The sequence below is a fragment of the Gossypium hirsutum genome, chromosome A08, assembly GCF_007990345.1.
Source record: "Gossypium hirsutum isolate 1008001.06 chromosome A08, Gossypium_hirsutum_v2.1, whole genome shotgun sequence".
In the NCBI taxonomy this organism is placed as follows: Eukaryota; Viridiplantae; Streptophyta; class Magnoliopsida; order Malvales; family Malvaceae; genus Gossypium; species Gossypium hirsutum.
This window is the reverse complement of record NC_053431.1, coordinates 117,498,484-117,559,431: the sequence shown is the minus strand read 5'-3', so window position 1 is coordinate 117,559,431 and position 60,948 is coordinate 117,498,484. Positions and strand designations below refer to the sequence as shown.

The following is a 60,948-nucleotide window of genomic DNA, read 5'->3' as shown; positions in this document are numbered from 1 at the left end:
ATTGTTTAAAGAAATGATTTGAAATGAAAGATCTTGAAAAAATAAAGTTCTATCTTAGCTTGTAGATTAAGAATTTAAAGGATAGAATTCATTTCCATCAGTCAGCGAATATAGAAAAGATCTTAAAGAAATTTTATAAGGATAAAGTACATCCATTTGTACCTAATGGTTGTATGATCACTAGATGTGACTAAAGACTCATTTTTCCCTTGCAAAAACGATGAAGAGTTTTTTGGTCGGAGTACTATATCTAAGTGTCATCAGGGCATTGATGTATTTTGCAAACAACACACAATCTAATAAGGAATTTTTTGTGAAATTGTTAGCAAGATTTAGTTCTTCTCTAACATGTAAACATTGGGATGAAATTAATACTGTATTTAGATATCTCAGATGAGTCATTGATATGAGATTATTTTATTCAAGTGATTCAAGATCTCTACTATTTGACTATACTGATATTGGATATTTATTAGATCCATATAAAAGTTAATCTCAAACGAGATATTTATTTACATGTAGAGGTACAACTATATCATAGTGTTCAACAAAATAAACATTAGCTGTCATCTCTTCAAATCATGTAAAAATAATTGCAATGCATGAGGCAAGCTGAGAATGTGTTTGACTAAGATTATTAACCCAATATATCCAAAAGACATTTGATTTTCCTTTGCATGAAAATATGCTAACTATCATATACTAAGATAATGAAACATTTATAGCTCAATTGAAAGGTGGTTACATCAAAGGTGTCAAAATGGAACATATTTCACCAAATTTATTTTTCATTCACAATCTTGAGAAGAAAGGTTGTTGGTGTAACACCCCAGACCCGACCTAGACATTATGGTCGAATCTGTGATGTCACATGGAATGAAATATGAAAACGAGTTTGTCGAGTTAAAATTGTTCCAATTAGTTAGCCTTTATCTTAGTTTGAAGTAAAACACTTGTTCTTCATTAGGTCTAAAGTCATATCCTTTTTAGCGAAAGCTTCGGAAACATTTATTTCGAAAAACCGTTCGTGTTAAAAGAAACCCTTGTTTTTGTAAAATCGTGTTTTTACCACCAAGACGGGCTAAAACCATAAAGCAGTTAAGAATCCAAAATTCAAAACCAGACAGTCCAAAATCTAAACTTACATCAAAACCCCAAATAAGTAATAAAATTTGAAAGTTATTGAAAGCAGTCTAAAATTTACATGTGGCTATCGTCGAGTCCTCCGCTGCACTGATCTGTCAAGTCTGGGGATTACCTATACAGATTAAACAGAAAGGGTGAGTTTTTACAAACTCAGTATGTAATCCCCACAGAAAATATGCATACAGAACACATTAGAATACAGTAAAATATAGGTTGGGCCATAGCCCATTATAGAATTAGTTTGGCCTTAGCCCAATCATCTACAGTTAACAATAGCAGAAAAATTAGAATCCTACACACCAGCCTCTACACACCATCTCTGTCCATCCCTACACACCATGGGGGATTAAATCAACCCACCGATCCCTACACACCATGCTATATCGAAATGCGGCACATAATCATAAGTTTGCAGTAGAGCTGCCAGATAACAGGCTTAAGAGCCTTTCAGACACTTCCTCCAAATATCATCAACCTATCTGGATGCAATGCAACATATAATAAATGACAAGGTATTTAACAGTCCATACGTTCAGATTAGCATACATGCTCAATACAGAAATATGCCAGACAGATTACACATATAGTGGTCTAAGTAATACTTAACGACCCTAAAGTAGGTCCATAGTCGACTTGGGCAACCCGTGCATCCTTAGAGAACCTTTCAGACAAATGGGCTCACACACTCATGTGGCCCGCCTGTGTGGCCCACACGGCCCAAATTGGCCTTGGCTGTGTGATCCACACGGCCTGGCCCAGAACGCCTTACACGCCCGTATGGCCCACACGACCCAAATTAGTCTATCCCGTGTGTTACACACGGCCTACCTGGCCATCACAAGGCCGTGTTATTTGTGCACGACCTAGCTCATCAATCACACTCTCGTGTTTCATCACACAGCCTACCACACAGGCGACCACAAGCTCATGTAGTGTTGACAGTAAACTTTTCAGCTTTTCCCTTAATCCTTATTTCTGCGTTTCGGGTACACACCTGGTACCAATTCGCTGCAAAAAGTATCTCGAGCCTTCCAAAACCTATATTCAGCCAATACAACTTTCAATTAATCACTTCACTACTCATTAAATCAAAACCTTTCGAAGTCCACAATCGACAATTCATCAAAATCTTACTTTCAACAAAGCAACGGTAGCTTCACACTACTAAAGTGTCGATTAACAGCCCCCAAAACCTTGACTTTCACCTAGTCATTAAACGAACCCTATTAATCCATCGCTTCATTTAATCAAAACGAAAAAAAATGCTCCTAACAAGCTTATCGATAACACACAATAGGCACTGCAATAGAAATGTAAAAAGAAACAATGGTAGCTAAAGAGCGAAAATCGAAACCGAAAGCAATAAGGGAAGGAAAATTTGGTAAAAAGGCAAAAAGAAAAGAGAGAATAGAAGGGAGATGAGAATTTGTCAGTTTTTTTTCTGGAGAGAAAAATTTGGGAACTGATTTACCCAAATCCCACTACCCATCTATCTCAATCACCCACTAAGATTTCCAGTACAACTCAAACTCTCAACCACCAAACCGAGCAAAAATATTCACTCATGCTCATAAAGGGATTCAAATACATGACCTTCAGTAATTTAACACACCACTTAACCACCAGACCAGCAGGCCCATTCTGATATATTCTTATAAATAATTTGCCAAAGGCATGGCTTGAACTTGGGACACACACATCCGAAACTCTTAACCACTGAAGTAGGTACACAGTTGTGTTGCAATTTAACAGGAACAATAATATAAATTTTGGGGCATTACAACTCTACCCCCTAAAAAAATTTTGGCTTCGAAATTTACCTCGTCAAGACAGATGAGGATACTGCTGGCGCATCGCATCCTTAGGCTCCTGACGTGATCGTCTCGTGATAAGTTTTATATTTATGATTGATCGAACTTGAAAACTAACTATTATCACGATGAAGGCATGCGCACCTATCGAACAGTAGTATAGTTTATAGCAAGACCGAAATGTCAAACCCATATGAACTAAAAGTACTAGTATTAACTTTCTTTTTATTATCTAGCCAAAAAATAAGGGGATTTGTTTTATTTAAACTAATTAATTAAACTAAGAAGGCACAGAAAGTAAATTGAGGAAATACTTTTGGGAAAACTGATTGATTTAGACAATACCCAAGGAAAAGTCCACCTAGACTTCACTTGTTATTTGACTCTGAATTAGACGATTTATTCATTTGACTTGATTTGTCGAAATCCCTAATTTATATTATTATCTCTCTCAAGACTAACAACGTCTAACCCTAGGTTAATTAATTGAAATATCTTTCTAATTAAAACCCCTAGTGTTGCATTAACTCGATCTATGGATTCCCTTATTAGATTTGACCCTAATCCGGTAGATTTATGTCACCCTATGTCTAGGGTTGCAATCATCACTTAATTATGCTAGATCTACTCTTAGAAAGGGACTTTTGCTCCTCTGAATAAGCACATCAATACTTGAATCAATATCCTAGAATATTAAAGCAAGAATTAAGAATACATAATTAAGATCAAATCAAATATTTATCATATAATTCGGAAAATAATAACAAGATCCATCTTAGGTTTCATTCCCCTTAGATATTTAGGGGATTTAGTTCATAAGTGTAAAAGGAAACATCTTAGAAGAATAATAATAACAAAACATAAAGAAAACCTAAAAACCCTAAAGGAAATTGAAGGGAGATCTTCAGTCTTGAAGGAGAATCCAGCTTCTGAGATGGATCAATCAGCTTCCTTCGAGTAATTCCTTACCTTCTACTCTGTGTGTGTTTTCTAGATACCTCCTAGGGTGTTTATATAGGCTTTAGAATGCTTCAAAACCCTCAAGAGTGGCCTTTTTCGAATAGAACTAGACTTGGGCTCAACAGGGACACACCCGTGTGAGGTGGCTTAAGCCGTGTTTAGAGTCTGCTAAATAGACACGGGTGTGTGTACTACCTGTGTGAGGAAGTCCAGGTCATGTTGATTTCCCACGTTGACCCATTTTCTCCTTTTTTGACCCGTTTCTTGCTCTTTTTACTCTCCTATGCTCACCTAAGTATAAAACATGAAATTAAAGGATTAGGAGCATTGAATTCCATAAATTTAATGATAATTCATCCAAAAATATGCTAAGCATGGGATAAAAATATGTATAAATTACGACTTATCAAATACCCCCACACTTAAGCGTTTGCTTGTCCTCAAGAAAAATCCTCAACTCACAATCAAAATAAATTCTTCTCAACTGATAATTCTTATCAATAGTATCTCAAAATAATCCATAAGTAATCATACATTAAAAATTCAACTCGAAGAATATCAAAGTTTCAAACATTCCAAGTTGAGCATTTTATCACGAAAACATAGGTGTCTCCCCTCATCTAAGTAATCACTTTTGATTCAAAGTATCACAGAGTTTCACATCCTCACTAAAGATTCACTCAAAGCACTCGAGGTGTATAAGGACAAGAAATTTAGCACTCAACAGTCAATATGAAAAGTCATTACCATAGGCTTGCGTGAAAATCAAATCTCCACCACTATATATTGAGATGATACATCAATCAAAAGGTCTTTAGAGGGTTGTAACGTGGCTTTGGTTAGGGGGTGTAGTCACAAGCTGAAAGAAAATGTTAGAATCGAGATTGAATTGAAAAACTACCTAACTAGAAAAATACTAAAACTAATAAATTACATTCCTAATTAGAAGATCCTAGAATTTAGCTTTTCTTCATGGAATATGGAATTAAATACTTAAGCTCAAAAAGAAAAAAATTACTACTAATATGTATATATGTATATATATATTTGTTTTCAAGAACAAATCAAAATAACATAGAACTTTGCTAACTATCAAAAATAAAACATAGCTAAGCAATTTATTCAAATCAAATCTCGACAAAAATAGGGATCAAATGAGGGGATTTCAACAGTAATGGGTTATGGGTTAATATTGAGGGTAAATCAATGAATGGCTTGTTAGGCTTAAGGAGGTTCATTAAGGGTTAATTATAAGGGTAGACTTTTATGGAGTAAGTGGGTTAAACCTAAGTGCCTTTATCATCTTGACATATCAAATCAAATAGTGTGGTCTTGACATGCATAATCGAAGCAAGTTCTAGAATAAAAATCAATATTGACGCACTCATAGCAACAATAAAAGTGAACATGAAAGAAATAATATGTGCCCTAAAGGCTCAAGATCTCACAAACATTATGGCTTTTCTATGTTAAACCTGTAAATTTCAACTCAAGATAATACCTAAACTTGGGGAAACAACCTAAAAATTTTTTATTCTCAAAAGCCAACTTATCATGCTTGATTCTCTAATTCCTTAAAGTTTAAAAAATCAATGCATAAATGCCTATGTTTTAATTCAAGACATATCAATAAAAATCATAAATTAATCAAAATTCATTATAATAGTGATATGAATGAGTCACGTGAAAATAAGACAAAATTCAGGGATTTTTCTGATAATAATATAAATAACCCCCCACACTTAAGATGTACATTGGTCTTAATGTACAAAGATAGATTTACTGAAAAATATAGATATAAGATCATAAGATAGGGAGAGAAGTGAAACTTCTTGAATGTTGAATGGAATCCTTAAGTTGGATTTATGAAGAGTAGTCGGCTAAGGCAAGTGTGAGATTGGAGGAGGATACTCCGGCGGTGGTAGAGGTTGGTTAGTCAACAAGTCCTACACCAAAAGAATATTATATCTGGTGGTGGCTATTGTCATGGTTGAGCAGGACATGGCAGTCATGGAGAACCTTTTCTAGTGGAGTTGCAAATTCCCAAGTAATAGTGAGCTTTAGAGCTCTTCATAACTGCGATAGAATCATTAACTCTTTAGGAAATATAAAGTAACATGATTACTCATAAAGAAATGACGAAAATATAAAGTACTTGATATAAATTATAAAACCTAAAGATGAAGTAAAATTAGTATTAAAGAGAAATAAAATAAAATAAAAAGTAAGTTAAAAACAAATAAAGATAAAAGTAAAAAGGTAGAAATAATAAATAAAAGTCTTCAAAAATCTTCATCGCTAGATGGTTCGCGAGGTGGGGGTGGCGATGAAATGTGAAGATGCTGACAAATCTGATGTAAGGTTGCATCAATATGATCAAAACGCTGAAAACATTGCTACTCGAATCGAGTAAGGTGCTCAGAAATGTCAGAAAGAGAAGCAGCCGCATGAACTGGGCGATGAATAGTTGGTGGCTGAGATGGTGGATCCTTGTGAGGTGGAGAGACATCATCAGTAATGTCCTCTGGGTCCTCCTACTTGGCTGACTGGATGAGGTAGTACTAAGTAGGATCAACTCCGCGTCGTCTCTCGATCATCCTCATATGGAGCATACTCAAGATGCCTTGTGGGGACATCTGACCAATGAGGATGATTGCGCCGCCGTGTTGAGGAGACCGAAGTATCGCGCTAAGCGAGTCACATAAGGGCCAATGGAAATGACTCCATTCCTATGTCACTCCGTCTGATGGCGAATCTTAAGGGCGATGAAATAAGCGAGGTCGAATATGTGCCCATGCACCATGCTCCATAAAAATTAGGCATCGTTGGTGTTGACGATGCCGGTACTCTCTCGCCGTCCTGTCAGGGTATGGGCCAGGATGGCGTGTAAGTATATAAATAATTGGGCGAGAGCTAATGCCTTAGAGTGGCTAGGATCATAAATTGCCGAAGCAGGAACGAGGGCCTTCCAGCAGTTTGAAGAAGACTAGTGGATGTGGCGATGGAGGCTGTCGAAGTCATTGTCGTCCATGAACTCCTTCGTGCATAATCCTAATACGACTCCGAACTCAGGTACACTCAACTGGTGAACTAAACTGTCGAGACAGAACTGGATGGTTCCAAGATCATCGAACTCTGTCATAATGACTTGAAGATGGAAGGTCGAACAGAGTTCGAGTGTGAGCTTGAGGTACGTCAGCTCGATGATCTCGAAGAAGAGCCCCCACGTGTCAGTCGTCAGGAGAGCCCAGACTGCATCAGCGAGTTGGATCTTCTCTAGGGCGATCCAATCAATACAATGGCCCACACCTAGGGGTTGGGCCCATAGTATCTGAAAAAGTTCCTCCTGGGGTCCTAAGGGAAACTGTAAGAAGGGGTGGCGAATTTCAGTGGTAGGACCTGAGGAGGATGCTGCTCATTTGCGCTTCTTCGAGGCAGGGATGGCAGTCTTCTTGCCTCTTGTGTTCGTCATGTTGTACCTGAAAACAACAAAAGTCGAAAGTAGTCCTTAACAGTCAGTCAAGAGTTGAAAGAATATATCCTGACACTAATTATTGCAAAAGCTAAAAACTAATAGGAAATTTATAGGAACATATTGTTAATACTAAGCATAGTAACATATGATAAAAACAAAGAGTAAAGGTAAGAAGAAATAGCCAGAAACTAAAATAGGCACAATAATAAAACTAAGAATTATAACCATTTCAACAAAAATAAATGAATAATAATAATAATGGTTATGAAAATAAATAACTAAATAAAATAACTAAAATAAAATGAGATAAAAAAAGAAAAATAATCTGTGAAAGGAAGAGAGAACCGATAGTGGTTGGGGGTGGACTGGAATGGGACGGCGGCGGAGGGTACAGGCTTGAGCAATGAAGTTGAAGATGGCTACTACTCAGAGGGGGCCACGGCCTAGCAGACTAGACCGTGTGGCGCGAGTGGTGGACCTATCTGTAAGGAGAAAAAGAGAGAGAGGAGGGGGATGAGAGGGAAAAAGAGAGGATGTAGGGAAGATAGGAAAAGGTAAGTAGAAGGGAGAGCTAGGAAGAACTAGGGGCGGCCGGTTGGTGAGAGGGAGAGATTTTACCAACTAGGGTTAGGGTTTTGGAGGAAGGGGATGATGAATAGTGAGGGGTTTATATAGATATTGGGGCACACGGCCGTGCTAATTTCAGCCCTTGTGTTTTGTGATTTTCAAATTTGGGCGCGTCTGAAATTCGGCCCATGCCCGTGTTCTTTGGGTGTGTTAGTGCACACGGCCGTGTCCTACTTCGTTTGCTTCTCATACGATCGTGTATATGTACTCACATTCGTGTTATTTTGACTGTATCGACCACGGCTGGTGGGCACTGGCATGTCGAACGCCCGTGTTAATTTCTCAGTTTCTACCACGGCTTGTAGACACAGGTGTGTTGCACGCCCGTGTTGATTTGGTAGAATTGCCCACGACTACATCGCACGGTTGTGGAAATGTATCGAATCTCTTGTTGTGGAAAAATTTTACTCTTTTTTCACACGGCTATATCGCACGGCTGTGTCGCAGCCCGTGGTATGAGCACGACATAAGGCACGCCCGTGTTCCTAGCCGTGTGGATTTGGAAAACCTGCGTTCAAATATTCAGTTAATGATTAGATGTTAAAGACTAAAATTTAAAGAAATCAACACTGTTAGTGCTCGGGTTGCCTCCCGAGAAGCGTTTATTTATAGTCTAAGCTAAACTTACCTCTTGGGTGCGTGGTCATGGTGGTGCGAGGAGTTTACACTCTTCATTCCTGCTATCAATCTCATTAAAATAAGGTTTTAAATGAGTACTATTTACCTTAAACATGCTGAATTTGGAATGAGTTACCTCGACTGTATCATATGGGAAAATGTTGAGTACCGTAAAAGGGATTGCTCCATTAGGTTCAAAAGTGGCAATACGAAGGTCCACTACATCTAATAGTACTTTGCCTCCAACCTTAAGTTGATTTGGTGAAACATTGAGCCCGTCATGGCGTGGTTTTGGTTTATTGTGTGTTCTCGGTTTCTGTGTCCGCCATTCATCTAGTTCCTCGATTTGTAGCCTTCGTTCTTCATAGATGGGTCCTTTGTTGTTACTTGAACATAACTCATGTATGTTCTTCGAACGTGTTTCCTGCAAAGAAGGTTGTACCACATGATTAGTATTAGTAGCATAATTATACAACTACCCTCAATATCTGATGTGTTACTCGAATTACGAGCTTGAAGAGTGATTGTTTCATCATTCACATGAAGTGCGAGTTCACCTGTACCAATATCAATAATAGTTCTAGCATTTGCTAAGAAGGGTCTTCCTGAAATTAAAGGCACGTCACTATCCTCTTCTATATCTAGAACAACAAAATCAGTTGGGAATATAAATTTGTCAATTTTAACAAGTACATCTTCAATAATACCCCTAGGAAATTTGATTGGCTTATCTGCCAATTGAACGCTCATCCTAGTTTATTTGGGTTTCCCAAGACCTAGTTGTTTAAACATTTTATAGGGCATGACATTAATCCTAGCCCCTAAATCAGCCAAAGCATTTTTAATGTTTAAACTACCAATTAAAAAAGGAATCATAAAACTCCCTGGATCTTTCAACTTTTTGGGTAGCTTATTCTGTAAAACGGCTAAGAAAACTGCGTTCAGCTCCACATGCGACGCCTCATCCAACTTCCGCTTGTTTGCTAAAAGCTCTTTTAAGAATTTAACTATGTTCGGCATCTGCAAAAGAGCTTCAATAAACAATAAGTTAATATGTAATTTCTTTAATAGTTTAAGGAATTTACCAAATTGTTCGTCCGTGTGGCCTTTCCTTGTCGCATTTGGGTATGACACATGAGGTTTGTACTCTTTACTTACCAGTTTCTGCTCATTATGGTCCACCTCATCCTTACCTGTACTTACCACAATTCATTTCCTCGATTCTGGTTCAGGTTCAACTAACCCTTCTTTTTCTCAAACGGTAATCGCATTGAGTTATTCCCTTGGGTTAGATTTAGTGTTACTTGGTAAACTACCTTATGGTCGTTCAGAAATCAATTTGGCAAGTTGGCTATCTAAGTTTCGAGCCCTTGGATCGATGCTTGTTGATTCTTAAGTGCTTTTTCGGTACTCTGAAAATGATTCTCTAACACCAAGATAAATTTTATTAGCATCTCCTCAAGGTTTGACTTCTTTTCCTGCTGGTAAGGTGGTTGTTGAAAACCTGGGGGATGCTGTGGCCTTTGATTTCCTTGACCACCCCTTGAGAAATTGGGATGGTTCCTCCATCCTGCATTATAAGTGTTACTTTATGGATTATTTTGAGGTCTAGAATTATTGTTACCCATATATTGAACTTGTTCCTCCTCAATGTTAGGGTTGAAAGATTGATATTCTGTGTGTACTCCTCCTCCATTTGAATCGCACCTCATCATGGGATGTACCTAAGTAGAACCACATAAACCATCAATCTTTTTATTTAAAAGTTCTACCTGGTTAGACAGCATAATAACCACATCGAGGTTGAAAACACCGGCTGCTTTTGTCGGCTTTATTCTCATGACTTGCCACTGATAGTTATTCAATGACATCTCTTCAATAAATTTGTAAGCCTCTTCAGGTGTTTTGTTCTTCAAAGTTCCACTGGCAGCTGCGTCGATAAGTTACCTTGTTGAGGGGTTCACAGCATTGCAAAACGTCTGAACCTGTAGCCATATAGGTAACCCATGGTGAGGGCACCTTCTCAATAGATATTTGTAGCTCTCCCATGCATCATAGAGTGTTTCTAGATCCATCTGCACAAAAGAAGAGATATCATTCCTCAACTTAGCCATTTTAGCAAGCGAAAAATATTTATGTAGAAATTTTTCGGTCATTTGTTCCCAAGTAGTGATTGACCCTCGTGGTAACAAGTTCAACCACTGTTTAAACTTATTCCTCAATGAAAAGGGAAGCAACCGAAGGCGAATGGCATCGTCAAAAACACCATTATGGCATCGTCAAAAACACCATTGATCTTAAAGGTGTCGCAAAATTCCAGAAAATTTACCAAATAAGTGTTTGGATCCTCGTCCTGTTAACCATCAAACTGAACAAATTGTTGTATCATTTGAATCATGTTAGGTTTCAGTTCAAAATTATTTGCAGCAATAGCAGGTCTAACTATACTCGATTCAGCTCCTGTTAAACTATGTTCAGTATAATCATACATAATAGGAGGAGCAGGATTCTGATTTACTGGGTCTGCAATAGCCACAAGAGGCAACTGATTATTATGATTATTAGCCATCTCCTCGGTTGTAGGTTGAATATCGTCCTCTTGCCCTTCCTCTATGTATCGTAGGCTTCGTCTTATTTCTCTTCAGTTTCTGTGAGCAGTACTTTCAATCTCACTATCAAAAAGTAATGGTCCTGACGGGTTTCTTCTAGTCATAAACTATAAAAACCTGCCAAAAGTAAATAAAAAAACAAAATTAAAATAAAATTTAACTTGCAATAGAATAAACGGCTAAAGTAATAAAAATTAAGCGTTCATAATATCTTAGTTCCCTGGCAACGGCACCAAAAACTTGATGTGAACGTCTCGTGATAAGTTTTATATTTATGATTGATCGTACTTGAAAACTAACTATTATCACGATGAAGGCAAGCATCGTGATAATAGTTTATGACTAACTATTATATTTATAGCAAGACCGAAATGTCGAATCCACAGGAACTAAAAGTATTTATTAACTTTCTTTTTATTATCTAGACTAAAAATAAGGGGATTTGTTTTTATCTAAACTAATTAACTAAACTAAGAATGCACAGAAAGTAAATTGCAGAAATACTTTTAGGAAAGCTGATAGATTTAGACAATACCCAAGGGAAAAATCCACCTAGACTTCACTTGTTATTTGACTCTAAATTAGACGATTAATTCATTTGACTTGATCCGTAGAAATTCTTAATTTATATTATTATCTCTCTCGAGACTAACAACGTCTAACCCTAGGTTGATTAATTGAAATCTTTTTCTAATTAAAACCCCTAGTCTTGCATTAACTCGATCTATGGATTCCCTTATTAGGTTTGACCCTATTCCGGCAGATTTATGTTGCCCTATGTCTAGGGTTGCAATCAACTCCACTTAATTATTCTAGATCTACTCTTAGACAGAGACTTTTGCTCCTCTGAATAAGCACATCAATACTTGAATCAATATCCTGAAATATTAAAACAAGAATTAAGAACACATAATTAAGATCAAATCAAATATTTATTATATAATTTAGAAATAATAACAAGATCCGTCTTAGGTTTCATTTCCCTTAGGTATCTAGGGGATTTAGTTCATAAGTGTAAAAGGAAACATCTCAGAAGAATAATAATAACAAAAAATAAAGAAAACCCAAAAACCTCTGAAGGAAATTAAAGAGAGATCTTCAGTCTTGAAGGAGAATCCGGCTTCTGAGATGGATCAATCGGCTTGCTTCCAGTAATTCCTTGCCTCCTACTCCATGTGTGTTTTCTAGATACCTCCTAGGGTGTTTATATAGCTTTAGAATGCTTCAAAACCCTCAAGAGTGGCCTTTTCCGAATAGAACTAGACTTGGGCTTGACAGGGACACACTCGCTTGAGGTGGCTTAGGCCGTGTTTAGAGTTTGCTAAATAGACACGGGCGTGTGAACTACCCATATGAGAAAGTCCAGGCCTTGTTGATTTCCCACATTGACCCATTTTCTCTATTTTTGGCCCATTTCTTGCTCTTTTTACTCTCCTATGCTCACCTAAGTATAAAACATGAAATTAAAGGATTAGAAGCATCGAATTCCACAAATCTAATGATAATTCATCCAAAAATATGCTAAGCATAAGATAAAAATATGTATAAATTACGACTTATCAGCTCCCAAGTAGCCTCCTTAGTGTTATGATTATGCCACAGAACCTTAACCAGTAGAATAGATTTCCTTCGTAGAACCTTAACGTCGCGATCAAGAATTTGGACTGGCTCCTCCTCGAAGGTCAAATCTGGCCTAACCTCAATCTTCTCAATCGAAACAATATGTGTGGGATCAGAGCATAGTGTCTTAACATTGAGACGTGGAATACATCATGAGTACGATCCAACTCCGGAGGTAACTCTAACTAATAAGCGATAAGTTCCACAAAACTCAGAATTTGGTAAGGCCCAATAAACCTAGAGCTCAACTTGCCATTATGGCTAAACCTCAGAACCTTCTTCCATGGCGAGACTTTGAGAAATACGAAATCCCCCATAGAATACTCTATATCTTTCTTCTTCAGATCCGCGTAGGACTTCTACCTATCAAAAGCCTCTTTCAGACGACCCCGAATCAATCAAACCTTATCCTCTGTCTCGAAAACCAATTCAGGACTCGCTCACCCAACTCAGTCCAACATAAGGGAATGCGACATTTACAACCATACAGAGCCTCGTAAGGTGCCATCTGGATGCTAGACTGGTAGCTATTATTATAAGCGAACTCTACCAACAGTAAGTATTCCTTCCAACTGCCTCGGAAATCAATCACATAGCTCCTCAACATATCTTCCAGTATCTGCATCATCCTCTCAGATTGGCCATCTGTCTAAGGATGGAAAGCAGTACTGAAATCCAACCTTAAACCCAGAGCCTCATGTAGCTTTCTCTAGAATCGAGACGTGAATCGAGGATCTCTATCGCAGATAACTGAAATCGGTACCCCATGCAGTCTCACTATCTCAGAAATGTAGAGCTTCGCCAACTTCTGAAGAGAATAATCAGTATGAACAGATATGAAGTAAGCTGACTTGGTCAATCGATCCACGATGGCCAAACAGGATCCTTCTTAGTAGGTGTTAAGGGTAACCCGCTAACGAATTTCATCGTCGCACGTTCCCATTTCCATAGAGGTATATTAACCAGCTGCAGTAAACCGAAAGGTAATTGGTGTTCGGCCTTAATTTGTTGACAAGTCAAACAGTGAGCAACGAAGTTGATAACCTCACGCTTTAACCCTGACCACCAGTATAACTCTCAAAGATCTCGGTACATCTTATTTCCACTGGAATGCACAGCGTAAGGGCTACTATGAGCCTCTCTCGGAATCGACTGTCTTAAATCCTCATCATTTGAAACACAAATCCGACCATGAAAACAAAGTACCCCATCATTGTTTACCCTAAAATCAGTAGTGCCACCATTCTCAACCTGACGAAAACGTAACTCAAGAAACTTATCCCCTAACTATTTACCTCGAATCTATTTAGTCCATGTCGATTTAACCTGGAGTTCTACCAACAGACTTCCATCGTCGAATAGGCTAAGTCGAACGAACATCACTCTTAGATCAGTCATGGCTCTACGACTCAACGCATCAGCCACCACATTGGCCTTGCTGGGATGGTACTCAATGGTACAATCATAATCTTTAAGTAGCTCAACCCATCTATGCTGCCTAATATTTAACTCCATCTAAGTGAAGAGGTACTTGAAGTTCGTGATCAGTGTAAATGATACACTTCTCACTATACAGATAATGTCTCTAGATTTTCTAAGCGAAAACTACGGTAGCCAATTCCAAATCATGCGTCGGATAGTTTGCTTCATGAGTTTTGAGATGACGAGATGCCTATGCCACCATATTACCATCCTATACAAAATCACAACCTAAACTGACATGTGATGCATCACTGTACACTACGAAGTCTTTACCAGGCTCAGGCTGTCTTAGAACAGGAGCTTGTGTAAAAACAGTCTTGAGCTTCTCGAAGCTCTCTTGCTGTGCATCCGACCGTACAAAAAGAATCCCTTTACGTAGAAGCTTAGTCAACAGAGCTGCCCAAGCCTAGAAAGCTACGGATCTCAGATACATTCTTCGGCCATTTCCAATCCAACACCGCCTTAATCTTACGAGGATCAACTCGTATCCCCTCAGCAGAAAGTACATGTCCCAAAAATGTTACTTCCCAGAGTAAGAACTCACACTTGCTGAACTTCGCATACAGATGTTTCTCCCGAATAATCTGTAGTACCATTCTAATATGCTCATCGTCTTCGTTTTCAGTCTTACAGTACACCAAGATATCATTGATAGACATCACCAAAAACTGATATAGATAGGGCTAGAACACTCGATTCATCAAGTCCATAAAAGCCACTAGTGTATTAGTCAAACCAACTTTCTGAATCAGAAAATCTTGAACCAACTTTTCTGCCACCAACGCAGAGATCACATTAGTCAGAAAATTTTGACGTTCCTCAATCACAGCTACCTCATCGTTCTCCTCAATTCTCAACACGACCCTCTTACTCGCATAGTTAGACTTACTCGATGCTTGACCAACCAATCCATCCTTAAAATTAAATCAAACTCCCTAAATAGAAGCTCCATCAGATCAGCTAAAAATACTGCCTCTTGGACCTTTAACGGAGCATCTCTATACAATTTGCTAACCTGGATAGATTACCCCAAAAGACTCACAATAGTCACCACACTAGAAGTATCCTTAACCAGGATCCCTAAAGTTCCAGACATAGTGCTAGCTACATAGGAATGTGTAGAACCTATGTCTATCAATGCCAGGTAAGGTACATCATAAATTAAAAACGTACTCGTAATGACGTCAGGAGCATATTTGTCCTCACGTCAACAAACAGCATAAACAAGAGCAGGCCATCGTGCTCCAATCTACCTAGTACCTCTGCCCAGTGCTCTTTGTCCATAGCCCATGCCGTTACTACCCCAGCCTAACCACGGCCCCTAGGTGGCTGTTGAACTACCTTTGGCGGCTGTGCAGTACCAGAACCCGAAGCTTGCATCTGATCGGCCCTCAACGGACACTCTCGAATGTGATACTCAGTAGACCCACACCTTAAACATGCCCCAGTTGTTCTCCAACATTCGCTCGGACGGTGTCTACCATAATGCCCACAAAGCGTGATCCCAATAGGTGCAACAGGGGCCCCAACTCTAATTGGCCCATCAGATCTGGCCTTTTTCTTAGGCCTCAATGCAAAACTCGAGGGCTTCGAATTCCTCTTGTTCTTACCTCTCTCTCTATCTTTATTTTGGAGCTTAATGTGCTTCACCTCCTCGGCGATCTTTGCCTACTCTATCAGTATTGAAAAGTCAAGCTCCCTCTACGGAGCTATCAAAACTCTCAAACTATCCCTAAGTCCATCTTTGAAGCAAACACAATGCTCATATTCAGTCGCCACTATGCCTCGCGCATAGCGGATCAATCTCAGGAACTCAGCCTCATACTCGGCCACTGAACAATCCTCTTGTGTGAGATTCAGAAACTCACGTCTCCTAGTGTTGATGTAGCTTGCCAACTACATATTTTCCTTGTAAAGAAGATTTATAAAAATTCCATATCAGTCGTTCGAGCTGAGTGCCCTCCTTAACGGTCAGCCACCATTGGTATGCTTCATCGCGAAGCGATGAAACAACCCCTTTCAATTTTTGTTCAAAGGTAAAGTCCAGATCGTCCATGTTTCTGTGCCCTCCATCTAGTACCCAGACATGTTTGGGCTGACTTCAGTGACACCCCTAAATAGCTCAGCCCCATTGGATCAGAGTTGTTCCTAACCAACCCTCGACCCTCAAATCCAGTATTGGGCTCAGCGACCCTCTCTAATATTCTAAGCATAGCCTGAGACAATGCGTCATCCCCGGCCATTCGATCTTGAGACCCTGTCTCAGTCGCAGGTGACACCAGCGTCTCACTCGTGTCTAAATTAGGCAAACTGTCAGATGTCAAGGACTCAGCTCGAGCCTCTCTACGGCCTCTTCCACGACCTATAGTACCTCGTGCACTCATCGTAGATTCGAATCTTATCTACATTAACAGTTTTATGAATCAGTTACAATTCAATAATTATTATCAGATGTTTTATGAAAATAGTTTCTGTAATTCAGAGTGATTTTCGTAACTCGCAGTCCCTATCAATTTTCCTACAATTTCAGTATACACTAACAAAAGTGTTTTCAGTACAGTATACTACCTATAGTAGTTTTAAAATATCATAACATATATCAGTTTTAGAACAACTTACAAAATCGCCGCTGGAGACTTGGTGTACCACATACTCAGTCAAAAGTATTTCAATCTATTTAAAAAAACATTTTTTTAAAACCAAGTTTTAAAACCCAAATCCACAGCCAAGTTTTGCAACTAGGCTCTGATACTACTAAATGTAACACCCCAGAACCGGCCTAGACGTTATGGCCAAATCTACAATGTCACATGGAATGGAATTCGAAAACGAGTTTGTCGAGTTAAAACCGTTCCAGTTACTTAGCCTTTATCTTAGTTCGAAGTAAAAAGTTTGTTCTTTGTTATGTCTAAAATCATATCCTTTTTAGCGGAAGCTTCGAAAACGTTTACTTTGGAAAACCGTTCGTGTTGAAAAGAACCTTTGTTTTTGCAAATTGTATTTTTATCGCCCAGCCTGGCTAAAACCATAAAGTAATTAAGAATCCAAAATTCAAAACCAGACAGTCCAAAATCCAAAATTACATCAAAACCCCAAATAAGTAATAAAATCTGAAAGTTCACGGAATCTGTCTAAAATTTACATGTGGCCACGTCGAGCCATCCGCTACATTGATTCGACAAGTATGGGGATTACCTGTACAGATTAAACAGAAAGGGTGATTTTCACAAACTCAATGTGTAATCCCCATAGAAAATTTGCATACAGAACACATCAGAATACAGTCAAATATAGGCTAGGCCTAGCCCATTACAAAATCAGTTTGACCTTAGCCCAATCAGATACAGATAATAATAGTAGAAAAATCAGAATCCTGCCCACCAGCCTCTACACACCATCTCCGTCCATCCCTACACACCATGTGGGGATTAAATCAACCCACCCATCCCTACACACCATGCTGTACCAAAATATGACACATAATCATAAGTTTGCAACAGAGCTACCAGATAATAGGCTTAAGAGCCTTTCAGACAATTCCTCCAAATATCATCAACCAACCCCAATGCAATACAACATACAATAAATGACATGCTATTATGCAGTTAACAGTCTATACATTCAGATCAGCATACATGTTCAATACAAAAATCAGCCAAACATATTACACATATAGGGGTCTAAGTAATGCTTACCGACCCTACAGTTGGTCCACAGTAGGCTTGCGCGACCCGTGCAACCTTAGAGACCTTTTCAAACAAATGGGCTCACACGCCCATGTGGCCTACCCGTGTAGGCCCATACACTTCTGTGGCCCACACGACCCAAATTGGCCTTGGTCGTGTGGATCACACGGCCTGGCCCAAAACCCCCCACACGCCCATGTGGTTTACGCGTTTAGACCTAAATTGGTCTAGCTCGTGTGTTGCACACGGTCGTGTCATTCGCGCACGGCCTAGATCGTCGATCACACGCTCGTGTTTCATCATACAGCTTACTACACGGGCGACCACACGCCCGTGTGGCATCGACAATAAGCTTTTTGACTTTTCTCCGAACCAGTTTTTGGCATTTTGGGCACACACCTAGTATCGATAAGTTGCAAAAAGTATCTCGAGCCTTCCAAAACCTATATTCAGCCAATACAACTCTTAATTAATCACTTCACTACTTATTCAATCAAAACCTATCGAAGTCCACAATCGACAAATCATCAAAATCTTACCTTCAGTAGAGCAACGGTGGCTTTACACTGCTAAAGTGCCGATTAACAGCCCCCAAAACCTTGCCTTTCACCTAGTCATTAAACGAACCCTATTAATCCATCGATTCATTTAATCAAAACAAAAAACAAAACGCACCTAACAAGCTTACCGATAACGCACAAGAGACATTGCAATAGAAAGGCGCAAAGAAACGATGGTAGATAAAGAGTGAAAATCGAAATCGGCAGCAATAGGGGAAGGAAAATTTGGCAAAATGGCAAAAAGAAAAGAGAGAACAGAAGGGAGATGAGAATTTGTTAGCTTTTTTCTGGAGAGAAAAATTTGGGAACTGATTTACCCAAATCCCACTACCCACACCAGACCAACAAGCCCATTCTGATATACTCTTATCAATAATTAAACATAAGCCTATTGAGCATGTTAAGGCTTTATTTAAGAAAAATCTCAAAATTTGCCAAAGGCATGGCTTGAACTTGGGACACACACACCCAGAACTCTTAACCACTAAAGCAGATACACAATTGTGTTGCAATTTTGGGGCGTTACAATTGGAAGGTCAACGAATTCGTTCTAGTGATAATTTGACTGATCTTTTTACCAAGGCATTGCCAACCACAACATTTGAAAGATTAGTACACAAGATTGGAATGTTGCGGCTAAAAAATGTACTATGGTGTTGCCATTAAGGGTAGTCTAAATCACGCTGTACTCACTAATCAAGGTTTTTTCCCACTTAGTTTTCTTGGTAAAGGTTCTAATAAGGCAGGTTGTAATAAGAGATTGCATACTTTTTTTCCTTCGTTATGTTTTTATCCCACATAGTTTTTCCTAATAAGGTTTTAACAATGCACATTTTTGTTGATGAGCACCCAAGGGGAAGTGTTGTAAAATGTATTTTCATATAACTTCCATAATCCCCAAAAAAATTTTTTAACTCTTGCAACACCTAAAAAATTTGGAGCGTACCTTAACTATCTTTATTATAGTTTTTAAACCAATGATAATTTAAACCCTATAAATAAAGAACATGTATAGACTATTTCGTATCCGATTGAAGGTTGAATCATCCTTTTATTTTTTTTATTCTTCTCTTTTGTTCATTCTATAATTCTCTTAGTTTGTAATAAGAATTTTTTTATTTTTTATTTAGAATTTTATTTTATTTTATTATTTATTGTAATATTTTAATTACTAAAATAGTTAATATATTTTAATAATGTTGAACAATTTGAATAATATTATTTTACATAATTACATAAACTAAAAATATATTACTTAATAGATTGAAAATAAACACATAAAAACATATGGAAATCTCGTAAATTAAAAACTAGTGAGTGCATCTACACAGATATTGAATGCATCTCTAAATTTTTATGCATGGAAGAATTTTACGCAATTGCTAAATCTAATAATTATATCGTTAAAATATCAATGATAAACGGAATTATGAAAATAAAGTTTCTGCATTGATGAATTTAACACTTTTTAATCCTACCCTAGTAGCAATTAAATCGTATAGGTCAATTTTTTCTATTTGTCTCATTTAATCCCTCTTTTCTAATATCATCATTTTAGTCCTTTATATTTTTTGAATTTTAAAATTTTAATTCTAACTTGGATAATAGTTGTTAAATCTAGTGACTAAAATAACATAGGTTTTTTTGTGAGTATCATGGGGAGAAAATAAAATGACATAATATTACACATGTGATAATATATCTGTCGGATAATATTTTGAAAATAAAAATATTAACTTAACAAATTTAATAGTTACCATTTGGGTCATAATTAAAATTTTAAAATTCTAAAAATGCAGGAACTAAAATTGACCAAATTAAAATATCTCAACTACATTAAAAAAGAACAACCATCCAAATAAAAATTTACCACTTACTTCCTAAGTCTCGAAAAGTGAGTTCTATGAATATAACTACTCTTTAGCCACTAAACCATTTTATTCTCGGTATTTATCTATCTATCGGTTAGTTTCATGAATATATACATGAAAATCTCAATAATTAAACTTCAACTTCGAGAATTTTTTGTTGCCAAGTGAGAAATTATTTCGGTATCATTACTATTAAATATTATAAAAATTAAACTAGACATCCTGTTTTTTTATTGTTGTCTTTTCGTTTTGGTTTTTTAGTGTCTTTGATCTGTTTTTTTCTCCCCTTTGGAAGCATGTTGATTGTTAAAATAGCCTGTTTTGTTTTAATTAGACAGGATAAAGAACTATTATGCATATCATCATCATCAATGAAAACAAAGCTGCTGTTAAACCTTTTATCAGCACAGTTTCTAAGGTATATAAAAGCTGCATTTCTCACCTTATTTTTTTCTTACCTGAAACTAAATCTGCTCTCCTCTTTGTTAGCGATGAAAAAGTGTAACTTAAACTTGACTCAATTATGGAAGTAGACAACTTTCAAAAGTGTAACTTTTGTACAGAATTCATCGACAGTATAATTCCGAATGCAAACCATAATATAAAAAATATTATCTTAAAATAGTGGGAGAATTATTTAAAATCAATACGTACTATGAGTTATACTGTTCATGCAAAGGTTCATTTAACATAGATAAGTTTATTACTCCACTCAAAACATGAGGGAACAATCATCCAATGCGGCTGACACCAAATCATTTCAGTTATATCAACCACTCTCTCACTCTAATTATACATTTATCTAGATTCACTCTTGTATCTAATTTTTTCTCTTAAAAAATTTAAATACAAACTGAATAAGAACCTTTTGTTTATAAACCATATGCACATCCAAACATAATGAACATAGATTCATTACAAGAATAACCAATTTCTAGCATATTTCTACATGAAACAGATGCAACTGGCTTGTCATTGACTTCAAACATACTATTCACTTAGAAACATACACAACATATGCCCGTCATTATAACAATTAAAAATACATCCACGTACTCAACTCCTTATGCACGCATATTGATATACCAAAACAACCTTGTTTCACACAAGTTCATGACATTTCAATTAGCTAAAATGGAGCTATGAAGACATATGATTCAACAAACTTATAGGTATATACCATTTTCATATCAACCATAAAAAGGAGTATTACAAACACTTGGTTGAGTTGAGATGTATGCCTTTTGATGCCAATGAACCTCACAAACAATTCAAACGTCTACTCAATACCTGCACATAGAAACAAACACATTCACACGTTGAGCATTGAAAATTTAGTCGTGCTAACATAATTTGAATTCATAATATATATAAACATTAACTGAAAAATAATCAAACTAAGCCAGATAATGATGCATCAACAACCATGTTAATACAAGGATGGTAACTGGATGGTAATATTGTAATGATCCAAAATTTACGAGTATAGAAAAAGTGTATTTTCATGTTACTGTTTTTGTAAAACGGATTCGTAAATATTTTTAATAAATATTTATGAAGTTAGTTGTGTGGTTAATTAGGTTTTGGTTAGGTGAATTAGTTTGAGTTAGGGTTAATTAGGTATAAGGATTAAATTGAATAAAGTGTAAAAGCTTAATTATAGAATAGAGAAAAGTCAAGAGACTAAATTAACAATTAAATCATAAGTGCCAAGTGTGAGGTAATAGTGAAATACATGTGGTGAGATAAAGTACATAAGTTAGTAATAATTACTTATTTACTTATTATATAAGTAAATATTATTTTTATTATTAAATTATTATTATATTATATTAATATAATGACATAAAATAAAATAAATAAAATAAATGTATGGAAAATATAATTCCATGTGCATGTATAATATACATATATTTATTTATATTAAATACATACTTAATATTTAAGTATATGATAAAATATTATTATATTATAATTAAACAAATAAATAAAGGAAACAAAAAGAAAGACCAAACAGAATTGAAACGAAAATAGGGGAGGAAAGAGAGAAAGAAAAAGAAAAGGGAGGGTTCTAAGTATTTAAAGTTAATTTGGTAAATTAAATTAGTTATTTTTTTTGTAATTTTGATGTTTTTGGAGTCCTAGAATAAAATACTACTTAATTTATGTTAAAATTTTGAAAGTTAGTGAATTTTTAGATATTGTTCATGTTGAATAAATTGATAAATTAGGGGTTAAATTGATAGAATTTCAAGTTAGAATTGGTTAAAGGATTAAATTGTAAAATAAGTTATCAGTTTTGTGTAATAGGGACTAAATTGAGAGAATTTTGAAATTAGGGTCTTATGGAGAAAATTAGAGAGTTAAGTTTAGTTATAAGTAGAAATTGAGTGAAAATAAAGAGTGAATGGAGATGAAAATGGAAAAAAACTTAGTTAGAGACTAAATTGGAATTTAGGCAAAAGTTAAATAGAAAATCAAAGTATTTGATGTGAATTGGTGTTGTTTTGATAATTTTAAATTGTTTTAATTTTCGTAGCTAACGTCGTGCCGGAAACATCGGCTAAGAATGGGAAAGAGAAAGTTGACGAGAAATAAGATGAGGATATACGGTTTGTATTACTATAATTCAAATCTATTTATTATTAATTGTTATATTTTAATTAAAATGCATGGTAAGTAAAATGAGGTGAGTATTGATATTGAATTGAATAAAATTGAATTGAATTATGAATATATGTGAGTATTTGAAATGTATATTGATTGGAAAGTGGAAAGTGATTTGAATTGAAAGTATGAGAAATTGTGATTGAAGTGAAATTGATATAAATATTGAGTGAAATTGAAATGTGTTTTGAATTCCCTATTTACTAATCAGGCTGAGTCGGATATAGTTGGCATGCCATAGGATTGAAAGTGTTCAGGGATACTTCGACCTCGAGTCGATGAGACACTGGGTGTCATACTGTTACTTCGGATAGATTCGATGAGGTACTGGGTACCAACTTACTTCGGCTTGGCCGATGAGACACTGGGTGTCAACTATTGCTTCGAATTATCCGATGAGGCACTGGGTGTCATACTGGTGTGTTTTAGTTGGATCCGTGTATCCGCTAAAGTTTGAGTCGTGTTAATAGGGATAAATAAATGAATTGGTAATAGAGAAGATATTGAGTGATTTTGAATAAGAATTGAAATAAGATATTAAAATGAAATATTAAAAAAATAATTTTTGATATAGTGAGATGATGTTTAAATCTAAGTAAAGAAGTGCTATTTGGAAATAGCTATTAATAAGAAATGATAGAACAGCGTATGAACTGATTATTGAAAGACTAATGTTGTCAGATTTTAGATATGAAATGCAATAAGATATTGAATTGGGGTATGGAAATGAAATGTATAAAATAATGGTTTATGAAATGGTTATTAATGAAATGCATGAAATGGATATTGATATAGTAAGGAGATATGTAAATTAAAATGAAGAAAAATTATTTAAAATATATATTATTATTAAGAAAATTTAAAGTTTAAATGCATAAATGATTCATTGAAAGTAAATGGTGGTAAGATTAAATGTATATATTTATTGTTTTTACCTTAAGTATTTGAATTATAGTAATACCACTGAGTGTATACTCAGCGTACGGTTTGTTTCCGTGAGTAGATTAGGTACCATAATTTTTAAGAGTTGTATTTGAGATTGCGAGCATTCATCTCATTACATCTCCAAGTATCAATAAGGTATGTTTTAAAATTTTGAATAGAATGAAATGTACTTAGGAAAATCAAGTATGTTCCAAGTAGTAGTAGGGACTAAAATATAAATTATTTAAATTTATTAGTTGTTTTTTATGTTCAAATATATTTAGTGATTAGCCAAAATCACTTTGGCACCAAATGAAATATTCCTATATTAGGTTCCTTGGGTAGAACATGGTATAGGGTTGTTACAAATACATAAATTTCAAAATTCGGACCCCAGGGCTCTTGGTTGTATTTTGCATGATCTTTCACATGCTTATCATATTTCATTCTTATTTAAGCAAATCTAATAAACTAATTCAATTTGTTTATATCAATTACAATGCATTTCCATGTTTCATCATCATATATCATAAAAAACATTTTAGACCCTATTAGCTGATTTCATTGATACATGCTCATGACCCCTAGGGCTTTTAGAGCTAGTGATGTAACAATCCGTTTTTCAGTGGTTTCGGGATCACAATTCTGACTAGTGAGTCAGTAAATATTAATTATTTAATATTTTTGAGGTTATTAGTGTCATTGAAATTTGGTCCAGTAATTTTGATGTTTGGCTAGCTAATTAAATAAAAGGGACTAAATCATAAAAGTCACAAAAGTCAATCACTATTAGTTTAAAAAGGCTAATTAAGTAAAAAAAACCTAATTGAATGAATTTATATGGTAATTTAACCAAATTCAAGATAGTGAATGTTATGTATATGTGCTTTAGTTTAAAAATACGTAAGATTAATGGCATTTTGGTAATAAATAAAAGAATAAACAAATGTAAAAGGTACAACAATCGTCATCTTCTTCATTTCTTCATGTTTTGCAACTGAATCACCATTGTTAAAAAGACTAAGGGCCCGTTTGGATGGGTGATGCGTTTACTTTGTAAAAAAAAACGGTGATGGTGAGGTTAGATACTGTAGCGATACTAAAGCGTGAGACAAAAGGAAAGCTAAATGCACCACACTGGAGGTAAACTTTCATCCAAATGGGCCCTAAGTTTTGACCTTGCATATACCTATGCATGTTGATAAAATGTTGAAATTTGCTTGGTTTTCTTGTGAAATTTCAGAATTAGAAGGATGATTAAGGATGGAAATAAATTCGGCAATATGAGTTAAGGATTAATTTTGAAATTAAGATTGTTTAGATTTTAGGGACTAAATTGAATAAAGTGTAAAATTTTATGGAACTTATGAAAAATTTATTGAAATTCATATGCATCAAATTGATTGTTATAAAGTATATGGAAGCTGATAATTGAAATAAAATTATTATTTAGATTAAGAACCGATAGAAAATCATGGAAAAGAGAATTGATGACTAGTCCCTGATATTGCCATATTTGCTGTTTAGCCCTAGTAAGTTCATACGATATTATTTTGTGTATTTTTGTAATCTTATTATTGAAACTCTATAATTTGATAACATTGGTTATAAACTGAAAAGTTACAATTGAATTGGTGAGAAAATGGATTGAAATGTAAATTGTTGTATGGTTACGTGTATCGAGCCTGAATGAACATAATATAAGATACAATTAACATGCCAATAGGTTATTTTGCGTGCTATATGGGATTAGCTTTTGATGAGATGATGATTTATGACTTGTTATTGTACACCGAATATACTGAAGTCCAATATTTGTTGCGGATTATTGAGTTTTATTTACAATGATTCTAGTGTGTTTCTAGGGGCGAATGTAAAGCCTACGGGCTTGGCACTTGGTGCCTAGGTGTGCTTCTGGAGCGATATTAGCCTGTGGGCTAGGCACTTAGTGCCCAGTCGTATTCTTGGTTGGATTGGCTTGTTTAAGCATTCTGGCATGTCTTGGGTGGATAACCACGGATCTGTATCTATATTCATCCGTTCATCGGGTTGAATTTCAATGGTTAAATGACGTGATAATGATATGTAATTGATATTTGGTTATGATGCCTTGTAGATGACTTGTATATGTTTCATGATTTCCGATATTATATCATGCCTTGATAATGATTGATATCATACAGATGTGATGATTAAATGACTCGTATATATGAAATTTACCTATTGAATGCTTATGGTTGATAGTGTTAATGTTAGTTAATGGGATTGTTATTTATTAAACTATGTTTTCAAGGTAAGTTATATTGTTTTAACCTATGAACTTACTAAGCTCATTGAAGCTTACTCGTGTCATTTTTCATGTTTTCTTGTACATATCGTTTTGTGAAACTGCGCAATCAGATCAACTTGAAGATCAATCTATCCAACTATCTTATGCTAGACTTTGAAAAAGTTTATTTAGGGTATGTGACATAATAGGAGTATCTTGTAATTGTTTATAAGCGTTCTTTATAACTGAATTTATTTGTGCTTGTATGTAAATTGAATGTTTGTGTCAAACGATGTGGTGGATCATAGCTTGGTTTAAAGATTGGAATGTGTTATTTGCTTGATATGTGATGGAATATATATGTGATGGAATGAAATGCATATAGATGAATTAAATGTGATAGATAATGTTTGAATAGGTAATACTTTGGTTGGAGTTGTTTGGATGCTATGAATTGGTATATATGTATGGTTTTCTTTTGATAGCTAATATGTGGCACATATGCTTTGGCAAAGAGTGTTAATTGATGATTGAATTATAGCATATTGTCACCTTATATGGACTTATTTAATTAAGTTTGAACTTGGTAGAAATTGAAGTTGAATGTTAGACTTGAATGTTGTTTGTGATGGTGTCTTATGGCATATTGGTTAGAATGATTAGTTAATGGCATGGTTGGTATGTTTTTGGTGTGATTAGAACAAGTTGAATGATTGGTTAATGATATACTTGTGGCTTAAGTAAGCATGTAATTGTATGAATTGCATTTGAAAGCACATTTAGGTTCACACAGGCTAAAACACAATCGTGTGCCTTCGCCCACACAGTCTTAATCCTCTCACATGATTGTATAACATGGCCATGTCCCATAGCACCACACGGCTTAAACCTGTCACATGGCCATGTGACCCCTATTTTCTATTTTGTTTCGAATTAGTCTCTACTTGTTTCTGAATTAATTCTAGAGTTTCATAGGTTCGATTTAATTCTCATTTTTGTATAATTAGCATGATTATTTAATATTTATATTATAATGATTGTTTAAATTGAATTTTGAGTTGAAGTTGCATATTCTTGACTTATTAATTGTCGTAGCATTCCATAACCCTAATCTGGTGATGGAGAAGGACGAGGGGTATTACAAGTGACATGTTCTCGGACCCCTAGGGCTCTAGACAACTATCTAATAGAATGCACCTAATGCTAAAGTGATATATTTTTTACCCTAAGGCTTTAAAGAACTACCAAATAATATGTGCCCAATGCTAAAAATAACTTCAATATAACAGATCCTATAACATGCCAACTATACCTGAAACTCTATCTGGTAATCTTTAATAGAGTATTTCCAATGTCTTTTATCATTAAATTATATGGCAACACAATTTGTATTATGATATCAATTTTACCAATACACACATTTCATATTGTGGCAATCATAATTAAGTCATTAAACATAATTACACATTCATTCCATTAAATACCACTTTCAATTCTTAAGCTTGCTTACTAATAATTTCACAGTTCATTTTTAATATACCAATCTTGTACATTATATTTGGAACACCATAATAATATTCATGTATATACTTACATAACAACTTGCCATTTATGCTTAGTATCAACATGGTACAAATCTCCTTTACATCAACCTTTATTGCTAAAGATTTCACAAGTTAAATCACTTAATAATTTCATGTAACAAATGTAAATTATACTAGCACAAACCAATTTTGTTACGTGTCATCTGTTTTTATCTTTTTTCCTCTCGATGTTTCGGTATTGTCTTCAGCTACGTTCAACGATTCTAATTACAGAAACAATGTTAGATTCACATCTGCAAACATATAAAACATTCAAACTAAATATATCATACTTAATTCCACTTTAAACCTTTAGGGTTCTAACGTTCGAAATTCTCGTAACTTTTGGTCCTCTTGTTCGTATCTAAATCTAGAATTAGAACCATAATCTAGATATCTCAAGCTATCAAAAAACAAGATTTTCGTTCAAAATTCTTATCAACCACTCTCCAAATCTTGCTAGAGTTATGTGACCTAAATTCCTGTTAAAGAAATAAAATAAAGTCACAAACTAGGGGGATCTGAGGGGGTGAAGGCTGAGGGCCATTAAGCATAAAACTAGACTAGGGTTGCAACCAGGGGTGCGGGGGTTAGAGGCCCCGTCGTACGGTACAGGCTGAACAAGTGGAATGTAACACCCCTATCCCGTATCCGTCACCGAAATAGGGTTATGAGGCATTACCGAACTTATACATTAGCATTTGTACAAAATCGAGTCATAAATTTGCATTCCAAATCAAAACTTTTCAAATTTCATCAATATGGGCCTACGGGGCCCAATACATGCTTTGCAAGTGGTTCGGGACTAAACTGGCAACTTTAGAAATTTTTCCTTGAAGATAGGGGCACACACCCGTGTGGTTTGAGACATGGCTGTGTGGCCTGTCCGTGTGGAATTCTGACTTACAATTTCTTAAGTACCAAAAGGGCACACGGCCTGGGCACACGCCCATGTGGCTAGGCCGTATGGTAAACTGATTTTTTTTACCATTTTTAAGCCATTTTCACATGATTTTGACACACGACCATGCTTGAAACCCGTGTCCTTCACACAACCAAGACACATGGCCATGTCTTTTGCCCGTGTATTATCTTAACTTTAGATTTAAGGATGCAGGGGACACACGGCCATTTCACACGCCCGTGGGCTTACCGTGTGTCACACACAGCCTAGACACACGCCCGTGTGTCATACCCGTGTGGATGAAATAAGGTAATTCCTAGCCTAATTTCTCACCCCAAACCAAATCATTTACCTGCATGAAAACTTAAAAGTATACACCAACCAATTCAACCAATTACCATTATTCAAATCAACATGTTTCTATAATAATTCACAGCATATCCATCTCAAACATGCATTACAAACCACTTTTATGACTTAATTACAACCTAAAATATTAATTTGTCATTTGGCCATAAAAGCTTATACATGCCATTATATCAGAATAGGTTTATCATTTTTACCAAAATGGAAAGACTGATAGTGTGGTGATAGCTCCGACCCAATTCCAACCTTCACGATCCTTAAGCACTATAAAACAGGGAAAATAAACCTAGTAAGCATTAATGCTTAGTAAGTTCATATAACCAAAATACACTTACCATTTATGTTCATCAAGTAATTCATACATTAAGTACTATGTCCATTAACTTATTCAATTAGCAAATAAGGCCCATACACAATCATTCAACCAATCGATTAGTTTCAAAATATTAAAATGCATAAATGAGCTCATCATACCATTTCTCTTTATATCACTATGTATGTCATTACCGTTGAATTATTGAATTTCCAATGGACCTTTCCTTTTCCAGTTGTACACCTGAGGTGTACATTCCTTTCTAAGTGGTACACACAAAGTATAAATTTCCTTTTCATATAGTATACACTAAGTATACCTAACCTTTCCAAGTGTACACTCAAAGTGTACATAACCTTTTCAAGTTGTACCATTTGGGTATATAAGTCCTTTTCAAGTATTACCTTTTTCGGGATACATTTCGTTTTCATAATGAGATCAAAAGATTATCCTTTAAGGACAACCTTTATTGCAACATATGCAAGATCTCATATACACGGTAATCACCTATCCAATCTGAAATCAATATTCAAACGGATTCATGTAATATTTCATCATTTACATGTAAATCACAAATTAATATTGGTTTATTTCATGTACATACCAATTATAAATTATGATACACATAATTCAACAATCAATTCAACACATTTACATGCTTAATTTAGTTATACGAACTTACCTTGACAATTGATCGTATCTACTAATCCGAAAATTTTTCTTTCCCTCGATCTTTTTCTTCGCTCAACACTACCGGATCTATATAAGTAAATTTAATCATCAATTCTATAATTTTTACATTCAATCAAGCTCATTTCACATTTTAGGCAAAAAAGACCATTTTGTCCCTAAACTTTTAATTAATTTCAATTTCATCCCTAGGCTCGGAAATTCAAATTCATGCAATTTACTCATTATTCCAAGCTTATTCAAAATTCCAATATAACTTTTACAGCACATGTATTTCATAAATTTCAGAATTTTTCCAAGAATTTCACTACTTTGCAATTTAATCCCTACACATGCTTTCACTAAAAATCACTTTGTAAAAGTGGTTTATCTAACAATAATCTTTCATTTTCCATCAAAAATTTCATTTTACAGCATATTCATCCATGGATAAATTTTTTAAACTTCGGTTTTCTTTCAATTTAATCACCCAAATAAAGAAATTAAGCTTTCCCGATCTCAAAAAAATAAAAATTTCTAAAAACGGGACATAGAACTTACCAAATCAAGCTTGAGAAATCTCCTTTCTCTCTCCTAGGGTTTCCATGTATTTTATAAAGAAGAAGATGATATAAAATGGGTTTAATTCTATTTAATCATTTATCATACTTTATTTAATTCAATTTCCAATTTAATCCTTAACCTTTTTTCAATTTTTCCATAGATGACTCAATAAAAATATCTACATATTTTCATCAATGGTCTAATTGCCATATAAGGACTTGTCACTTTTAATTCTATAGCTATTTAATCCTTATAGCTACTAGAACTCAACTTTGACATTTTATTAAGTTTAGTCCTTTTTGCAATTAGACACATATTTGATAAAATTTTTCTATAAAAATTTTCATGCAATATTCCTATCATAATACTATTATTTTATGAAATTTAAATAATTTCATTTTTCAGACTTGGATTTGTGGTCTCGAAACCACTGTTCCGATTTCACTGAAATTGGGTTGTTACAACTTTTCCCCCTTAAGGATTTTCGTCCTCGAAAATCTTACCAGTGAAGAGATTCGTATACTGCCTTTTCATGATATCTTCAGGTTCCCAGGTAGCTTCTTCAATTCTATGTTTCTGCCAAAGAACCTTTACTAATGCTATCTTTTTATTTCTCAACTCTTTTGTTTCCCGTGCTAAGATCTTAATTTGTTCTTCACTATACGTCATGTTGGGATGAATTTCCACTTCTATTGGAGAGATAACATATGGTGGATTCGATCGATACCGTCTTAACATTGACACATGAAAACCATTGTGAATTGTTTCAAGTTCTGGCAGTAATGCTAATCGATAAGCTACCGGTCCAATTCTTTCAATGACCTCATATGGTCCGATAAACCAAGGACTTACTTTTCCTTTACGGCTAAACCGGAGAACTTTCTTCCAGGGTGATACTTTCAAGAATACCTTATCACCAATCTCAAACTCAATTTCTTTTCTTTCAAGATCAGCATAAGACTTTTTTCTGTCTGAAGCTACTTTCAAGCTGTCTTGTATCATCTTTACCTTTTCCTCAGTTTCTCGAATTAGATCAACCCCAGGAATCTTCCTTTCACTGAGCTCTGTCCAGTACAATGGTGTTTTACATTTTCGACCATATAAAGCTTCATACGGTGCCATTTTAATACTGGATTGGTAGCTATTATTATAAACAAATTCAATCAAAGGCAAGTACCTTTCCCAGTTACCTTCAAATTCAAGCACACAGCACTGTAACATGTCTTCTAAAATCTGGATCACCCATTCTGATTGACCATCAGTTTGAGGGTGGAATGCAGTACTAAAATACAACTGGGTACCTAATGCTTCTTGTAACTTATGTCAAAATCGAGATGTAAATCGAGGATCTCTATTAGAAATAATAGAAATCGGTACACCATGCAATCTAACAATTTTAGAGACATACAATTTGGCTCATTTATCCATTGAAAAGTCCATACATACCGGTATGAAATGTGCCAACTTTGTTAACCGGTCAACAACTAACCAAATGGCATCTTTCTTTCTTGGTGACATAGGCAATCCCATTACAAAATCCATTGTAATCCTTTCCCATTTCCACTCTGGTATATTGATTGGCTGTAATAACCTTGAAGGCACCTGATGCTTAGCTTTCACTTGTTGACATATTAAACATTTGACTACAAATTCAGAAATATCTCTTTTCATTCCCAGCCACCAATACATCTTTTTCAAATTATGAACTGATATTGTACCATTATCAGCTTCATACAAAATCTTTTGTACCAGTTCTGAGTTCTTTGGAACAAATATTCTGTTTTTAAACAACAAGCAATCATCAGGCCCAATTTGAAACTCTGAATCCGAATTCTTTTGACATTGCTCCCGTTTAACTTACAACTCATTGTCACTCTTCTGTGCTTCATAGATTTGTTGTACAAATGTCGGTCTAGCTTTCAATTCAGCTACGACCGAACCATCATCTGAACAATATAATCGGATGTTCATTACTCTTAAAGTAAACAAAGGTTTCCTACTTAGTGTATCCGCCACAATATTGGTCTTTCCTAGATGATAGTCAATAATCAAATCATAATCCTTTATTAACTCGAGCCACCTGTGTTGCCTTGAATTCAAGTCTTTCTGTGTCATTAAATACTTCAGACTTTTATGGTCAGTGTAAAGATGAAATTTTTCACCATATAAATAATGCCCCCATATTTTCAATGCAAACACTATGGCTGCCAGTTCAAGATCATGTATCGGGTAATTTCTTTCATGTGATTTAAGTTGTCTTGAAGCATAGGAAACCATTTTACCTTCTTGTATCAAAACACAACCTAAACCATTTAAAGATACATTACTGTAAATTACAAATTCCTTACCTGATTCAGGTTGTACCAATACAGGTGCTTCAGTCAACAAAGTCTTCAGTCTATTAAAACTCTGCTGACATTTATCATTCCACTCAAATTTTACATCTTTCTGCAACAAACGAGTTATCAGAGAAGCAATCATTGAAAAACCTTTAACAAACCTCTGATAATATCCGGCTAAGCCCAGAAAACTTCTGACCTCTGACACGTTCTTTGGTGGACTCCAATTAATAATTGCTGAAATTTTGCTTGGGTCAACCCGGATACCTTCAACAGATACAATGTGAACAACAAAGCTGACTTCTCGTAGCCAAAATTCACATTTACTAAACTTGACATATAATTTTTTTTCCCGTAAATTTTTCAACACAATCCTCAAATGTTCAGCATGTTCATCTTCATTTCATGAATAAACTAAAATATCATCTATGAATATCGCAACAAACATGCCTAGGTACGATCTGAAAATCCTGTTCATTAAATCTATAAACATTACTGGTGCATTTGTTAATCCAAATGGCATCACCAAGAATTTGTAATGACCAAATCTAGTTCTAAAAGCTGTCTTTGGAACATCTAAATCCTTCACTCGGAGCTGGTAATAACCCGAAAGAAGATCAATCTTTGAAAATACAATAGCTCCCTTCAACTAATCAAATAAGTCATCAATTTGAGGCAGTGGATATTTATTCTTTATAGTGACTTTGTTGAGTTGCCAGTAATCAATACGCAACCTCAAAGATCCAACTTTCTTCGTAACAAATAACACCGGAGCACCCCATGGTGAGAAACTAGGTCGAGCAAAACCCCTGTCAATTAATTCTTGTAACTAGGCCTTCAACTTTTTCAACTCGGTAGGAGCCATTCGATAAAGTGCTATCAATATTGGTGTTGTTCCCAGAATTAGATCTATAGGGAATTTCACTTCTTTGACAGGTGGTAAACCACGCAATACTTCTGGCAACACGTATGGAAACTCACATACAACTGGCACAAATTGAATCTTTGACTCGGTTACCTTAGTATCCAACACATATGCAAGATAAGCATCATATCCTTTCCTCATACATTTTTGTGCTGCTATTACTGAAATCATATTAAATAATCCATCTAGCTTGTCAAATTCAACATAAAGTAACTCACCATCTTGACATTTCAACACAATATACTTTTACTTACAATTAACCACTGCATCATGTTGTGTTAACCAATCCATTTCCAATATCACATCAAATTCATCAAAAGGCAGTGGCATTAAGTCAGCTAAGAAACATTTACCCTTTACCATAAGTGGACAGCTTTTACAAACTTTATCCACCTTTACACATTGACCCAAAGGATTTGAAACTTCCACCACAACTTCAGTGAATTCAACAGGTAAATTTTAACATTTACTAAATTTGTGCATATATACGAGTGTGTGGAACCAGGATCAATTAATGCAGTAATATCAGTATCTAATAAAGAAAAAGTACCAGTAATGTCATCTGGCGCTGAAGCAGCTTCTCGAGCTCGTATGGCATATGTTCTTGCAGGAGCTCGAGCCTCAGATTTAGCATTTGAATCTTTTGTAGCACTTCGGCTACCACTAACATTTCCAGGATGTCTAGGTGGCCTGCCCCTTGAAGCAATGCTACCTGGTTTTGAAGTCTGCTCAACATCTCTTTCAACTATTTCTGGACAATCTTTCAAGAGGTGATCAAATGAACCACATTTATAACATGCACCGATTTTCGTTCAACATTCCCCATAATGAAATTTGTTACAGTTTTTATATTTTGGCTTCGTGTTTCCCACACTTCCAACACTAGTCACTGACGGTGACGGTGACGATGACCTGGGATTAGAGCATTGAGAACCACACTCTTTACCGGAATACCTAGCTGAAGTAATAGATCCTTCTTGATACCTCTTTGATTTCTTAAAAGAAAATGATTGAGACCTACCAATAGGTCTTTTCCCAGAGGATCGGGCTTCTCTATCTGCCTTCTTCTTTTCTTTACTTAGCTCTTCAGCTTTCTTTGTATGATCAGCAATTGTTACAAACTCTCTTATTTCTAAAATACCAATCAGTAATTTTATATTTTTATTTAATCCTTCCTCGAAACATTTACACATTTATGCCTATGTTTGAACCCATTCACTAGCATATTGGCTTAACCAAACAAACTCCCTTTCATATTCTGCAACGTTCATGTTCCCTTGCTTTAATTCTAAAAATTCTTTCCTTTTCTGATCTAGGAATCTTTTACTAATATATTTCATTCTGAATTCAGACTGAAAGAATTCCTAAGTAGTATTTTCTTTTGGAACCATTGAACTTACAGTTTTCCACCAGTGATAAGCTGTGTCCTTTAATAGAGATACAGAACATTTCAAGCATTCAGCTGGAGTACATGATAATTCGTCCAACACTCGAGTAGTATTTTCCAGCCAAAATTCAACTTTTTCTGGATCATCATCAATTGTACCTCTAAATTCCTCAGCTCCATATTTTCTGAGTTTATCCAGTGGAGCCTTACCAATTCTAACAATTTCAGCACTCGATGGTCTCTCAAGAATAGTCTGAGTATTTGGTGGGAGAGGTTGTGATTGAGAAGTAGCAGAATTTCTTCTCAAATATTCAGGAAACCATTTATCTAACATTTCTAAGAAAACCTCTTTAGCATATTCACTTCGGCCCTCTGATTCAGACCTTCTACTACTACTACCATCTGTAGCTCATCGTACGAAAGCTTGAGAAGCACTCTCAACTTCTTCAGATTCTGCTCTTGCTCAGTTGGAAGATATTTACTATATGAAAAACACATTTAAAATGGTCAGGAGATATCACACAATCATCAATTATATAATGGCATGTATAGCTAAATTCACACTTGCTACATTAGTCCCAGAATCGGCTAAACCGTAGCTCAGATACCACTAAATGTAACACCCTTTACCTGTATCCGTCACTGAAATAGGGTTATGAGGCATTACTTGTAACGCCCTAATTTTCGAGAATTCTGTGAATGTTGGCAAAATTTCATGCTTTGATTTTGTCATTTGTGAGTGAAATTATGAAATAGAACCTATGTGAAAATGTTTGAAAATGCTATAGGCTAAATTGAAGTGGCCAAATAAATAGGAGGATTTGCATGACAAACCTCCCATTTTACATGAAGTGGCCAGCCATCATGTTGTTGTAGACAATATGAGCACTTGATATCCATAATTCATGGTAAAAATTGATAATGGGTTAGGTAAATGTTCCATGATAATGGATTAGGTAAATATTCCATGATAATAGGTTAGGTAAATGTTCCATGATAATGGTTTAGGTAAATGTTCCATTATGGGCATTTCATGTCTTTTGTATTAAAGAATTAAATGGATGAAATATGAAATTTTATTAGAAGAAAAAGGGGTGAAAAGAACAAAGTTTTGTCCATCTTTGTTCATCATAGCCTAAAGTTAGAGAAGAGAAAGGAGAGGAGAAACCTCTTGAATGTTCGGTCACTTGCGTAAAAAAATTGAAGGTAAGTTCATGGTAGTTTGCTTCTATCTTGATGTTCATGAGTTCTTCTTGATTCTACCTTAACTCTTGAAGCATATTTTGGTTTTTGGTTGTCTTGTGAGCATTTGGTCATAAATTAAAATGAAGGAAATGGTTGTTGTTTCATGTCCTTTTGATGAAAAATGGAAGATAGGTGAAGTTGAGCCAAACAAATGAGCTTGCATGTGCCTTAGATGCTAAGGGGAAAAATCGGCTAACATGTTGTGCTTTAAAATGATGAAATGGAGACTATACTTAAGTAAACTCATAGATATGTGATGATTGATTGGTGATATACATGTTTAAATAACATGCATGCAAGTTATGTGTGAAAGAGTGATTTGGTAATAAATCTGTTTGGGACAGCAACAGTAACGTGACTTTGGAAAATCACCATAAATTGTGGGAGATGAATTAGAAGCTGAATAAATTATGTAATTAAAGCTTATTGAGTCTAGTTTCAAATGAAACTAACGAAAACATATTTTGAATTCTGTACAATGAGAAATTTGATTTGTAATGAAGAGTGGTCAGATTAGTCAAACAGTGACACATGGGAAACTTTAAGAAAAATTTGGTATTGATTGGCCATACCAAAAATTCTAAAAAGTTTATGGATAGAAGATATATGAGTCTATTTTCAGGGAAAATTAACAGCACTTGATTTGGAGTTTCGTAACTCCAGTTATAAATGATTTAGTGACTGTTGCTCAGGAAGACAGCTTGCAGTTAAATTATGATTATGTGGTAAACATTGACAAAATTTGTTAATGAGTTGCTTATTGATTTCTTATAAGCTTACTATGATCTGTAGGTGTGGTTGGCCGAATATTGTAAGGGGTTAATACGTAGTTCGTATTTGAATAGTTAGATTAACGTGTAAGTAATCCAATTGTAGGCAGTTCGTGTGTAGATCTCGTCAGCATATCGTCGCAAACAGGTGTGTAACTAACACCCTCTTTCTTAGTCTGGATCGGAAAAAGTCAAAAAGTCGAAATGCCAAAAATCGGTATTTTGTAGATTTGCGAGTGTGCGAATGCTCGTGAGGTAAATCGACTAATGTTTTTGGTAAGCTGCAAAATTTGGACTGCAAAGTGCATGATTTCTGTGCCCTCGATATTTTTGGGCTTAATGGGCCAAAATTGGAATGATGGGCCAACGGGCCCAATTCGATAAGAACTCTCGGTACGTGATTCTGTTAATACGTGAAAAGTAGGAATATGCATGAAAAACTCTAAAATAGATAAATTACTGAAATACCTTTAAAAGTAGAAAATTTACAGTTTTACCCCTAGTAGTTAAATTACCGAAATACCCCTAGGGTTAAATTGACCTAAATGCATGTTTGACTGTTGTTTTTTACTGTGTGTCATGTTGTTATTATCCGATGCATGGGATTGGGATATTGACGGAGGAAGTACTGAAAGTGGCTTGTCCACGTACTGGAGGCTTTGCCTCAATTTACTGTTAACTGAGCAGCAAGGCTGCAACTGTGGAGTGTTGGGCTGGGTGGGTTGAGCTATTCCCCACATGGAGTGTATGGCTGGTACGGGTGGAGTGTAGTGGTTGCTGGGTTGAGTAGTCTCCCCAAATGGGCTTGCATATGTTTATTGATGTTGCATGTATTTTGAAATGGGCCTATGGGCCATACTGTTATCTGAATAAGGGGCTAAGGCCCAGTTTATTATAATCTGAAAAGGGCTCTGGTCCAGTACCACTGTTACCTGAATGGGCTTAGGCCTAATAGGCTTGAGCTGACTTGGGCTTTGAATGGGTTTTCCTTACACACTGAGTTTCCTCAAACTCACCCCTTTTATTTTCATCCACGCAGGAAATCCCCAACCATAGTGGGCTTGGAGCTGTGAGGGAATTCGGAGTGGCCACCCGTTCTGAAAGTTTGGTTTTCTTCTGGTGAACTGGACATCCTATTATTTACGTTGAGGTTTGGGTTTTTAAATGTAATAAGGCCGCTTAATTATTTTTGATGGTTTTAATATGTGTTACTAAGATAGGTATTACTTATTTTAACTGTTGAAATTGGATAGCTTTAGGGCGCGTTTTCATAAACAACAATTGATTTCAAAATAATACGACAACAAGCAAAGCTTCCGCAATGAAAGTATTTTCCAAAATTAATCACTTTTCCTAAAAATGACTTAATCAAAATCGTTTTCCTAGAAATATCCATGACGTTAAGGTGTGGCAATGGCGGTATGCATGTCTAGGATTGGATCCGAAGGGAGCTTGGTACTTAAGCAGTCTGATGGACTCACCACCTCTTTTCCGATTTCCTACCTGGTGCACAGCTTCCATTCACTTTAACCTATAATGAAATTATCTTTTAAAACACTAAGTAAGTTTTTTCTGGATCAACAATATAAAATGTTTTGAACGCTTCGATGTGGCATGTCGGATCTGGTCATAACGTCTGGGCCGGGTTTGGGGTGTTACATTTAGTGGTATCAAAGCCTAGGTTGCAACAACTCGGCCGTGGAATGGGTTTACAAAAATAAAGATTTTCGAAAACGAAAATTTTATAAAGTATGCGAAAAACTCGATTTTCAAAATTTAGATCTTTAGAAGGTGGCATTCTGAATCTCCAGCTCAAGTCTGTAAGTACTACTCTGAACTTCTCTGAATATTTTTCTGAATTATCTGTCTGTACTAAAATCTTGCTAGGATACTCTAGATAGGATGATACTGAAACCATAGGAAAATCTGATAAGAGACTGAAACTGTAGCTAGACTTCGATTCTGCGAAAACAAACTCTGAACTACTGTTTGATTCATAAAACATCTGTAATAAACACTGGAATATTAATTGATGCATAAAAATTCGTAATCAAGATAATACGATATGAGTACAAGAGGCCGTGGACGAGCCGAGGAAGTGCTCGAGCGAGATCTTCGTCTTCGAGACATATGCCCGCGGTGGATGTACCGGTACCACCGGCAACAGAGGTAGAGTCTCATGACCGCGGTACCGGGGATGATGCCCTGTCACAGGCAATGCTTCGTGTTCTGGAAAGGGTTGCCGGGGCAAGTGCGGGCAATGGAGTTCGAGGATCTATTTCTAAAAGACTTCAGGCTAACAGAGCGGAGATCTTTAGGGGCGTGCCTGGTATAGCCCCGAATATAGCGGAATATTGGTTGGAGGCCACAGAACGGATTATGGACGACTTGGACTGCTCTGAGGAGATTGTGAGTGGGGTATCTGTACCAAGTCCTTTGGGTCACTCGGTTAGGGTAGACAAACTGTATAGGGATGTACCCTTAGAAACTCAAGGTAGGATTTTCCCTGGAGATCTGATGGAGTTATTGTTCAGAGAGTTTGATCTCATTTTGGGAATGGACTGGCTTGTTAAGCATAAGAGGACCCTGGATTGTGCTGCTAAACGAATGGTGTTAAGGACCACAAAGGATGAGGAGGTTATAGCGATAGGTGAGTGAAGGGATTACTTGTCCAATGTGGTGTCGGCTTTAAGAGCCGAAAAGTGAATTCAGAAAGGTTGTGAGGCCTATTTGGCATTTGTAAGTCAGTTAGAAGAGGAGGGACTGACAGTGGACAAGGTTAGGACTGTAAAGGAGTTCCAAGATATTTTTCCGGAGGAGCTTCCAGGATTGCCTCCTAACCGAGAAGTTGAGTTTGGAAAAGATTTGTTGCCTAGAACGGCGCCCGTGTCCATCGCACCGTATAGGATGGCATCGAAGGAGTTAGTGGAATTAAAGACTCAAATTCAAAATTTGTTGGATAGGGGCTTCATTAGCCCAAGCGTGTCTCCATGGGGAGCACCGGTGCTATTCATGAAAAAGAAGGATGGTACGATGCGGATGTGCATTGATTATCGCCAGTTGAACAAACTGACGATTAAGAATAAGTATCCACTGCCAAGGATTGACGATCTGTTTGACCAACTTAGAGGAGCTTTTGTATTTTCCAAGATCGACCTTCGATCTGGATATCATCAGTTAAGGGTCAATGAGGCAGATATCCATAAGACAGCATTCAGGACTCGGTATGGTCATTACGAGTTTCTGGTTATGCCATTTGGACTGACGAACGCTCCTACAGCATTTATGGATCTGATGAATCGTGTGTTCCAACCATTTTTTTGATCAGTTTGTAGTCGTCTTTATTAACGATATCCTGGTATATTCTGAAACTGAAGCGAAACATGATGAGCATCTCCGTATAGTGCTGCAAGTGTTAAGGGAGAATGAACTCTTTGTGAAGTTTAGCAAGTCTGAACTTTGGTTGAAGAAGGTAACCTTCTTAGGACATGTGGTCTCTGCCAAAGGGATTAAGGTGGACCCTCGAAAGATTGAAGCAATTTTGAAGTGGAAGCCACCTAGGACGGTGTCGAAAATTCGAAGTTTCCTAGGGTTGGCAGGATATTACAGAAGGTTTGTGGAAGATTTTTCTGTGATGGCAGCACCCCTGACAAAACTCATAAGGAAAGGAGCATCGTTTGTATAGACTAAGAAGCAGCAGGAAGCTTTTGAGAAGTTGAAGAAAGTTCTGACTGAAGCACCTGTGTTAATTCAGCCGGAGTTTGGGAAGGATTTTAGTGTGTACAGTGATGCATCACACGTGGGTTTGGGCTGCGTGTTAATGCAAGAGGGTAAGGTGGTTGCATATGCATCATGACAACTTAAGCCTCATGCGGAGAACTATCCGACTCATGATTTAGAGTTAGCAGCACTGATATTCGCACTTAAGATTTGGAAACATTACTTGTACGGAGAAAGGTGTATTATATACACTGACCATAAGAGTCTTAAGTATTTGTTGACTCAGAAGGAGTTGAACCTTAGGCAAAGGAGATGGATTGAGTTGCTTAAGGATTATGACTGTTCGATCAAGTATCACCCAAGCAAGGCTAATGTGGTAGTCGATGCTTTAAGTCGTAGAACCGTATCTGATCTGAGAGCAATGTTTGCTCATTTGAGTCTGTATGAAGATGGCAGTTTGTTGGCTGAATTGCAAGTAAGGCTAACCTGGGTGGACCAGATTAAGGAAAAGTAATTGGAATATGAGTATTTGGTTGCTCGTTTTCAGCAAGTTAAGGAAGGGGAAACTTCTGAGTTCGGTTTAAATGGTGATGGAGTTCTGTGTTTTCGAGGAAGAATTTGCGTTCCGAGAGACTCTGATTTAAGGCAGACAATATTAAAGGAAGCTCATGGGGGACTATGTGCCATGCATCCTGGAGGAAATAAGTTGTATCACGACTTGCGAGAATTGTACTGGTGGCCTGGACTTAAACGAGAAGTAACGGAGTTTGTAGGGAAATGTCTGACATGTCAGCAAGTGAAAGCTGAGAATCAATTACCTTCTGGACTGTTGCAGCCAGTGAAGATACCACTTTGGAAGTGGGAGAGGGTAACCATGGACTTTGTGCGTGGGTTGCCTTTGACACCATCAAAGAAAGACCCGGTGTGGGTGATTGTGGATAGGTTGACCAAATCTGCCCATTTCATACCTGTTCGTACTGACTTTTCACTTCAAAAGTTAGCCAAGTTGTATGTGGCGGAGATTGTGCGACTTCATGGAGTCTTAGTTTCAATTATTTCTGATCGGGATCCCAGATTTACATCTCGGTTTTGGCAAAGGTTGCATGAGGCGTTGGGGACGCGATTGAATTTTAGTACAGCTTTCCATCCCCAGACTGATGGTCAATCGGAAAGGGTTATTCAGATTCTGGAGGACATGTGGAGGGGATGCGTGATTAACTTTCGAGGTAGTTGGGAGGATTACTTGCCGTTGGAAGAATTTGCGTACAATAACAGTTACCAGGCACGTATTCGAATGGCACCGTATGAAGCACTGTATGGATGAAGGTGTCGTACACCTAGTTCTTGGACTGAACTAGGAAAGCGACAAGTTCTTGGACCAGAGTTGGTAGCTGATACTGAGGATAAGGTCAGAATAATTAGGGACCGGTTAAGAGAAGCATCTGATAGGCAAAATTCGTATGCAGATTTGAAACGTAAGGAGATTGAGTACTCATCAGGTGATATGGTTTTCTTAAAGGTTTCACCTTGGAAGAAGATCTTGAGATTCGGCACGAAAGGCAAATTGAGTTGCGGTTTATAGGGCCTTATCGGGTTTTGAAGGGAGTAGGCCCAGTGGCTTATCAATTGGAATTGCCTCCAGAGTTAGACAGGATACACGATGTTTTTCACATCTCCATGCTAAGGCGTTATCGTTCTGACCCTACTCATGTCGTTCCAGTTGCAGAAATTGAAGTTCAGACTGATTTGACCTTTGAGGAGGAGCCTGTGCAAATATTGGCTCGAGATGTTAAGGTTCTCAGAAGGAAATCTGTCCCGTTAGTGAAAGTACTTTGGCGTAATCATGGAAGGGAAGAAGCTACTTGGGAATCAGAAGAGACTATGCGTCAACAATACCCTCAACTAGTTGGATCAGGTAAATTTCGAGGACGAAATTTCTTTAAGGAGGGTAGAGTTGTAACGCCCCAATTTTCGGGAATTCTGTGAATGTTGGCAAAATTTCATGCTTTGATTTTGTCATTTGTGAGTGAAATTATGAAATAGAACCTATGTGAAAATATTTGAAAATGCTATAGGCTAAATTGAAGTGGCCAAATAAATAGGAGTGCAAAATAGGAGGATTTGCATGACAAACCTCCCATTTTACATGAAGTGGCCAGCCATCATGTTGTTGTAGACAATATGAGCACGTGATATCCATAATTCATGGTACAAATTGATAATGGGTTAGGTAAATGTTCCATGATAATGGATTAGGTAAATATTCCATGATAATAGGTTAGGTAAATGTTCCATGATAATGGTTTAGGTAAATGTTCCATGATGGGCATTTCATGTCTTTTGTATTAAAGAATTAAATGGATGAAATATGAAATTTTATTAAAAGAAAAAGGGGTGAAAAGAACAAAGTTTTGTCCATCTTTGTTCATCATAGCCTAAAGTTAGAGAAGAGAAAGGAGAGGAGAAAGCTCTTGAATGTTCGGTCACTTGGGGAAGAAAATTGAAGGAAAGTTCATGGTAGTTTGCTTCTATCTTGATGTTCATGAGTTCTTCTTGATTCTACCTTAACTCTTGAAGCATATTTTGGTTTTTGGTTGTGTTGTGAGTATTTGGTCATGAATTAAAATGAAGGAAATGGTTGTTGTTTCATGTTCTTTTGATGAAAAATGGAAGATAGGTGAAGTTGAGCCAAACAAATGAGCATGCATGTGCCTTAGATGCTAAGGGGAAAAATCGGCTAACATGTTGTGCTTTAAAATGATGAAATGGAGACTATACTTAAGTAAACTCATAGATATGTGATGATTGATTGGTGATATACATGTTTAAATAACATGCATGCAAGTTATGTGTGAAAGAGTGATTTGGTAATAAATCTGCTTGGGACAGCAGCAGTAATGTGAATTTGGAAAATCACCATAAATTGTGGGAGATGAATTAGAAGCTGAATAAATTATGTAATTAAATATTATTGAGTCTAGTTTCAAATGAAACTAACGAAAACATATTTTGAATTCTGTACAATGAGAAATCTGATTCGTAATGAAGAGTGGTCAGATTAGTCAAACAGTGAAACATGGGAAACTTTAAGAAAAATCTGGTATTGATTGGCCATACCAAAAATTCTGAAAATTTTATGGATAGAAGATATATGAGTCTATTTTTAGGGAAAATTAATGGCACTTGATTTGGAGTTTCGTAACTCTAGTTATAAATGATTTAGTGACTGTTGCTCAAGAAGATAGCTTGCAGTGAAATTATGATTATGTGGTAAGCATTGACAAAATTTGTTAATGAGTTGCTTATTGATTTCTTATAAGCTTACTATGATCTGTAGGTGTGGTTGGCCGAATATTGTAAGGGTTAATACGTAGTTCGTATTTGAATAGTTAGATTAACGTGTTAGTAATCCAATTGGAGGCAGTTCGTGTGTGGATCTCGTCAGCATATCGTCGCAAACAGGTGTGTAACTAACACCCTCTTTCTTAGTCTGGATCGGCAAAAGTCGAAAAGTCGAAATGCCGAAAATCGGTATTTTGTAGATTTGCGAGTGTACGAATGCTCGTGAGGTAAATCGATTAATGTTTTTGGTAAGCTTCAAAATTTGGACTGCAAAGTGCATGATTTCTGTGCCCTCGATATTTTTAGGCTTAATGGGCCAAAATTGGAATAATGGGCCAACGGGCCCAATTCGGTAAGAACCCTCGGTACGTGATTCTGTTAGTACGTGAAAAGTAGGAATATGGATGAAAACCCTAAAATAGATAAATTACTGAAATACCTTTAAAAGTGGAAATTTACAGTTTTACCCCTAGTAGATAAATTACCGAAATATCCCTAGGGTTAAATTGACCTAAATGCATGTTTGACTGTTGTTATTTACTGCATGCCATGTTGTTATTATCTGATGCATGGGATTGGGATATTGACGGAGGAAGTACTGGAAGTGGCTTGTCCACGTACTGGAGGCTTTGCCTCAATTTACTGTTAACTGAGCAGCAAGGCTGCAACTGTGGAGTGTTGGGCTGGGTGGGTTGAGCTATTCCCCACATGGAGTGTATAGCTGGTACGGGTGGAGTGTAGTGGTTGGTGGGTTGAGTGGTCTCCCCAAATGGGCTTGCATATGTGTATTGATGTTGCATGTATTTTGAAATGGGCCTATGGGCCATACTGTTATCTGAATAAAGGGCTAAGGCCCAGTTTATTGTAATCTGAAAAGGGCTCTGGTCCAGTACCACTGTTACTTGAATGGGCTTAGGCCCAATAGGCTTGAGCTGACTTGGGCTTTGAATGGGTTTTCCTTACACACTGAGTTTCCCCAAACTCACCCCTTTTATTTTCATCCAAGCAGGAAATCCCCAACCATAGTGGGCTTGGAGCTGTGAGGGAATTCGAAGTGGCCACCCGTTCTGAAAGTTTGGTTTTCTTCTGGTGAACTGGACATCCTATTATTTACGTTGAGGTTTGGGTTTTAAATGTAATAAGGCCGCTTAATTATTTTTGATGGTTTTAATATGTGTTACTAAGATAGGTATTACTTATTTTAACTGTTGAAATTGGATAGCTTTAGGGCGCGTTTTCAAAAACAACAATTGATTTCAAAATAATACGACAACAAGCAAAGCTTCTGCAATGAAAATATTTTCCAAAATTAATCACTTTTCCTAAAAATGACTTAATCAAAATCGGTTTCCTAGAAATATCCATGACGTTAAGGTGTGGCAATGGCGGTATGCATGTCTAGGATTGGATCCGAAGGGAGCTTGGTACTTAAGCAGTCTGATGGACTCACCACCTCTTTTCCGGTTTCCTACCTGGTGCACAGCTTCCATTCACTTTAACCTATAATGAAATTATCTTTTAAAACACTAAGTAAGTTTTTTCTAGATCAACAATATAAAATGTTTTGAACGCTTCGATGTGGCATGTCGGATCCGGTCATAACGTCTGGGCCGGGTTTGGGGTGTTACATTACTAACTTATACATTAGCATTTGCACAAAATCGAATCATAAATTTGCATTCCAAATCAAAACTTTTCAAATTTCATCAATATGGGCCAACGGGGCCCAATACATGCTTTGGAAGTTGTTTGGGACTAAACTAGCAACTTTGGAAATTTTTACTTGAAGATAGGGGCACACGCCCGTGCGGCTTGGGACATGGCCATATGGCCAACCCGTGTGGAATTCTGACTTGCAATTTCTTAAGTACCAAACGGGCACTCGGCCTGGGCACACGCCCATGTGGCTAGGCCGTGCGGTAGACTAATTTTTTTTAACATTTTTAAGCCATTTTCACATGATTTTGACACACGACCATGGTTGAAACCCATGTCCTTCACACGACCAAGACACACAACCGTGTCTTTTGCCCGTGTACTATCTTACCTTCACATTTAAGGATGCAGGGGACACACAGTCATTTCACATGCCCGTGAGCATACCGTGTGTAACACACGGCCTAGACAAATGCCCGTGTGTCATACCTGTGTTGACGAAATATGGCCATTCCTAGCTCATTTCCCACCCCAAAACAAATCATTTACCTGCATGAAAACTTACAAGTATACACCAACCAAGTCAACAAATTACCATTATTCAAATCAACATGTTTCTATAATAATTCACAGCATATCCATCACAAACATGCATTACTAACCACTTTTATGACTTAATTACAACCCAAAATATTAAGGCCACAAAAGCTTATACATGCAATTATATCAAAATAGGTTTATCATTTTTACCAAAATGAAAAGATTAATAGTGTGATGATAGCTCCGACCCAATTCTAACCTTTACGAGCTTTGCGCACTATAAAATAGGGAAAATAAACCTAGTAAGCATTAATGCTTAGAAGTTCATATAACCAAAATAAACTTACCATTTATGTTCACTTACCATTTATGTTCATCAAGTAATTCATACATTAAGTAATATGTCCATTAACTTATTCAATTAGAAAACAAGGCCTATAAACAATCATTCAACCAATTGATTAGTTTCAAAAATATTAAAATGCATAGATGAGCTCATCATACCATTTCTCTTTATATCACTATGTATGTCGTTACCGCTGAATTATTGAATTTCCGATGTACCTTTTCTTTTCCAGTTGTACACTTGAGGTGTACATTCCTTTCCAAGTGGTACACACAAAGTATACATTTCCTTTTCATATAGTATACACTAAGTATACCTAACCTTTTCCAAGTGTACACACAGAGTGTACATAACCTTTTCAAGTTGTACCATTTGGGTACATAAGTCCTTTTCAAGTATTACCCTTTCGGGATACATTTCCTTTTCATAATCAGATCAAAAGATTATCCTTTAGGGACAACCTTTATTGCAACATATGCAAGATCTCATATTCATTGTAATCACTTGTCCAATCAAAAATCAATATTCAAACGGATTCATGTAATATTTCATCATTTACATGTAAATCACAAATTAATATTGGTTTATTTCATGTACATACCAATTATAAATTATGATACACATAACTCAACAATCAATTCATCACATTTACATGATTAATTTAGTTATATGAACTTACCTTGACAATTGATCGTATCTAATAATCCGAAACTTTTTCTTTCCCTCGATTTTTTTCTTTGTTCGACACTTCCGGATCTATATAAATAAATTTAATCATCAATTCATGATTTTTACATTCAATCAAGCCCATTTCACATTTTAGGAAAAAATACCATCTTGCCCATAAACTTTTAATTAATTCCAATTTCATCCCTAGGCTCGGAAATTGAAATTCATGAAATTTACTCCTTATTCCAAGCTTATTCAAAATTCCAATATAACTTTTACAGCACATGTACTTCATAAATTTTAGAATTTTTTCAAGAATTTCACTACTTTGCAATTTAATCCCTCCACATGCTTTCACTAAAAATCACTTTATAAAAGTGGTTTATCTAACAATAATCTTTCATTTTCTATAAAAAAAACTTTCATTTTATAGCATATTCATCCATGGGTAATTTTTTTAAACTTTGGTTTTCTTTCAATTTAATCACCCAAATAAAGAAACTAAGCTTTTTCGATCTCAAAAATATAAAAATTACTAAAAACAGGACATCAAACTTACCAAATCAAGCTTGAGAAATTTCCTTTCTCTCTCCTAGGGTTTCCATGTATTTTATAAAGAAGAAGATGATATAAAATGGATTTAATTCTATTTAATCACTTATCATACTTTATTTAATTCAATTTCCAATTTAATCCTTAACCTTTTTCAATTTTTCCATGGATGACTCACTAAAAATATCTATATATTTTACATCAATGGTCTAATTGCCATATAAGGACTTCTCACTTTTAATTCTATAGCTATTTAATTCTTATAACTACTAGAACTCAACTTTGACATTTTATTAAGTTTAGTCCTTTTTGCAATTAGACACATATTTGATAAAATTTTTCTATAAAAATTTTCATGCAATATTCCTATCATAATACCTATTATTTTTTTAAATTTAAATAATTTCATTTTTTAAACTTGGATTTGTGGTCTCAAAACCACTATTCCGATTTCACTAAAATTGGGTTGTTACATGGAATCCATATAGAAGTACACTTTTTCTATTTGATATTGATTGTACAAGTAGAATCCGTATAGAACTTTACTCTTTCTATTTGCCATTAATTAGAATAAGGTTTTTCAACCTATAAATAGAAGTAGTCGAAACTCCTCTTATATGATTCGAATTTGACATTAGTGAATTTTCTTCTCCTCTACCCGTGGTTTTTCCTGAAAGGTTTCTACATAAAATTATGTGTGTTTTTGTTTTCTTTTCTTATTGTTTTGCGATCATTCTATTGTCATTATCGACGTTCGGTTTTTTACAAACTATATCAGAGCTTTTCGGGTTGCTTATCTCGATCAAAGTAATGGCGACATTAAAGTATGATATTTCACTGTTGGATCGCAACACCATATTTGCGTTGTGGAAGATAAAGATGTAGGGATTTCTTACACAGATGGATTTGGAGGATGCCCTATAGGGATAGAAGATGCCTTCGACATTGACGAAGGAAGAGAAGAAATGTAAAGATCAAAAGGGTTTAACGCAATTACATCTGCACCTTTCAAAAGGGTTTGACGAAGGAGAAGATCGATGCTGCATTATGGAAAAAGCTAGAGCAGTTATGCATGTCGAAAACCCTTACTAGCAAGCTACATATGAAGCAGCATCTTTATGCTCATCGTTTGGAAGATGTGCCTGTGCATTGTCACTTAGCTATGTTTAAAGAAATTCTTTTAGACCTAGAGGCCATAGAGGTTTAGTACGATAAATAATATTTAGGTTTAATTCTACTTTGTTCGTTGTCATCGTCTTATTTGACCTTTAAAGATACAATTTTGTATAGTCGCGAATCACTCACAGTTGATGAAATTTATGCTTCCCTAACCTCGTATGACAAAATGAAACATCTTATGGTTGGATTCGGCTCTCAAGGAGAGGATCTCATTGTTCATGAGAGATAAGAACAAAATACTAATAATAATTATTGGAAGACACATGAACGACATCCTCGTAGTAAATCTAGGGGTAGATTAAGATATTCAAATAGAGGTAAAACCTGTAACTTCTACAAGAAGAAAGGGAACATTAAATTTGAGTGCTATAAGTTGCAGAACAAGATCAAAAGGGAGGTTACGAATCAGAAGGGAAAACAGCCAAAACAATCTAGTGAAGCTGCTGTTGTAGAAGACTACAGTGATTGTGAACTTCTAGTTGCTTCTGCCGACAACTTTAAAGTGAGTAAAGAGTGGATCCTCGATTCTAGTTGCACCTTCTATATGAGTCCCAATCGAGATTGGTTTACAATATATGAAAAAATGTCTGAAAGTGTTGTTTTGATAGGAAATATAATTAATGTAAAATCACAAGTATTGGCACGATCAAAATTAAGATGTTCGATGGAGTCATCAGAACACTTAGTGGCGTATGACATGTACCAAAATTGAAGAGGAATTTGATTGAGTTGAGTAATCTTAATTAAAAAAAGGCAAATTACACAACTGAAAGTGAGGTTCTGAATATTAGCAAGGGTTCCCTCGTTGTGATGAAAGGGTAGAGAAAGACTGCCAAGTTATATGTTATGCAAGGTTCTATTGTTACTGGCGATGTAGTAGTCACTTTCTCTTGTCAGATGATGATGTTACTAGACTTTGGCATATGCATCTAGGACATATAAGTGAGACACTTGACAGTTCGTCATACTCCACAGCAAAATAGCATTGCAGAACGGATGAATAAAACAATCATGAAAAATGTTTGATGTATGTTGTCGAATGCTTGTTTGCCAAAGTCGTTTTGGGCTAAAAAGACCTCTACTGCATGTTTTTTTATTAATCAATTTTCATCCGTTGCCATTGAAAAAAAAGACTCCATAAGAGGTATGGTCTGGTAATCTTGCTGATTATTCTTATTTGAAGATTTTTGGGTGTTTCATGTAAGCTCATGTTGATAATGGGAAATTGGAAACTAGATCCATTAAATGTGTTTTTCTTGGTTATAAGGCTAGTGTTAACTGGTATAAGTTATGGTGTCCTGAAAATAGAAAAGTTGTGATTAGCAGAGATGTTATTTTTTATAAAAACTGCTATGCTACCTAACTTAACTCTTAAAGATTCTTCCAACAAAAACTAGCAAAAGTAGGTGGAGCATTAAATTGATCCATGATTTATAATAGAGCCTACTTCTCAAGTTAGTACAGACACTCAGAGTAGAATTGCTTCTTTACTACAATATTCTATTGCCAAGAACAAACCTAGAAGAGAAATTGAACCTCCAAAGTGGTTTGCCGAGGCTGACCTAGCGCTTATGCTTTAAATGTGGCTGAATATATAGATGCAAATCAAGAACCATCTACTTATTCCGAGGCAGTTAGCTGTGAAGATTAAAGAAATTCGATGATTCTTATGCAAAAAAGAGATGGAATCACTCCATGAGAATAGAACATGGGACCTAGTGAAGCTTCCTAAAGGTAAAAAGATTGTTTGCTATAAATGGGTTTTCAAGAATAAAGAAAGGACTTTAGGAGTTGAAGAACCTATATATAAAGCAAGGTTAGTTGCAATAGGTTACAGTCAGATTTCAGGTGTAGACTTCATAGATGTGTTTTCTCCAATTGTGAAGCATATTTCGATTCGAGCCTTGCTTGGTATTATGGCCATGTATGATTTGGAACTTGAGTAGTTAGATGTAAAAACATCGTTCTTGCATGGAGAACTTGAGGAAGATATTTACTTGCAATAACCAGAGAGTTTTACTGTCCCAAAAAAATGAGGATTATGTATATTTCTTGAAAAAGTCCCTTTATGACTTGAAACAGTCACCAAGGCAGTGGTACAAGAAGTTTGATTCTTTTATGACTACTCATGATTTCTAAAGAAGCAACTTTAACAATTGTGTTTATTTTAAGAAAAATAGTGATGGTTCTTTTGTAAATCTACTTCTTTATGTTGATGACATGTTGATAGCAACTCAAGATAAATGAGAGATAAGAAAGGTGAAAGCCCAACTTAGTAAAGAGTTCAAGATGAAAGATTTGGGAGCAGCAAAAAAGACACTTGGGATGGAGATTCTCAAAGATAGAAAAGCATGTAAATTATACCTAAGTTAGAATGGGTACATTGAGAAAGTTCTTTGCAAGTTCAGTATACAGCATGCCAAGCCTGTTAGTACTCTATTAGTAGCCCAATTTAGATTTTCATAGATTTTGTCTCTGCAATTAGATGATGAGATTGACTACATGTCACATGTTTCATATTCTAGTGCAGTAGGATCTCTCACTGATAAACCTTAATTTATACATATTTTTAGCCCATGCTTAGCATATTTATGGAAGATTTCTCCTTGGATTTGGAGAATTTGATGCTCCTAATTCTTAATTTCAGGTTTTATACTTAAGTGAGCATAGAAGAATAAAAAGAGCGAGAAACGGGCCAAAAACGGAGAAAATGGACCCACGTGAGAAATCAACAAAGCCTGGATTTCTTCACACGGGTGTGGCACACGGTTGTGTCCATTTGACAGGATCGAAGCATAACTTACACGGGTAGACTACATGTCCGTGCCTATTTAACAGCCTTGACCACGGGCTGGAGTAATCGCACACGGGCCTGTCACACGGGCGTGTCTCTGCCAAGCCAAAGTATAGCCCTATTCAGAAAAGGCCACTTTTGAAGGCTCTTAGCCATTCTAAAGCCTATTTAAACACTGGATGAGGCACTTAGAAGAGACACACAGAGGAGAAGGCAAGGAATTACTCAAGGGAAGACGATTGATCCATCTCAGAAGTCGGATTCATCGTCAAAACTAAAGATCTCCCTTCAATTTCCATTCAGGGGTTTTGGGTTTTCTTTATGTTTTGTTATCTTTATTCTTGTAAGATGTTTTCTTTCATAAGTATGAACTAAACCCCCTAAATACCTAAGGGGAATGAAACCTAAGACAGATCTTGTTATTATTATCTGAATTGTATGATAAATATTTGACTTGTTCTTAATTATGTGTTCTTAATTCTTGTTTTAATATTTCAAAATATTGATTCAAGTTAATCCTCTTATTCAGAGGAGGAATAGACCCTGTCTAAGAGGAAATTTGTAGTAATTAAGCGGAGTTGATTGCATGCCTAGAGATAGGGTGATAAGATTTTGTCGGATTAGGGTAAAACCTAATAAGGGGATCCATAGATCGAGTTAATGCAACACTATGGCGTTAATTAGAAAGAGATTTCAATTAATCAACCTAGGGTTAGACGTTATTAGTCTCGAGAGAGATAATAATATAACTTAGGGATTTTTACGGGTCAAGTCAAATGAATAAATCGTCTGATTCAGAGTCAAATAACAAGTGAAGTCTAGGTGGATTTCTCCTTGGGTATTGTCTTTATCAATCGAATTTTCCCAAAAGCTTTTCCCCAATTTCTCTCTGTGCACTATTAGTTTAGTTAATTAGTTTAGATAAACAAATCCCTTAATTTTTAGGCTAGATAATAAAAAGAAAGTAATTACTAGTACTCTTGGTTCCTTTGGGTTCGACAATCCGGTCTTGCTAAAGCTATACTACTATTCGATAGGGACACTTGCCTTCATCGTGATAATAGTTAGTTTTAAGAACAATTACTTATAAATTTTTTAAAACCTATCGCGAATATAACGTATCAAGTTTTTGGCACTGTTGCCAGGGAACTAGGATATTAGGAACACTAAATTTTTATTACTTTAGCCATTCTACTTTATTTTCAATTTAAATTTTTATTTTCTTTTCTAATTTTACGTTTATTTGTTCCTGGTATGACAAGAAGAAACCCGTAGGACCATTACTATTTGATAGTGAGATCGATCACACAGTTCACAGAAATCTAAGAGAAATAAGGCGAAGCTTACGATACACAGAGGAAAAGTAAGAGGACGATACTTCAACCATAACCGAGGAGATGGCTGAAAACCAAGAAAATCTGCTACCTCCTGCAATTGCTACTAATCAGAATCCTGCTTCACGTACTATGTATGATTATGCTAAACCTTCTTCAACAGGAACTGAATCGAGCATAGTTAGGCCTACTGTTGCTACAAATAATTTTGAACAGAAACCTAACACAATTCAAATGATACAGCAATTTGTTCAGTTTGATGGTTTACAGGACGAGGATCCCAACGCTCACCTGGAAAATTTCTTAGAGTTTTGCGACACTTTTAAAATCAATGGCGTTTCTGATGATGCCATTCACCTTCGGTTGTTTCCCTTTTCGTTAAGGAATAAGGCTAAACAATGGTTGAACTCGTTACCACAAGGGTCAATCACAACTCGGGAACAAATGACCGAAAATATTTTATTAAAATATTTTCTGCCTGCTAAAGTAGCCCAATTACATAACGATATCTCCTTTTTTGTGCAGATGGATTTAGAAACACTCTACGATGCATGGGAGAGATACAACGATCTGTTAAGAAGGTGCCCTCACCATGGGTTACCACTCTGGCTACAGGTTCAAACGTTTCATGATAGCCTGAATCCTTCGACTTGACAGATGATCGACGCAGCCGCTGTTGGAACTATCAATAATAAGACACTTGAGGATGCTTATGAATTTATAGAAGAGATGTCATTGAATAATTATAAGTGGCAAGTCATGAGGAAAAAACCAACAAAAATAGCTGGCGTTTTTAACGTCTATTCGGTCACCATGCTCTATAATCAGGTAGAACTTTTGAATAGAAAAATTGACGGCTTTCTTGGTTCTTCGCAAGTTCACCCAGTAATTCAGTGCAAAAAAATAGAAGTGGATCCAGCAATTCAGAATACTCACCCTATGGCCACAACATGGAGAACGAGCAGTTAAATTACATAGGTAATAATCCTCGATCTCAAAATAATCCTTATAGTAATACTTACAATACAGGTTGGAGGAACCACCCAAATTTCTCATGGGGAGGCCAAGGGAATCAGAGACCACCACCTCCAAGCTTCCAACAACTACCCTACCAACAAGAGAAAAGGTCGAACCTTGAGAAGATGGTAACAAAATTTATTTTGGTGTCAGAAACTTATTTTCAGAATACCAAGACAACATTTAAAAATCAACAAGAGTCAATCCAAGGGCTCGAAACTCAGATAGGTCAGCTTGCTAAATTGATATCTGAACGACCACAAGGTAGCCTGCCGAGTAACACTGAACCTAACCCAATTGAGCAACTCAATGCAATTACCATTCAAGATGAGTAAGGGTTAGTTGCACCTGAACGAAAACCAAGGCAAGAAACTGTGGTAAGTAAAGGAAAAGGTGAGGTGGACTACAATGACCAGAAATCGGTAAGTAAAGACTACAAACTCGTGTGCCATACCCTAATGCGACAAGGAAAGACCGTACAGACGAACAATTCTGTAAATTCCTTAAATTATTAAAGAAGTTACGTATTAGCTTACCATTTATTAAAGCTCTTCGTAGATGCCAAACGCAGTCAAATTCTTAAAGGAGCTTTTAATAAATAAGCAGAAGTTGGATGAGGCGTCGCATGTAGAGCTAAATATGGTTTGCTCAACCATACTACATACTAAGCTGGCCAACAGATTAAAAGAGCCAAGGAATTTTACGATTCCCTGTCTAATTGGTAGCCTAGATGTTAATAGTACTTTGGCTGATTTAGGGGCTAGTATCAATGTCATGCCTTACAAAATGTTTAAGCAACTAGGTCTTGCGAAACCTAAACAAACTAGGATGAGTATTCAATTAGCCGATAAAACAATCAAATTTCCTAGGGGGATTATTGAAGATGTACCCGTTAAAATTGACATATTTATATTCGCAGTTGATTTCGTTTGTTCTAGACATAAAGGAAGATAGTAACGTTCCTTTAATTTTAGGGAGGCACTTTTTAGCAACCGCTAAAACAATTATTGATGTTGGCACAGGTGAACTCACACTTCGTTTGGGAGACGAAACAATCACCCTTCAAGCTCGTAATACGAGTAACACATCAAAACTTAAAAGTGGTTGTATAAATCATTCTACTAAAACTGACCATGTGGTGCAACCTACTTTGCAGGAAATAAGTTTGAAGAACCTACATGAGCCATGTTCAAGCAACAACAAAAGACCTATCTATGAAGAACGAAGGCTACAAATTGAGGAACTAGATGAATGGCGGACACATAAATCGAGGACACACGATAAACCAAACTCACGCCATGACGATCTCAACGTCGCACCAAATAAACTTAAGGTTGGAGACAATGTACTACTAGATGCAGCAGACCCTCGCATTGCCACTTCTGAACCTAACGGAGAAATCCCTCTTATAGTACTCAGTATTTTCCCGTATGGTACAGTCGAGGTAATTCATCCCAAATTCGACACTTTTAAGGTAAACAGTACTCGTCTTAAACCTTATGTTGATAAAATTGAGAGTAGGGATGAGGTGTGTAAACTCCTTGCGCCACCATGACCATATACCAAAAAGGTAAGTCGAGCTTAGACTATATATAAGCGCTTCTCGGGAGGTAACCCGAGCCCTAACGATGTTAGCTTTATTAAAAATTTTAGTTTTAACATCTAATCACTAACTGAGTTATTGAAACACAGGTTCTCTAATCCACACGGCAGGGTACACGGGCGTGCCTTAGGCCGTGCCCACACCACGAGAGAAGACACGGTTGTGCGATTCGGCCGTGTGAAAATAGGGAAAAATTTTCCTCAAACACAGGATGCGACAAGTCACCACGACCATGTTACGTGGCTGTAAGTGGGTCTGTCAAAACAATACGGGTGTGCGTCAAGCCCGTGTCGAGAAACCGTGGTTGAAACTGAGAATTTAGCACGGGCATGTGACACACCTGTGCCCACCACCCGTGCTCAAGACTGATAAAACAACACGGGCGTGCGCATTAGAACACGGGCATGGGAGAAGCGAACGAAGTAGGACACGGTCATGCGACACGACAGTGGGTACCAACATGCCTAAAGAGCATGGGCGTGTGCGAGTCTCGAATGCGCCCAAATTTAAAAATATTGCGAAACATACAGGCAAACAATTAGGGCACACGAGCGTGCCCCACGGCCATGTACCCCAAAATCTATATAAAACCCTCACTATTCATTATCCTCTTCTCCAAAACCCAACTCTAGCCGCCGGTCTCCTATCACAGGCCCTCTCTGCCACGCCAGTGCGCCGACCCCAACTCTACCCTAGACACTCGAAACTCCTTCCTCCATCAACATACTGAATATGTTCACTCTTTTCTCTCTATTTTCTTCATCTCTTTTACCAATTTTCTGATTCTTAAGGTGTTATTTGGCTAATTTTTGATGAATATTCATAGTTCTCACTAAAGAAATATGCTTTTAGTCTTTGCCATTATTAGTCAATACTTTCTGGTACATTGATTCTTTCTTCTGTTCCCATAGAGTCTATTTCATTCATTTCATGTTGACAATAATCATGCTTGTCTTACGTCATTTGCTATATAAACTTCTATCATCTAGATTAAACTGCTGCGTATTGTTCAGTTGGTTGGATTGATTAACTTAACTACATTCATAAAAACCTCTTGAATTAGTTATTTTATGTTATATTTTTCGTTTGTTTTGCAGATACATTATGTTGAATCATGGTAAAAAACCGTTGTTCTCGCTTTCAAGAAAAGGAAAGGAGCAGCGTCATCCTCGGGTCTTACCACGGAGATCAAGCACCCTTTTCTTCAGTTCCCCTTAGAACCTCAGAAAGAGCTATTTCAAATATTATGGGCCCGACCCCTAGGTGTGGGCCGCTGCATTGACTGGGCCGCGCTTGAACAAATTTAGATGGCTGACGCGGTCTGAGCCCTCTTAACGACTGAACCATGGAGGCTCTTCTTTGAGATCATCGAGCCGACATACCTCGAGCTCACAATGGAACTCTACTCGACCTTCCATCTTCAAGTCGTCATGACAAACTTCGACGATCCTGGAATGGTCCAGTTCTGCCTTGGTGGTCTAGTGCACCAGTTGAGCGTACCGGAGTTCGGAATTGCACTTGGGCTGTACATGAAGGAGTTCATGGACAACAATAAACTCGACACTCTCCATCGCCACATCAACTACTCTCCCTCAAAGTGCTGGAAGGACCTCGTCCCTACCTAGGCCACCTATGATCCTAGCCACTCTAAGGCGTCAGCCCTCGCCCCATCCCTGCTATACCTACACGCCATTTTAGCCTACACTCTGACAGGACGGCGAGAGAGCACCGGCATCGTCAACACTCACGATGCCTACTTGTGAGCATGGTTAACGGGCACGTCTTCGACCTTGCCTACCTCATTTCCCTCACCATCCGCCATCAAACGGAGCGACATAGGAGATGAGTCATCTCTATCAGGCCCTATGTGACTCGATTGGCTCGGCACTTTGGGCTCCTCAACACAGTGACATAATCATCCTCCCTCACTCTCATCAGCCAGATGTCCCCACAGGGCATCTCGAGCATGCTACATATGAGGATGATCGAGAAATGACGTGGCACCCAACCTCCTCAGTACCGTCTCATCCAGTCCACCGAGAAGGAGGACCCAGAGGACATTACTTATGATGTCCCTCCATGTCATGAGGACCCACCGTCTCAGCCACCACCCATATATCGTCTAGTTCATGCGGAAGCTTCATACTCTGACATCTCTGAGTGCCTCACTCGATTTGAGCAACAGTGTTTTCAGCGTTTTGATCACATTGATACTACTCTTCATCAGATTTCTCAGCACCTTCACATCTCATCGCTACCACCACCTCGCGAACCATCTAACGATGACGATGTTTAAGAACTTTTTATTATTTTTATTTTCACTTTTATCTTTATTTATCTTCTTTAAGTACTTTTTATTTTATCTCCCTTTAATATTAGTTTAATTTTAGTTTTTACAATTTTTATTTTCGTCTATTTCATTACGAGTAATTATGCTTCCTTATATTTCCTAAAGAGTTCTTGATTTTATCATAGTCATAAAGAGCTCCAAAGCTCATCATCAAATAGGTACTAAAAACTCCACTGGCAAAGGTTCTCCATGACTGTTATGTCCTGCTCGCCCACGACCATAGCTACTACCAAATATAATACTCTTTTGGCACAGGACTTATGGACTAATGAAACCCTACCACCACCGGAGTATCCTCCTCCACTCTCATCATTGTCTTAGCCGATTATTCTCCATAACTGCAATTCAAGGAGTTCATTCATCGTTCAGGAAGTTTCACCTCTCCCCCTATCTTATGATTATATATCTATATTTTTCAATATATCCATCTTTGTACATTGAGAGCAATGTATATCTTAAGTGTGAGGGGTCTTTTATATCATCATTAGAAATCCCTGAATTTTGTCTTATTCTCACGTGAATCACTCATATCACTATTAGAATGAATTTTAATTAATTTATGATTTTTATTGATTTGTCTTGAATTAAAACATAGGCATTTACGCATTGATTATTTAAACTTTGAGACATTAGGGAATCAAGCATGATAAGTTGATTTTTGAAGAATTAAAAAATTTTAGGTTTCTTCCCTAAGTTTAGGTATTATCTTGAGTTGAAATTCACAAGTTTAAACATCAAAAAGCCACAATTTTTGTGAGATCTTAAGCCTTTAGAGCATATTTTGTTTCTTTCATGCTTACTTTTATTATAAGTGCGTCAGTATTGATTTTTTATTCTAGAACTTGCTTGATTATGCATGTCAAGACCACACCATTTGATTTGATATGTCGAGATGATAAAGGCACTTAGGTTTAACTCACTCACTCCACAAAAGCCTACCTTATAATTAACCCTTAGTGAACCCCTTTGAGCCTAACAAGCCATCAATTGATTCACCCTCAATATTAACCCATAACCCATTATTGTTGAAATCCCCTAATTTGATCCCTATTTTTGTTGAGATTTGATTTGAACTAATTGCTTAGTTATGTTTTATTCTTCGTTGCAACAATTAAGTTCTATGTTATTTGATTCAAGTTTAAAAAAAATTAATACTTACATACATATTAGTAGTAATTTGTCATTTTTTAACTTGAGTGCTCCATACTCTAAGAAGAAGCTCACTTGTTTTGAACTGATAATTAGTTATTTTTCTAGGTAGATGATTTCTTCAATTCAATCTCGATTCTAACCTTTTCTTTCAGTTTGTGACCACAACCCCTAACCAAAGCCACATTACAATCCTCTAAAGACCTTTTTGATTGATGTATCATCTCAATTTATAGTGGTGGAGATTTGATTTTCATGCAAGCCTATGGTAATAACTTTTCATATTGACTAATGAGTACTTTATTTGATGTCCTTAAACATCTCGAGTGATTTGAGTGAATCTTTAGTGAGAATGTTAAACTCTGTGATATTTTGATCAAAGGTGATTACTTAGATGAGGGGGGACACCTATGTTTTCATGATAAAATGCTCAACTTGGAATGTTTGAAACTTTGATGTACTTTTAGTTGAATTTTCAATGTATGGTTACTTATGGATTATTTTGAGATATTATTGATAGGGATTATAAATTGAGAAGAATTTATTTTGATTGTGAGTTGAGGATTTTGCTTGAGGACAAGCAAACACTTAAGTGTAGGGGTATTTGATAAACCGTAATTTATACATATTTTTATCCCATGCTTAGTACATTTATGGAAGATTTCTCCTTAGATTTGGAGAATTCGAAGCTCCTAATTCTTTAATTTCATGTTTTATACTTAGATGAGCATAGAAGAATAAAAAGAGTGAGAAACGGGCTGAAAACGGAGAAAATAGACCCACGTGGGAAATCAACACGGCCTGGACTTTCTCACACGGGCGTGGCACACGGCCGTGTCCATTTGGCAGGATCGAAGCATGACTTACACGGGTAGACTACACGTCTGTGTCTATTCAACAGCCTTGACCACGGGCTAGAGTAATCGCACACGGGCGTGCCCTGCTGAGCCCAAGTATAGACTTATTTGGAAAAGGCCACTTTTGAGGACTCTTAGGCATTCTAAAGTCTATTTAAACACCAGAGGAGGCACTTAAAAGAGACACACAGAGGAGGAGCCAAGGAATTACTCAAGGGAAGCCAATTGATCCATCTCAAAAGCTGGATTCATCGTCAAAACTAAAGATCTCCCTTCAATTTCCATTCAGGAGTTTTGGGTTTTCTTTATGTTTTGTTCTCTTTATTCTTGTGAGATGTTTTCTTTCATAAGTATGAACTAAACCCCATAAATACCTAAGGGGAATGAAACCTAAGACAGATCTTGTTATTATTATCTGAATTGTATAATAAATATTTGACTTGTTCTTAA

The 60,948-nt window shown here is 36.4% G+C and overlaps 2 non-coding genes across 2 annotated transcripts; one reads left to right on the top strand and one right to left on the bottom strand.

Annotated features, from left to right (window-relative positions):
• Positions 1 to 10,638: 10,638 nt before the first annotated feature.
• LOC121205628 (small nucleolar RNA R71) lies at positions 10,639 to 10,745 on the top strand. Its single transcript, XR_005900704.1, has one exon. It is a non-coding gene; the product is annotated as a small nucleolar RNA R71 (small nucleolar RNA).
• A 43,270-nt stretch (positions 10,746 to 54,015) lies between these two features.
• Positions 54,016 to 54,121, bottom strand: LOC121205177 (small nucleolar RNA R71). Its single transcript, XR_005900262.1, has one exon. It is a non-coding gene; the product is annotated as a small nucleolar RNA R71 (small nucleolar RNA).
• Between the last annotated feature and the right edge of the window lie 6,827 nt (positions 54,122 to 60,948).